General features: G+C 41.3%; 4 protein-coding genes across 6 annotated transcripts; 2 read left to right on the top strand and 2 right to left on the bottom strand.

Annotated features, from left to right (window-relative positions):
- The first annotated feature begins 13,440 nt into the window (after positions 1–13,440).
- On the top strand, positions 13,441–25,452 carry anapc5 (anaphase promoting complex subunit 5). Its single transcript, XM_050051033.1, has 17 exons — positions 13,441–13,976; positions 14,061–14,140; positions 14,407–14,516; positions 14,629–14,872; positions 15,119–15,185; positions 15,335–15,436; positions 15,532–15,722; positions 15,824–15,905; positions 16,037–16,129; positions 19,697–19,878; positions 20,154–20,289; positions 20,466–20,540; positions 22,488–22,609; positions 22,702–22,809; positions 23,051–23,198; positions 24,130–24,292; positions 24,396–25,452. Exons 1-17 carry the CDS (start codon positions 13,779–13,781, stop codon positions 24,614–24,616), a joined length of 2,322 nt encoding a protein of 773 aa, XP_049906990.1. The 5' UTR covers positions 13,441–13,778; the 3' UTR covers positions 24,617–25,452.
- Positions 25,453–28,239: 2,787 nt separating this feature from the next.
- ggt1a (gamma-glutamyltransferase 1a) lies at positions 28,240–57,538 on the bottom strand. 2 transcript variants are annotated; one of them, XM_050051034.1, is made up of 13 exons: positions 57,400–57,538; positions 35,584–35,760; positions 35,345–35,475; positions 35,168–35,257; positions 34,567–34,759; positions 32,760–32,920; positions 32,419–32,568; positions 31,828–31,964; positions 31,381–31,568; positions 31,113–31,240; positions 30,533–30,645; positions 30,319–30,432; positions 28,240–28,642 (listed from the first exon to the last, which is right to left on the bottom strand). In XM_050051034.1, exons 2-13 carry the CDS (start codon positions 35,754–35,756, stop codon positions 28,496–28,498), a joined length of 1,725 nt encoding a protein of 574 aa, XP_049906991.1. In that variant the 5' UTR covers positions 35,757–35,760; positions 57,400–57,538; the 3' UTR covers positions 28,240–28,495. The 2 variants fall into 2 exon arrangements, with proteins under 2 accessions (XP_049906991.1, XP_049906992.1); XM_050051035.1 differs by having other exon boundaries at positions 30,533–30,597.
- Positions 41,368–58,907, top strand: lrrc75ba (leucine rich repeat containing 75Ba). The gene is made up of 5 exons (XM_050051037.1): positions 41,368–41,668; positions 41,814–42,541; positions 46,146–46,274; positions 48,228–48,340; positions 56,554–58,907. Exons 2-5 carry the CDS (start codon positions 42,260–42,262, stop codon positions 57,158–57,160), a joined length of 1,131 nt encoding a protein of 376 aa, XP_049906994.1. The 5' UTR covers positions 41,368–41,668; positions 41,814–42,259; the 3' UTR covers positions 57,161–58,907.
- A 1,385-nt stretch (positions 58,908–60,292) lies between these two features.
- ggt5a (gamma-glutamyltransferase 5a) lies at positions 60,293–70,301 on the bottom strand. Of its 2 annotated transcripts, XM_050051060.1 has the most exons (12): positions 69,955–70,301; positions 69,434–69,561; positions 69,243–69,338; positions 66,025–66,211; positions 65,758–65,918; positions 65,370–65,516; positions 64,985–65,115; positions 62,856–63,040; positions 62,481–62,572; positions 61,544–61,650; positions 61,251–61,361; positions 60,293–61,166 (listed from the first exon to the last, which is right to left on the bottom strand). In XM_050051060.1, the coding sequence occupies exons 1-12, from the start codon at positions 70,119–70,121 to the stop codon at positions 61,020–61,022; spliced, it is 1,659 nt and encodes a 552-aa protein (XP_049907017.1). In that variant the 5' UTR covers positions 70,122–70,301; the 3' UTR covers positions 60,293–61,019. The 2 variants fall into 2 exon arrangements, with proteins under 2 accessions (XP_049907017.1, XP_049907018.1); XM_050051061.1 differs by lacking the exons at positions 65,758–65,918; positions 66,025–66,211 and having other exon boundaries at positions 69,955–70,300.
- Between the last annotated feature and the right edge of the window lie 443 nt (positions 70,302–70,744).

Raw genomic sequence — 70,744 nt, 5'->3', positions numbered from 1 at the left:
GGCTCAGCATGCTAGGGGGAAGGGGGGGGTCTTCATATAGGCCCTTTTTGGTTTGAGGGTAGAGGTTCTTCCTGAGTCTCTCAGTGCTGGCCTGATGTAACCAGTACCCTCCTCTCGACCTCAGCAAGGAGAACAGACTATTATCTGGGTGTAAGGGATCTTAAATGATTCTCCTGGCCTTTATTTTTGCAGCGTCTGGTATAAATATCCTTTGGCAGGGTAGAGCAGCGCCTATAGTGTGTTCAGCTGAACAAACCACTCTTTGTAGGGCCTTGGGGTCCTGTTCGGTGCCGTTTTCATAGCAGGCAGTGATGTTCATTGTAAGGATGCTCTTGATGATGCAGGAGAAGAAATTCCTCAGCATATGAGGGGATATCTGGAATTTCCATAAATTGGAGGTGATACAGTCCTGACTTTCTCATCACTGAGTCAGTATGCAGCACCCAGGTCAGGCTTTCAGTGATGTGGACATCAAGGTACTTGAAGTTGTCTGCCCTTAAGTTTTTAAACATGACTTACTGATATTAAGGGGGGCTTAGTTCCCTCAGTAGGTTGTTGTCTTGACACCAGGGGTTCAGGTACTCTACTCCTTTCAAGTAGGCCTTTTCATTGTTACCTGTGATCAGGTCCACCACAGCTGTGTCCTCAGTAAACCTGATGATAATGGTGAGTCTGAAATGTCTACACAGTCATATGTGTACAGGGAATACACCAGGGGACTCAAAACGCAGCCCTGGGGTGCGCCGGAGTTAAGGATGAGAGTGGAAGAGATGTGTGTCTGCCTACCCTCACCACTTGGGGTGTGCCTATCAGGAAGTCAAGGATCCACATGCACAGTGAGGTGCTTAATCCCAGCTCTGTGAGCTTTGTGCGAGCCTGGAGGGAACTATGGTGTTAAAAGTAAACATTAACACTGGAAACTGGGGGAAACAGTTAGCCTGGTTCTGTCCGCAGGTGACATAATCTGCCTACCAGACCCTCTGAAGTTCAATGTGACAAATTTACTCTTCTGCTGCATGTATTAAACCAGTGAGATATAGTGTGCTAATAAGTGACCTTTAGGTGTTGGTAGATATAGTTAGCTGTTTCCCCATTTCCAGTCCAGCTAAGCTAACCGGTTGTTGGTGGTAGCTCCATATCTGAGTGAGAGTGATATCAAGCTTCTCAATTAACTCTCCACAAGGCATAAGCATTTTTTTCCCAAAAGGTCAAACTATTCCTGAAAAGAAAATTCAGAGAAATCACTCATGGAGAGTATTTGGGACTGACGATGTGCCAACTGGTAATCAAACCAATTAGCCTACTATCTCAACTATTTTTTGAAACTTTTTTTTATTATTATTATTATTATTATTAACTTGTTTCCATTTAGGGCAAGCCCCCAGGAGCAGCACCGGGTTTTGACACAGTGGCCAAACTATGGAATTGCAACTTTCAGGTCCGTCACGTGATGCCACTGGGCCCAGAGTACTTGTTCACATAGACTTACATTGTGAAAGAGACATCTGTAAATCAGTGAGTACATTTTTTTCAGTGTCACAACCCTTGTGAAATGACCTGTTTCACCATCAGAATTTGATCCATCCAACCAAGAGCCACATGATTAGCCTAAATTCATCTCCATTCAAGTTAGCAGAGGGCTAAACTGAAGGTTTGTCGGTCTCTGGTGGACTTGCTCTGTGGGCCCAACAATGCGGAAGATCCTGATAATTTTATACCCAGAAAGTCGAACTTTTTTGGCTTCATGTGCCACTGAGCAACTTTCACGGGAATGAACAGTACCCTGCCTCCAAGTAACACATAGTGAAGTGATGGCCAGTAATGAAAATAGATTGGGGTGTGTGTGGGGTGGGGGGTGAGGGGGCGTGGGTGTTTCAAACTATTGCTCTGTGGGTGACTTAAATCTGTGTTTGAATAAATAATTTTTCCTATGATGGTTAGTACAATTTGAAAAGACATTTTCAGTCTTAGCGTATTGTTGTTGACAGCAAATCATTTTGTGCAATGTTGTGAATAAACATTTGGATGTCACACCTTAATGTTCGGAGTCATTATGGGTCTAGTTCAATGAAACTCTGTAATGATATAATGGTAGATGGATGGATGGATGGATGGATGGATGGATGGATGGATGGATGGATTTACATCCAACTCAAAGTAAAACTCTCTCATCAGCCATTGCTTATGAAACCCAGAAACTCATGACAGATTCTCAGGCGCATNGGATGGATGGATGGATGGATGGATGGATGGATGGATGGATTTACATCCAACTCAGAGTAAAACTCTCTCATCAGCCATTGCTTATGAAACCCAGAAACTCATGACAGATTCTCAGGCGCATGAGACACAAGACACAAGTTTGTTTGTGCTGATCCTTTGAATATCAAATCCCCCAAACTGTGCAGTCATACAGTTGGTAATGTTAGCTTACAGTGACTCATATATTGACAGAGGCATTTACAGTCAATTTATTTAAGCTTTTCAAAAATATCAGCTCTGACAGGTGTCATTGTGCACTATCGACTGACTTCACCTCACCGGAAGAGAGGAAGAGACAGAGTTACATAGACAGCCAGAGAGTGAGAGAGAGGTGGGTGGGTGATAGTGGGGGTGGAGGGGCATGTTGTTAGTACTGTCTCTTGTCCCTCTCAAACCTGAGATCAGATTTTGAACCGGGCTGTAAGTGCTGCTAGTTCAATACTGCCATCTTCTGGATAAAGCTGCCTGTTGTACCGTCATAAGAGTCGTCTACTCTCCCCCACACAACCTGTTCACATTCCCAGCCCGTCCAATAATGAAGCTTCCTCTCCCCAACCTTAAACCAATAACAAACACATTATTGAAACAGACAGTTCAAATGTATACAAAGGATTTGTATTTCTATGACAGGAGTGGATTTAACCACCTTATTTTATTCCTGTTTGACTCATCTCTGATGAGCCCTTCAAATAGTGAGATTAGTGTATTTCTGTGACGTGTGTAATAATAACACGTGCGCTATGCAAAGTAAGAAATCTCACATTTTCCTTAGAAAATTAAACTTTGTATGCAAATGAGTAAGCAACAACAAAGTGTTGAAGTGCAAAACCGTGCATAACATTTTATTTTGTCAGCTGTATGTACTGCACCATGTGCACATATATCTTGTTGTTATCAGAAGTGTTTCCTTGAATGAATTGTTTCCTTAAAATGATGTTTGGGGATAATTAGAAGATCAGCATTGTTCAAGTAATGCAAGAGAATTTATAGACACACTGTCCAATGCAAACTAGGCAAGAGTTAGGCGAGTTGTGAACAGATGAAAAATGTGAATGATGATCTCATCTACTATATTCTGGGCTAACCAGCCATCGCTAAAAAGTACAGGACTTATTATCTTACTCACCGCAGTTTCAGGTTTCAGAGAATTTAATATTGTCTTTGTGCTTAATGTTTTTATTTTTCTTCAGAATGGTTGCTTTTCATTCCAAAGGTCGCCCACAAAAATTTCCCCACCCTTTGATGGCCACAGTTTTTGCCTTAAGAGGCTGATATTTGGCATGTGTGTGTGAAAGTGTCTGTTTGTGTTCATGCCAGTTGGCTAAAAAGGAGTGGGGGAGGAATGGCAAAAAGGCACATAACTTCCAAATGAATTCACAGACCTGCCCAAGATTTTGTGAACAGACTAGTTGTGAGCCAAAGGACAGCTGATAAACTGTTTATGCCACTTGGCAAAAATGGACAACGCATATGGTCACAGGTATAGCGAATTCAAGCGTGTTTTTATGTAAAACTTTAAATACCTTTAAACTTGGTTTCATCAGTTTTTCCAAATGCTGAAACAAGCTAACAGACATGATCATGACTTAAGCTGACAAAGCTTTTAACTTGAAGGAACAGTGTGTAAGATTTAGGGGGATTTAGTGGCATCTAGTGGTGAGGACTGCAGATTTTCACTAGTTTAAAATTCTCCTGATAAAATTTCTTCCAGGGTTCATTGTTCAAGAGGTTTTTAGCGGGAACGGCATTATTCACAGAGGTCCCCTCCTCTCCGGTGAAAACCCTTTAAACATCAGTGTTTCTTCTACACTGATTGGCACATCGCAGATAGGTCATTCATCCAGCCATTGCAATGTGTGCTCACCTTTTTTCTCTGATAACTTAATGTGTGCTCACCCTATTTCTGATCCAGACTTTCAGAGTGAGCAGTTTCACATTCAAAAAAAAATGTGTTTTTCTGATGCTGCTTGCTGCGGAGGGGCTTCAAAATACAGTGGCCAATGCAAATGTGTGAATGGCTAGTGGTTAGTGAGGTAATGTCAGTGTTAACCCTGGGTTTTCAGTACTATGAAGCTGGATGATTTTTTTTTACTAGAATAAATTACCTTATGTTGAACCGTTAACCTCAGCTGGAGCAGGTTTAGTTTATATGATCAGATCACAATGTCACCATCTCGACCTCTGACCACTCAGCTCAGATCACTGGGACAAAAAGATTCCGACATGGATTAAAGGCCTCAGTGTCAGGTTGACAAAAACAAGGAGTATGTATCTTTATAGGTTAATAGAGTCTTTTCTTTTGGTTCAAGGCTCTCCGTTTCCACCTTGGTTTTCCAACTGCGCTTCAAACAAACAGAGAGATGTTTCTAAACACATGATGATAATTTTAGCTGCATTTTAATTGTGTGAAATTTATTATATCCCTGGAGTGATTGCTGACAGCGTGATTGATTTTACACTGATTCCATCGCTGTAGCTCAGAATAACATGAGACACTTGTGCAATTAGAACTGGAAATATAAACAAAAGATCGTCTTTTATTTAAAAAAAAAAAATCCACACAGTGTTAATTGGATCCTCAGACAGACCTCGTCAGTCATTAATTACTTTTCCACTCTTTACTTCAATCACAGAAACAGTCTGGTGTCACGTTTTAGTGTTTTATGTGACATATTTAGAGTTTCTTCATTATCTAACTAAATAGCAAAAAATACTTACGCTATATTTTAGTCATAATAATACCTACATGTAAGTCTACTTTTATATTTGAAAATTATTTCTGGTGTTTCTACATCCTCTTTTTCTGTTGTAAGATTATAGGCTATTGTTTACATTTCATTCAGATGAATATGGCTTTTTTGCGGTTTTACAAACAGAACATTTCAGCAGGTAATTAGTATCATCATTTTGAACTTCATTCATGGTTCTGATGATGTCGCTCTTAATTGACACCCCACCTCTGTCACATTAACATTCTCGTGTCTGGATAGGAAACTAATTGATAACTAGCTTCGTGTTACCGGTTATCCAGACGGCCAGTGTTACGGTTAGTAAAGCAAGATAACTTAAACATATCCTGGGTATGTTGAACTGGCTCTGTAGTACAGGCCTCAGGATGCCCCCATCCATAACCCTGGGAAAACCCTCTGAAAGACCTCAATGTAACTGATACAGCACAACATATGAGGCGTTAAGGCGAGAAGCAGGGGTGTTTAACAATTCTGAACAATTCCCACTACAAGTGAAAATGTCTTTGTTTATTGTAGACAAAGAAGTTCAGGTATTGGCAGGTGATTGGCTCTTATTCACATTCTTACCTCAACAGAAAGGTCTTCCTGAAGCTTTTTAGGAGGTTTCTTTCCACAGAGGCACTTGGGATTCTTCTCAGACTCTCTAGAGTTACAGCAATCATCAGGATAAGAGGAGGAGAACAGGGGAGAGACGATCAGAGTAAACAAGAAAAGTACAAGGAGAAGTAATAGCAGTTACGCAGCTAGTAGTTGTCGCTGCAGTAGTAGTATAAGAAACAAGTTGTAGTGGAGGCAGCAGTAATGTGTGTAGACAGAGGCTAAAAAGAAATCTCTCTCTGACTTTTATAGTAGCTAATAGTGTCCCGACATCCCAGAAATTCACAGCTGTTTAAAAGACAATGGGATTTAGGGACAATAAATATTGGCTCTGTAACAAAATAAGGATGTAAATCTTTCACTTCATGTGAGATGGACTCACTCACCAGTGTGTCCACTTTCTTTGCTGAAGGCTGATCCAGGAGCTGAGCTTCATTCACCACCAGGTGACCAACATATCGCTGGAGGCTGTGACAGACAGACAGAGCTCTCTCTGGCTGAGGACCTACTCCAATGTCCCCAGGACCATCAGCCATCTGACAAAAGAGACACTATTATCCAGTAGTCACGACATGTAACTACACATTTGTCAATTTTAAAATAGCTGTATTCATCTGAACTATTTACTGATCTTATGCTACAGTGTCTACATTGACATGGGCAGAGTTAACAGTTGGGTCAGTTGGGTTATGCAGCAATATTTCATCTTTAAAAAATGTATGTATTTTGCATTATATAGGAATTGTGACATGTTTAACTGTCAGGAAAACATACTGGCCAATCTCAGGCACTCAGGATAATAATCCTTATGGGTGGACTAGTTTATAGTTGTCTACTGACCTAACAGGGTGGAAAATGTTTGCTAAATTAGCCACAGCTCTATGAGTAATCCAGATTTACATACAAACCCTCTACACATAAACAATACTTTTATCATTGTATCAAGTATGTTTTTAAATATCTTTGATTGGACCAACTTTCTTCATAATTTAGCCTAACAGGGTGGAACTTTAAAACATGACAAACAGATTAACATCATGAAACATGGGTGGGGGGACATGAGTAAAAGTTTATGCTCACCTTAATGTACTTCTTTGAGTTCCCTCGCCCAAAATTAGGTCGCTTCTGGAAAATGGTCTAAATTGTAGTCTTTTTTGTTTGTTTGTTTTTATTTTTTTGGAAGGCAAGAGACTAATAATATTAATTATAGTTCTTTCTTAGATCTATATGTATATAATCAGAGAGAGTTTAAAGGGATAGTGCACCCAAAAATGAAAATTCAGCCATTATCTAATCACCCATATGCCGAGGGAGGCTCTGGTGAAGTTTTAGAGTCCTCACATCACTTGCGGAGATCCGAGGGGGGAAGTGGGTAGCAGCACACTGCACACCTAATGGCTGACGGTGCCCAAGATTAAAACTTCCAAGAACACAGAATTGAAACCACAAAATATCTCCATACTGCTCGTCCGTACTGATCCAAGTGTCCTGAAGCCCCGACATAAAAAGTTGTTTGGAAAAAACGCTTGTGCCCGAGACCAGGGAAAGCACGTGAACGCACATGAAGGTGATGCACATGTCTCACGGTCTTGTGCAAGCGGACACATGTCAGCGCAGTGTACAGAGAGGCAGTTAGACAATGAGGCTAAAAACAGAGTTCAAATGACATTTTTCCAAACAGCTTTTTATGTCGGGGCTTCAGGACACTTGGATCACTACGGACGAGCAGTATGGAAATATTTTGTGGTTTCACTTCTGTGTTCTTGGAAGTTCTAATCTTGGGTTCCTTCAGCCATTAGGTGTGCAGTTGTGCTGCTACCCACTCCCCCCTCGGATCTCCACAAGTGATGTGAGGACTTTAAAACTTCACCAGAGCCTCCCTCGGCATGAGGGTGAGTAGATAATGGCTGAATTTTCATTATTGGGTGCACTATCATTTTAACATGGCCTATAAAATAAAGTTTATAGTAGTTTATAGTTTAAATACTTTATAATTTTATGACTTGTTCTTTTAGAGGTTGATTACTACGTACTGAGGGCATGACGAAATCAAGCACATGTACCAAAAAAAAGGTCAGCAAAGTTTTAAAAAAGTATTTTCAATGTGTATTATTCTGTGCTGATATGATAAAGAAGACGTTAAGCTATGATTTAAGCCACATAATATTTGACACATTTCAAAGAAAATATAAGAATGTAATCATGGGGACAGAAATGTTGCTGAATAACAGCAATGACCTAGTTGGCACGCGTGTCTTTAAATAGTGAGAACCTTCTGCCCTCTAGCAGCCAAAACAACAATGAATATGATGAAGGATGAACATGCATGACACTGACCCCCCAGCTTCAAGGTTGACACAATGGCATTTATCACTTTTCGGTGAAAACTCTGAGAATAAAAGTTGTATAAAGTACAGAGGTGTAGTTATTGTGAATGCAGTGTACATCCATTATTAAACAGTAATGCTGTTCTGGCAACAATCAAGTGTCAAGGCAGGTAGAAAAGCATCTTAAACTTTGATATTGTGAGTGTATCCCGCTGTGTGCTATTAAAATAACATTTTCAAAGCAGACCAAATTGCACTGTGTGACCACTGGAGGGCAATTAACACTTATGATAGAATGTTAGGATCAAACTAACATCCTGCTTCTTTGTTGTTGTTCAGAGGTTGTTGTGGAGACCAGCAGCGAGAGGGCGGGCTGTGTCAAGAGTTCTTTAAGAGGGTCATAAAAACTTTATCCACCTCCACCAGCACCAGTCTGAGCTCCATGGTCAATTGTCATTTATTTTTCACTTTTTATTGTCATTTGTCAATAAAACTACTGACTGACTTCAGAAATGTGTCCATGGTGTGTGTAGATGAGACAAAGTGAAACAGGATGTAATGGAGACTGGAAGTTTCCATTACCAAAAAGGGTTCATTGTGATCTACGTGGGATGATGGACATATGACAATATTCACGCACATGTATTGATTTTCATTCTTTATGCAATGAAACATGTGGTAACTTTCTTTGCTGGGATGGATCCAGGGGGTAGTTGAGGAAGCACAGGGGGACTGGCCATCCTGCCTGTGTTATAAAGAAACCTCCATCAGTAGTAGTCACACTTGAGGCCATGTTGTTGTATTGTAAAGGGTGCGGCAGGCCAAAGCACCTGCTTATGAGCTCCAGGGGTTTTGAGTCTATGTTTTATTGATTTATAAATAGGAATTTGTATTTATGTAAATATTAATTCTTTGTATTCTATTGGTATGGTGTTGTGTTGTGTAAATATTCTTATATTGTATACATTACATGTTATACGTTGTAAGTGGTTTTGTCCACCTAATTACCTGCAATAGGAAGGTTATATAATGCAGCTACTTTTTAGTGTAAGATGGTGTTGGTGTGTCTCGTGATGTTTGTATGGAAGACAATAAATGCTGCAGTGGGTGCTTTGCATTTTACCTTTGTCTCATGCCTCTGTGTGAAAACTTGAAGCCACTGCTGGTCACTCTGACACAGAAATGAGGTGCTCAGAATCTTGCACACAGTTCAGTTAGACCTGAGCTAAATCAGTCTGCTAATGGGAACCATGTGATATTGTTTAAAAAGTTCTCAAACAGCTTATAAATGAACCTTGAGGTACTGTTTTGTCAAATAATGCATGTGCATGTGAAATCAGAAAGATGCCACACTTAACCCAAAAATATACTAAATGTTTATGAGGTTTTTTTTGTTTTTGTTTATTTTATTAAAATCTAACCAGAGGATGGAACCCTTTGCATCGTATTTCATTTTAATTCCACTAAGATTTTCCTTGTGTTTCCTGACATATAACAGCCTAAAAAATGTAATCTTACCTCATGTGATCAGCTCAAGTGACATAAACAAATATTTACACAACTTTGTCATCCCAGTGTAAGTAAATGTGTGTTCACAAAATTCTAGTTAAAGAAAGAAGAGTAATTTCAATCTCTAACTTGTGAACTGTGTCACAACATAAAACAGCAAATCATATCATGCTTACTGCGAACTAATGGAAATGTGTTCACTTTTTTCTCATATTTATTTAGAGACAAAGATTCATTTCAAAGACAAGTGTCTATCCAGGCCACTGTCGTTAAAATAAATAAAAAGCACTACCCACAGGCTCATTCAAATTGATATTCAAAAACAAAGTGCAAATATGTGACAGCAAATAAATGAAATACTAACAAATCAAAGAGATAGTATTAATAGTCATTTTGTCACTTAAGAATTAATTTCCAAGTCAACCTAATTGTGCTGCTAATGCACAACACAAAATACAAATTGGTTTCCAAATACATCTATTAAACAAATAATTGCCTAAAGGCTTTTTCAACACTGACAAAATCAAAATGCAAAATATGTGACAAATTAAATGACAAATCAAAGAGCTACAGTCCATTTGGCACTCAGGATTTTTTAAAGTCAACCCTGTTTATGTTGCTGATATGCTTGATACCAAACTAAATGAGACAAATTTGATTTCAAATAAATGCAGTTAACAGGTCATTGTCAATGGGCTCTCATAAACACTATGTTTCTGAAGTCAAAATGCTTAAAATGTAACAGCACATAAATGAAATAGTAACAAAATGAAAGAAAAACTGGACTATTCTTAGTCAGCTGTGTTGGTGCTGCTGATGCTCAGACCCTGTTTATGCTGAGCTGAGGCTTAGGGTCAACTTGATGCTTGGTCTGCAGCTGTTGTCTTGGAGCAGTTGACTTTCTGTCAACTTCCTGCTGCCCAGGGTCTCGGCCCCTTGGCTCCTACTAGTACGGGCCTGGACCTGCTGGGGCTTCTCACTATCAGTGTCAGACTCTTCTATCTAAACTCAGAGTGTAATGTAAATGGTTGTAGGTTGTTCATCTGGCCATGTATTGGGTTAAATGAGCTACTATTTGCTGATGTTAGCTTTAATACTGTAGCAAAAAAACACAGTGACCAACTAAAGCTTCACCTTCACATGTCCTGTCCTCATGTAAGTCCAGTCCTTTTCTTGACAAATGCTCAACAAATCTAACGCCAATGCAGTCTTCCAGGATTTTGACAGCAGTGTTATAACACCGAAAGACATAAATCGCAGAGCAGGGAATAGCTATGTGCTTCTTCTCACTGTGCTGTTTGATGTCAGGTGGAGCAATCCCTGCACAGCACAGGTTAAACTTACAGCAGTGATTCTACAACCAACAAAAGAGAAGCTTCCCCCACAGGAACCCCAGTGACTGTCAAAATGAGGAGAGTGATGACTGTTCCTGCTGCTGGGATCCCTGCCTCTCTAAAGCTGGACACTGCTGCTGTCATGCTGCAGGAGATACACAGTCAGTGATCACCACAGTGGATAGGTGAAGACACTTGGTTGGTTTGGTTTGGACAAATTGGCCCATTCACCGACATGTGACGTGTGCCATCGTGGGAAGTGATTGCTGGAGGGAGAGAGGAAGGCACTGCATATATCCAACTTTAAAAGCTGACATACCTTATTCTGTGCACCTCTATCAATTTCCAAACACAAATCTCCTGTGACAAAACTCAAATATTCAATGTAAAAAATACAAAAGGTGTATATTCAAAATCAAGTAGACGGATCTTCAGTTCATAATTCATCCTATCAAAACCTCTGAGTGGTGTTCCTGGGTATTTTTCATGCTTGTACGTACACAGAGGTGATCTGGTTTGCTCAGTATGAGTGGTAAGATGGTTGTCAAGCGTTCAAATTCTGCTTTTGCCATCCTGCATGTGGTCTGAACCTTTGCATTTTCCAGTTATTACAGTTTTTACACTTCTCACATAGTAGCATTATTTGTGTATAAATTGATAGACAGGAAATGCATTTTAGATCTTGAACAACATAAAAATTCAATACTGATGTCATCATGTGACACGTTTTCACACAAGGTCATATGCTACATCAAATGTTTCTGAAAGGAGATTTAAATATCTCAACAGAGCATCAGCATATAGTGATGAATACAATGAATAATTTTAAATGACATCATGTAAATTTAAAACAAAACAAGCATGTAAATGCTTGCGATCTGCTTGGTACCCAATAAATGTCGCCTGTATTTTTATGATTATTATCATTATTATTATTATTAGACTTATTAGTAGTATAATTATTATTATTTCTTTTTTTATCATTCTTTATTTAAACAACACAGTGTAAAAAAGACTCAGTATACAGTTCAGAGTATACAAACATAACAATAACAGAGAGCCAGGGGGATACCATACTGCACAAAGATATTGTAATATATACAGATGTCAAGTGTCTTAATAGCCTTTTTGTTGGTTGACTCAAAGAGCAGTTTCATGTAGTGTTCAACATCCTTCAGAAAAAAAAAACAATGAGGTTCATTATGGCTTAACTTACATTTATGGATAAAGTACATTGCCAGAATCATTACCAAGTTAATTATAAAAAAAAGTTTTGTCTTCATTTTTTGGGTACACCTGTTTGAGGAAACCAAACATCACATTTTACCATAATAATATAAAGTCTTCAAAGATATGGTCCATGATAAATCTGCAAAAGTCCGTCCAGAATTTCTTGGTGTGAGAACAACGCCAGAAAATGTCTAAATGTATGTTTATTACAGAAAGAGCAGTTTGTGTTAATGTCTTTTTTTGTATTTCTGCATGTAGTGATTGGCAGGGTAATATTTATGAATAATTTTGAAGGACATCTCCTTATCCTTATTCACAATTAGGTATTTATGAGGAAGCATCCAAACCTCCTTCCAATATCATTTACAAACTGATGCCAATATGCCACGACACATGGAATAGAGACAACATCTTGTTTAAATAGGGCACGTATGGCTCTATTATTATTAATTTTTATGTTCATGAGTTCATGGTGAGAAACAGATTTTTCCTACTGGGGAGTCAGCTGCACTGAGGAAAGGAGCCAGGGGAATACCATAGGCTATCATACACCCAGGAGATCTGGGTGTAGGTCTGATAACATTTCTAAGAAGCATTACAGTGCCTGTTGGAATGGCATTGAAAATATAGCAAATTCCTTAGAGGTTCCTAGAAAATGAAACGTAGATAAGAATTCCCTGTACATGAACAATAGGTCCTCCCCATTAGGCGACTGACTCACCAGCAGAACCTGATTCTGAACCCAACTCTCAGAGAAAAGTCATTTTTTTCGTTAACAAAATGTCTCTATTATTCCATATAAGACACCTGTGTGGTGAAAGGTTTTGTTCATAGACTAAAGCCCAAGCTAGAAGGACCTGCTCATGAAAAAGATGAAATAGTTACAGCTGAAGATAAAATTCAGTCCACCAAAACGACAGAAGATGTATGAGGAATGAAGTTCCAGATTGAAATAGGATTTTTTAGGAAATGTTTAGCCCATTTAATTTTGAAACTATAATTAGGGGTTGTAAAATCCAGGAAATTAAGCCCTTCAGATTCATAATTATTCACAACAACAATTTTTTTTTTTCAAATTCAATGTGAACAGTTCTTCCAGATAAAAACTAAAAAGCATCTGGTCAACAGCTTTACTGATTTTATTAACCAAATGTAAAGAGAGAGCTGCATATGTGAGCCTGGATGTTCCTTCAGCCTTAGTGAGTAAGACTCTACCATTCAGCTATAAATCTCATTGTATGCAAGTATGTAACTTCTTCCTTTACAGAGACATTGCAAACACTGTGCACATTGCAATCCTCAACAGCCAAGAGCTTTGATATTCAAGCAAATGTCTTCAAGTCTTTGCGGTTGTTGTCACAGGATGCTTGACACGTTTAAATAAAGTTTAATAGTAAAAGAAACAGCCTCTTGATGACGTAGTATTCGGGGGACAGAAGGAGGGCGGTTTGAAAGCAAAGAGGTAACTTCTGTCAACATGTTCAAAATAAACCAAATTACCTGAGAAGACTGAAGTGAGCGTTCACTGTCAGTAAGATACCTTATCTACAACGTATCCGAGACCAGTCTTTAATGTATTTTTGGCGTCTTCACTGTACTTTTAGCTGACGTTAAATAAACTTACGCTAGCTAATGTTAGCTCGCGGTTAGCTGTCGCTGGTGTTTTCCCGGCTGCTGGCTGTCTCTAACTTTACTTTCCGCTTAATGTTGACACAGTGTGCCTCAAAATAGTGTTGTTTCTTCGCCGAAGCTTAACACAACCTGTCAAAATGGCGAGCGTGCATGAAAGTTTGTATTTTAACCCCATGATGACGAACGGAGTGGTCCATGCTAACGTGTTCGGTATCAAAGACTGGGTGACTCCGTATAAAATCTCCGTCCTGGCGCTGCTGTACGACATGACTGCGTCCAAAATCTCGCTGCCAGAGAGAAGACGACTGAACAAACTCATACTACCCTTACAGCAGGTTAGTTTTATTCATGTAGTTATCTTGCATACTGCTGTGTTGTAGCAGGCGTGTCATAGTTGTGTCCTTTGTGTCATGTATCAGGGTCCAGACCTGACTCTTGGACAGTTCCTGAAGACTGTGGAGGAGTGCTGTCCCCAGACTGCGTATGCTGTCAAACTCAGGTATGCTGCTTCTGTTAGTCTGAACCTCTGTGACTTTATTTAATCATCCAGTAGCATGCAACACTACTGCTCTGTTAGAAATCAATATTATGGTTACTACTACTTTATTGCTGGTGCTTTCTCGGTCTCCTAAATTCAGAAAAACATTATTGTAACGTTGCATTTGGCCAAGACATCTATTAACCAAGGTTCAGACAATACAATAAAACAATAATGTTAAAATGTTGGCATGTGTAGTGGCTGAGGCTGTTTTTTTTTCTTCAAAGGCTGCATGAAATGGCAGATGGAGAGCTGAAAGACATGGAGTATTTCTTTTCCACTCTTCCCACTCCATTCACTGCTTTTGACTCCGAGGCTTATAAAACCAGTGTCGTGGGTGAGTAGTACACGTGATTTGTCAGCTATGAAAGTCTGTTCAGAATTCTTGAATATCTGTGTTATTCTTATTAAGACAACTATGGTTAAGTTATATCTCCCTTGTTTTTTAGGTCTTTTTATGAGACACATGCTCCTGGCCTACAACAAGCTGTCTTTCAGTCAGGTCTACAAGCTGTACAAGTCCCTGCAGCACTACTACCACAGTCACTATGCCAAGCCCACGGATGGGCAGGTGGGTTTGCCAGCGCTGGTCGCTGACGACTCCGACATGGACCTCACCAGCACTGAGGATACTGTAGGGGACAGAATAGACAGAGAGGAGTTGGACACCCCACTGCATGAGTCAGAGCTTCGGTTAGTGATGCAAATTCCTGGATAAAATAATTTGATTTTCTGTAACATATTTTACTTTCAGGAAGTGTTTCAACCTGGACTTGAAAGTTTTCACGCTATGTTTTGGTTGTCTGCACCTACTACCTTGCGAAATGTATTCACTGTGTGTATGCCACAAGTTTAAACCATAACCCCCTACAGCTTGATGTTAGTGCAACCAGGACGATTGTTAAAAGCAGATCTCGTGTTATTTTGGCTCTTCTCTAGAAATGACAACACTCCAAGCAGAGGTCCACTGTCACAGAAACAAGCTGAATATTTTCTTGCAAGACAGGTCAGTGTTTAAAGCCAGGCTCAAATGTTCAAACCAGCAGATCGGACACAATATTTTAAAAATGTCACCATCCACATCTTGTGTCAAACATAGATGTGCTGTTGTAGCACTTCAGGGCTCTTACAGTTTTTGAAAACCTCTTTCTGCAGGCCTATCTTCTGAAGAATGATGAGAATAAAGCTCTAAAGCCTGCTGCGCTACAGGAAGAGCTCAACAACATGCTGAAGTTTAACCCAGATTTTGCTGAGGCGGTGAGCTCCGTCTACTTAAATTAACCTGCTATACTAACAAGTCTACAATGACGCCTTCTTCATTAGCTGTGATTTTTTTTTTACTCTCTCCTCAGCATTATGTAAACTACCTGAACAACATGAGAGTCCAAGATATCTTCCTGTCTGCACACAGTCTCTTGCATTATTTTGACCGCCTCATCTTGTCTGGAAATGAGGGAAAGAGTAACGGGGATGAAGGCTATGGCCGAAGTCTCCGCTACGCTGCTCTCAACCTGGCAAGCCTGCACTGTCGCTTCGGCCACTAGTGAGTACAAGAACTGGTGGAGTCTCAGTTGGTGGACAGGTCCCTACACAAAAAGTGTCTGTATGAAAAATGACTTAAGCTGTTCTTTTCTTCTCCTTCAGTCAGCAGGCTGATCTGGCTCTACAGGAAGCTATCCGCATTGCCCAGGAGTCCAATGATCATGTGTGCTTGCAGCACTGTCTGGTAAAATACTTTTTCTACTGTTATTAGTATTTTACTTCATGTCACTGTTATACCGTAATTGATGGCTAATAATGTTTGAATGTAATACGAGTGTGCCTTAGTTCTCCCTGTCTCTTTGTTTCCTACATCAGAGTTGGCTGTACACACTGGAACAGATGAAGGGATCTGACAGCACTGTGTTAACTGAGGATTCAGTGAAAATGGCTGCCCATTTCTGCTTGCCAGTGAGTGCAACATAAGCTCCTGAATAAGAATGCCCATATTAGAGTGGCTGTGTGTTTATTATTAGCATTATTTTTAAATTGCCTTGGCTCACATTTCACAACAGTTTTAAGTCTGCCAAACTCATAACACAGAATGCTTTAATCCTAATTTTGGCCTCAAAACCTCACATAGTAAACAAAATGAAAACACTCGTAACAAATTAGGAAATACACTACACCACAAATTTACCAGGGCATCTCAGGATTATATATATTCATAACTAAATTTTAAACATTGTTGCATTTTTAAAAAGAAAAGGAAAAGATGCCCAACATTAACATATTTTCACCAAAACAAGTCTGCAGTGGCAGTTTCCTTACTGGAATACTTCACCCCCCCACCAAATGATCAGTTACTCACCCTATCTTATGTTGAATCCGTGAGAAAACCTTGTTATTCTGGCATGCCTCTGGTGAATGAAGAATCCAAAAATGGAGAAAATTCTTGTGATTTGAAGTGAAAGGGATTTATGTTTAACAATAACAGCAAAACTATAGCAGAACATCCGTTTCCAACTTTCCCATAATTCGTGCAGTATAATCCGAGTCTCATTTATTCAGTCACATGCTCAGTACCTCCCAAACACATGCATTTTTGCAAAACCATTACTATTTAAAACTAAACTGAAAGTAAAACATATCTATGCTCTCTTAAAAGCCAGACTCCATTGACAAAAGCAGTAATTTTTCCCTTCACTGAACAAAGGAGTTGCTGTTCTACTGCTGCCTCCATTAGTTAGTTTGTTTGTGATATTGTTTGACTTTGGTGTTTTAAAGAGCTCATTCACATTCAGCAAAGTCACACAATAACACAAACATACTACTGATCAAGGCAGTGATAGACCAGCAGCTCCCATGTTCAACAAGGTAAAATTACTGTTTTTGTCAATGGAGTCTGGCTTTGAAGAGAGCATAGATGAGTGTCGGTATTAGTTCAGTTCCCTGTTGGAAACATCTGTCTGTTTGGAAAGTACTGAGCAAACAACTTGATAAATGAGACTTGGATTATACTGCAGCAGTTATGAGAGTTGATAAACGTTTGTTTTTTTCATAGTTTTGCTGTTGTTAAATGCAGCCCCCTTGTACTTCAATTCATCAAAAATGTTCTGTTTTTGGATTCCAGAGGCATGCAACAACAATGAGTGAGTAATTGATTTACAAATTTGTTTTGTAGAAGTGTATGGAGGTATTTTTGTGTCTTTTTGTTGCAATCATAGAAAACTGTTTTGAGAGCATATTTCTTGAACTGCAATCAAAAATCAAGTTTGTAAGTAAAAACGTATCATCATTTTGCTTGTAAATCAGTACTTTTTGCTTGCGAGTTAAAAACGTTTGCTTTCAGATCAGTCCTCTTTGCTTGCGAGTTAAAGTTTTCGTTTGCAAGTTCAACTGCACTTATTGGGCGGGGCCTACACTGATGGATGAAATAAGAGTTTCTATTGGTGGGTTTGACTTGGCTCCATACAGTCAGCATTACTGCTACACCCCGGGGCAACGATGGTAGTGACTGTTACACCGTCGAATAGTTCTGCCCTGGCTAAACAAAAGCAATCTACATGCACCAGTTAAAATAAAACATTCTTGCTATTATTAGAAATTACGCTAGCATTAGTGACGGTTGCATCCACTCGTATGCAGTTACCTTACGTTACAGTTCAAACAATATTACAAAGCACAATACAAACCGTATAAACAAGTTATCTATTAAGGGTACACTACTGATAAAATCTGAAGGTGCTTAGGTGACATTTACCCATCTGAAAGAATAAATGAAAACAAACTGTGGTTTTGCTGGTCTTCAGTAGCTTTACTCTAGGTGTATCTGCCAACTGAAGAACCAACTGTTTATATACTCAGATTTGCTCTCGTGCCTTTACTCAAATCAGTTCTGCTTTAAATTGAATGGGGGGTATCTGTATGGTATCTGTAGATACAAAATCAATATCATATGCATACAGTAATGTCACAATTGAGTGGGCATTGCCACCTACTGCTTTGACGTGTATTACATCACTTGGTAGCGGGTTTTGCGGTTTCGTGTGGATATCATATTTTTTTTATCACACCACTCGTGTAGACGAATTTGTTTGGGAAACTGGAGGCCGAAAAACTTCGGTTTCAGAATTGATTTTCGCCACAGCTCCCCCGTGAACTACAGAACTCCCATGTTGCTTTGCAAGCATACTAGGCTGATGAGTAGAATTTAAGAAACAGGCTAAATGACATGATGTTGCACACTCTTGTACACTAGGTGGCGGTATGCACCTTTGAATTGTTTGCAATCCGCCAACTGAGAGAAGAAGAAAAAAAAATGCTTTGCAAGCTGTCATTCCGATTGAGACTGGCCAATAGAGACGTGTCTTACAGCTTTCAGTTTAGGCCCCGCCCACCAGGTTCAACTTTTTACTCGCAAGGCTTTTTGACTTGCAAACAAAAAAGAAATGACTCGCAAACAAAACTTTTGTATTTGCATTTTTTAATCAATCATTTTTTTACTTGCAATAAAACATTTTTTGATTGCAATATTGATACTTTTGCTCTCAAATCTTTTTTTGATTGCAAAACCTACTCTGTTTGATTGAATAATAAAGAAACAGCTCCATAGAAGTGAAGTATTCCTTTAAGATTATACAAATAGTAATGACGTAAAAAGCGCAATTAAAGTACAGGTCAGTATTTGAAATAATGTAGGGTAAGAAAGACTTTTAAAACCTTAATTTTATTCACTGAATATACCATATCACTGCAAGTGTAGACAGTGAGTCAAGAGTCTAAGTTTTTTACAACAGTAAATCTAACACTTCACAATGTACTCTATTGTAGCAAACACTTATCTCAACATTTTGACAGTAATCAATAAGGAAATAAATTGCGTTTATTTTTCCTCTTAGTTACCAGGCATGTTGCAATTCCCGTCTGGAGAGTTGAAAAAAACAACACACACAAAAAGAAACGGAAATGCCTGAAAATACCCGATGCACTGATTCATTGAAGTGTACAAATAGTAATAAGCATTATCTTAATATGAGGCCACTGCTTTTTTGAGGTCTAATCATGAGATTTATTGTTTTTTATTTTGTTCGTAAGGACCGCATTTTCTGTTTAAAGGTGAGGAATTAACAATTCAGTATTTGAATTTGGATCTTTGCATGAGGAGTTTTGCACATTGAAACACTGTTGTAAAAACAGAGTGAAAGCAATCATGAAATACTGTAACAGATGTTCTTGGTGTAATTATACAGCATGTACAGCTGTCACACAGTAGGCATTAGATTAACATGTTAGCTGCAATTTAGTACCTCTCATTAGAAATTGTGTCTTTTATTTTGTCCTGAACTGTTCCCTTCATAAAATAACATACAGGAATACAAATAAAACTTAAAAGGATTGGATATTAAAACACATACATTAAAACAACATATAATTCATCATTCACCAGTCCCTGTACATGGCTTACTGTGATTTCTTCATATTTTATCTTTGACATGTGTTATTCACCACGCTGACTGATTATCCTCCCTGCTGCAGTACTTGGCATCTCTGGGCATTCAGTCTTTGGTCCAGCAGGGGGCAACACAGGGTAAGACAGCCCACAAACTGATGGATGCACTTAAGGACACGGACATCCTGCACTGGAAACACAGTCTGTCGGAGCTGATAGAGATCAGCCTGGCTCAGACTACGTCCATATGGAGGATGTACGGCAAGAGGTCAGTCTCTTCTGCTCGCCACCCTGACACACAGTTGTCAGTTGTGTTCACTGTCACTGACAGTGGACTTCACTCACATTAAATCAGCTCTGTAAAACATGGTGAAAATGTCTCATGTTCTTTTGCATGCATTGACATTTTGGACATCTAATGTACAAGGCAAACTTGTCATGAGCATAAATATAAAAACCACAAGTTCAGGTGTAAAAATACATGATTCAGAGGTGTCTGCATGACCAGCACTTTTTCTCCTTATGTGCCTGTGTCCCGTGCAGCACCATGGCTCTGCAGCAGGCCCAGCTGCTTCTCAACATGAGCAGTCTGGAGCCAGTCAACTTTGGGGTCCAGCAGAACAACACAGAGGCGTTTGCAGTGGCTCTGTGCCACCTGGCCGAGCTGCACGCTGAGCAGGTAACACATTTGATTTGATCCCGTCTGTCTGCTTTCTCCCCCGCTGCTGCATATCCATTAGTCAGTAGACCCAGCATTGCGGGAACGTAATAAAAATTGATCAGGTCCTCTTTCCAGCTCCTGGGCAGAGTTCAACACTTAACACTTTGTCCCCCATATGGTTGGCTCTGTTGCAGGGCCTGTACTGTGCAGTTTCAGAGATTCTCCAGCATCTGAGAGAACAGTTTCCTCCTCACACACAGCATGCCAAGGTCAGTGTTGCCATGTAATTTCAGGAGAAATTGCTACCGGCAGGTGTTTTTGTCGCTAAAAGTTGCTAAATGATGTTTTGATTTCATTGCATGATGATGTCACTGCGTACAGCTGTGTCATTATGTAATGACATTGTCATGAATACTCAATGACATTACTGAAATTAACTGGCCATCTTAGTGAAAAATATTTTTATTCATATTTTTCTTGTTACGTATTAAAACCTACAATAAAACCACATAATAACAATTGACATAGTTGACCGTATATGTGTATATGTAGCTAGTTAACATTATAACAATAAGAACAACAGGGCATTATACCAGTGACGTGTATAATTATTAAACAATTACAGCTATCAGCTCAAACAAGGCGAATTATATTCTGAACAATTATGGTTATCTGCAGTATATTGGAATAAATGTGTGCATTTAAACGATTTTCAGAGGTTGCAAAAAGTTTTCAAATGAATTTTAAAAGTAGCTAAATTTGTTCTTAGGTGGGTTTTAGGGGGAAAAAAAGTTGCTAAATCTAGCAACAAAATTGCTAATCTTAAGCATCCCTGGCCAAGGTGTGCTCTGTCAATCACACTGTATAATGCAGTGCTGCCACACAAAGGCAGAGAGCATTAACTGCAGAAAGGGAAGCTAAGAGATAAGAGTGAAATTTTTGGGCAGTATTCACCAAAATATGTGTATTTACCCATCCTCATCCATTTTAACAAATTTGATTACACTCCACGGTTCACAGGGATTAAATATATTTGCGTTTTAGTGGTGGCGTTAAAAATGATGTTAAAATCGATATAATGACTTAAATCACAACTTAAGTATATTTAACTATGTGAGCTAAAGGTAGCTAAATCACACTAAATCACATCAGTTTCACTCTAGCCAAAAACTTAGGTGGCAGTTGCTGCTACTAAGCTAAGCTAAAGTCGTTAGCAGGAGTTTAGCTGGGGATTTTTTTCCATTATGATTGGATTTAGTGACTTCCTTGTTTAGCTATGTAGAATAACAAACTAAAGACTGTTACTACTTAAGTTCTAGCCTTGGCTGGTAGATCAGCTAGCTTTCACTTGATACAGCTGTCTTGCTTTAGTTGATATTTGACTGTCTCTCTGTGGCTGACAGCCCAGTAGGTGCCACAGCAGCTTCTAAGTTATCAACCTAGAGAATAGTTATTGCAATTACGATTGGTTTTTAGCTTTTGTTTTGTAGTAATTTCTATGTTTACTTGCTTTTTTCACATGAATTACATCAGGGTGTCCGCGGGGTCTTAAAAAGTATTAAAAGTTGATCAATCAAATGCAGGAAAATTAAGGGCCTTAAAAAGTATTAAAAAGTCTTAATCGCGATTTTATGAAATATTAAATTTTCTTGGCTTTCAAGCTTTGACAAAAAGTATCCATGACTGTATAATTTATTTTCCTATTACAAACAACGATGTGTAGGTAGGCGCACTCAGACTGCCACTCGGGGCCGTGCGCGTACCTGTGTGACATCACGCGACGGCGCACATCCAGGCGCCAAACAGAGGAGCAAAAGACAATAAAAAATCCGTCTTATCTTATCTGAGTTCTGTTGTATGTTTGTGCTCCATAGATTTAATTGCACACTACAACTGTTTAGTAAGTTAAAGATGCGTTGCTGCTAACGACAGCTTGAAGTGGCGATGAGGTCTTAAGGTTTTTTTGGAAGGTCTTAAAAAAGTCTTAAAAAGGTATTGAAATTAACCTCAGGATTCCTGCATATACCCTGCACATATTTCTGTAGCATAATATTTTAGTGTAGTAAAATGGAAAAAAGTAGCCAAGAAGTCTAGTTATTGTAAGTTATTGCATTTTTGTCTTGTAGTGCTGAGGGGGAGATTTTCCTGCTTTATTTTCTGATGTATGGTATGATATACAAAATAATGTTTATTGCTTTTTTGTTTACCTACTTCAGCTCTGGATGCTGTGCGATCTGAAAATCCAGTTTGACAGATATATGAATAAAGGGAAATACCATTTGGCAGAGCCGCTAGTCACAGCAATCTCTGCTTTAAACAAAACAGAAGGTCTCTACAGGTAACATAAAGATACATATCGTCAGTTCTAATCTTAACCATCTCATATATGTGTTATTTGTGTCGGCGTTATAACCATGTGTTTGCTCACAGGAAAGCTCAAGTTCTGAAGGCTCTCAACCGGAGCACTGAGGCTTACAGCATCTTACAGCGGCTGCAGGCGCACTGTGAGAAGACTAAATGTACGGAGGTGGTCATCAAGTATGTAGACACTTCTGTTATATCTTAATAATGCATTTTCAGATGCCACAATTACCTGTTTCCTGGAGTGCAGAGGGGAGTGAACACACCTTACTTAGCGTACCTTATTTTTGTATTTGTGGAATTGAAATGACTCAGCTATTTTAGGGCTACCATGAATATTTAATGTATGACGTCTGGGGATCAGTCTGAGCTACACTTTTTTCTCGTCTGCATCACCGCCTGTTTATTTCTCATACAGAGTTATGCTTTCTACCGCTGAACTCCACTGGGAGTCGTCTGGCTTCTCCACAGCTCTTCCTCTCCTCCTGCAGGCCTTGGCTCTAGCTAGACAGCACCACCTACAGTCCCTGGCCTCAGAGACTATCCTTCACCTGGCCTTCACTCAGGTTAGCCACAACAGGAGAAAAGACTTCACTCAAACACTGTTACAGCTCCTGCACATGCAAATCACAATATGCAAAATAAAAGCAGCACAACCCACATGGTTTCTTTATTATCTCCCTGCCAGCTGTTAGCCTGGGGGAATCGTGCATTTGGCATGTGCATGCGAATGTGTGTATCCATCTGTCCATCGGTAATCTTGAATACTACTGGACCAATCAGCCTGATATTTTGCGTGCACATTTATGACTCTATGCTCAAGGACCTCCTGTGGTTGCAGTAAGTCACAGTTTTTGACTGTTTTTCACCGTCATTGACTGCTGGCTCCTCACCACTCCTAGCCGACCAGTAGGAACCGCAAGTTTTCCGGAAATTGGCCTGGCTAAAAGCAACAAGCCTTATCGTCTGACATTTTGGCCTTGTCATTACTCAAAAACTGACATCCATAGAAAAGTTTGGTCTCATTTTGAACAGGAGCATTTGCAGATTAACCCCAAAGCCGGTAAGTTATGTATGATATGAGCTCGATAAATCCCTGTATTTGTTATCTTTGCCACCATCTTGACTGTAAGGGAGCTGGGAGGCACAACTCCTCAGTGCCCAGCTGTGCTGCATTCCGGCTGCCATGGCTGCACGATGCCTTTTTGTTTTGCGTGTCATACCACACTGGGAGCGTTTCAGATGTGGACTGTTTTGCCTCCCCGACTTTCTAGACTTACAGGTTTTGTCAGTTTGGTCATTAGTCATTGATAGTTGTTCTTTGACCATAAGTAAGTAAGCAGCCTGCATAGTTAAATTGTTTCTTTTTTGTGGAAGATGTGTGTGAAGCATCCATGTTTCCACAGTAATGGATGTAAACTATAAGCGCAGCTTCACTAGTTCTCGGAGGCATACAACTTCCGAGCGGTAATTCTAGTTTTTCTCTCCTCTCTGCAGCTGATGTTGGGAGTTCCTGAGCGTGCTATAAGTGTTCTGCATGAAGCCATTGAGCCTGTCCTGGCCCACGGATCAGTCATGGACAAGGGCCGAGCCCTGCTGCTGATGGCCCGCTGTCAGATGGCGGTGGCTGGGTTCAAGCCAAACGGACAAGGGCAAGCAGGTAACAGCCTTGGCCCCTTCTGCCTCATACTCATCCCTATCTCACTGTGTTGTGTGGCTGCACAGCCTTTATTCACACACCGCTGTTTATTGTCTCCCTGCAGATTTGCATTTGGCAGCTTTGGCTGTTGACACACTAAATGAGGCAGCAGCCTATTTCTCCAAGCTGAACTGTAAGGAGCGGCTGCGGGATGTCCACTACCTGCAGGCTCTGCTCCACCGCTCTCTGGGACAAACCTCACAGTGCAACAAAAGTGCCATGCTCTTCCGACTCCTGGACCAGGAGCTGCAATCACCAGCACCACCGGTCTCCATGCGACTGTAACTACTTCCTTTCCAACAACAAACTGTAGTTATTTTGGCCACTGAAAAAGACACAACACCTCCTCTAACTGCTGAGTTGAGTCACTGCTGCTCACCACTAGATGGTGATGAAGATCTGTCCTGCTCTGTCAGCACTAAAGCATTTCATTTGTAAATATTTGGGCAATTGTGAAACTCTTTGCACGCAATGCCTGGGTAATTATTAAAGAGGACCATGTCAGTCATAAAGAAGGCTGAGTTACCGGTAGACCAAGAATAGATCGGTTGTTATCACTTATGGTCAGGTACTGATTTGAATGATGGCCTGATGATAAACATCACGTGTTATTTACAACTTCACCACAGCAACAGTCCAGGTTTGTCAGAAAGACATAACATGACTTCCTGTGGTAGAAATGTCAAAAGTTTATCAGGAGCTGTCATAGCCGCGCAGATTTACCCACCGCTTTTTGATGAATGAGGGTAATATCACAGTTAGCTACAAGATGAATGTGTTCCAGTGGCCTGGATGATTCATATTTCGCCAGAAGAATACAGATGAAGCTGGAATCCAGAGGAGGAAATCGTGATCACATTTATAATGTAATAGACCCACGATGGCATGACGCCAGATACTGTATCTGTATTCCACTTACGTCTAACACGATTTGTGAGAACGATTTTTGGCTGATAACATTACATTTAGGTGTCCTGACGGGCCTGTAATCCATTACTCGCTGCACTTCTTTCAAGAAAATAAACGACTTGTTTCATCTTCTTTAGTTTTCGTTCAGTCTGACAAGTATGAGAATAATTATGAGGGTAATGTATCTGCAGTAGGAATATCTCTGCATTACAGTTAAGTTATGGTTTCAGTAGTATTTAAAGTTGGCCACAGCTTGATATATCAGGTTGAGATTGTTATGTTTCTCCTTGTGCACAAGCACTTGTAAGGTAGGGTGTGTGATTGGGGCCCTCAGGACCTGTTGACAGGAATTTTTTTTCCTCTCTGACTCGTTTACCATCTGTGCCGGCCCCCTGAAAGTTCCTGTTGATGAGTTTAAGTGCGGTGTTTGGCTTCATGTTGCTTACTGCATACACTGATAGATGTGGTGGTGCGCGGTAAAAGTAGGCATGTCTTCTATGTAAATATCTTGTGGAATTGTGCGACACACTCTGCCTCACAAGTGAGGCTTTTTCGCTGTTGCTTGTTTTGATGTTACTTCAGGCAAGAGGCCAGATGGTGCCTGTAGTTACATGTACAACTACCAATGCATGGAGTATGTGGGCTAGTTCACAGGGTCAGTTAAGGTTGAACTAATGCTCTCGAGGACGCACTATAAAAGGAGTGTGTGCTTTTCCCCGAAGAGTTGCCTGTATAATTTGCTGCAGTAGAATTTGATCCACTCATTGTTATCCATCTAGTTGCACCGAACCATTTATAGCAGAAAGCCTCCTATTTAAATTTGCTGCTGCTGGTTGCAAAGTGCTTTTAATGCAGCAGAGCAATTCACAGCTGTGAGATATTCAATTTCTTTCAAACCTGAACAGACAAAAAGGCAGATTTTTTAAGATTAAACAAAGTTATAAGTTAAAAAAAAATCTGACTTTTCTGAGATTGAAGTTTTCACCCAAAAGGGAGGACACAGTCTCATTCTTGCTGTTTTTTTCGTTTTCTCAAAGAGCACACATGGATGAAGACATTTACTGAGTGCTGATTGAAACTCACTGGACAGTGAAAGTAAAACAGGGTCGTGGTTACTTCAGGGGTCCTGAGTCCTGCACACATTTTTGTTTACCTCCTTTGACCGTAATTGAAACACAGTCCTGAAAGAAACTTTGTTTACTGTGTTCGTTCTAGTGCTGAAACTGAGTTGATTGATAGGGTTAGTCGATTGACAAAATTAATCGGCGACAAATTTTTATAACTGATAATCTGTCAAGCCATTAACCAAGCAAAAATGCCAAACATTCACTGTGCCAGCTGCTTTTCTGTTTATACTGTATGTTCCCTGGATTAAATTTACTTACCACAATACATGATGCTCAGTATAAACACCGAAGAACAAAATCTGAACTAAAAGAAAAGATAAAATACAGTAGAGTGATTTCTTGCCTAATGTTCCAGTTACAGAAAGCACAGAAATACCCAGAGGGTGCGTATGGTAAAATATAACATCTTTGTTCAAAATGTTTAATAACAAGCATGGCAACAAACATGGCATAAGAACAATGCATGTTTAGAAAAATATATCTGCAAATGTATTTTTCAGAATACACTATACATTCACTTAACCTCTACTCGATATTAAACATTTACAATTCAAAAGTAATAGCTTCACTATAGAGTCACGGTAGAAAACAACACGGTCAGTTTCCTCGAAATAATGCTCGTTTCAGGATCAACTTACACCAGGAGAAGATTTCGGGAGACATTTTCATAAAACAGGCTAACAACCTGAGGTGTCCTTATGTTTTTTTTTTAATTGTTTTTTTTTTTTTTTTTTTTTTTAAATTAGTTTTGAATTGATAGTTTTTCACCAGTTTTACTTGACAACCCCACCCCACCCCCAACCCCCCCATCTCAGACATAATGTCCAGTTATTCACAATAGCTTTTTCCGTAGACAATAAATAAATGAAAGTACTACATGGACAACCTACAACCACTCAGATTCTTACCTAAAAATGTTTTGAAACCTAAGACCCAGGGGTGCCTCAGAAATATTTTACCAGGGTGGCTAGATTGGGCCCCTGAAAATCTGGGGGTGGCACACCAAAACCAAAATTCATAACTGAATTTCAGGAATTCGATTATGCTGTTGTAGTATATAGGCTAGTTGAAAACTATGTCAATATGAAGAGTTAGAAAATCGCATATTGATGTACTTTGGTTTTGTGTTTTACAGTTAAAGTTACTAATTATCTGATGTGCATAGACTAATATAGGTACAGTTAACATTTGAGATCGACGACAATCCTGTTTTCATGTGGTACGTATCTATACATGTTCATTGTTCTTCCAGTAGGCTGGTTGTCTTTTAAAAAATTACAAATACACAGTGGAGTACATTGAGTGTAAGGAGCAAAACATTTACTGGGAACGAGCCTTCTCAAATTTAGGGGAGACCCATGGGTACACATAGAACCCATTTTCATTCAGACATCATGAGGTGAGAGTTCAAGGGACCCCTTTCAAAATGGCCTTGCTAGTTCTTCCCTCGCCAAAATTTAGCCCAATTTTGAAGCCTTAATTAGCCCCTTTCCTAACAAGTTTGTCGACATGGTTGGTATCAATAGATGCCTTATGTTCACCTATTTCACAAGGTACCTTTGTGCTAGCTTAAAAAACAATACGCCACAGCCTCTTAAAAACAGTAATTTTGGCCTCCGATTATTTTTGCCGGGGGGGACAGTGAGAGGGCCAGCAATTGTACCAGAGGGACCATGCCCCCACCCCTTGGGGCGCCACTGCCAAGACTGTTTCTTATTATTTGCCTAGTAATTCATACTTACCTGGTCATTTTTTAATATGTTGGACATTGTGTCATGCTTAGAATTATTTACTATATAAAGTAGATGATGATGATGGGTTTCCCCCAAAACATCACCAGTATCCAGTAGTGAAGATACAGGAGTCAAACTAGGTGCAACCTCTTATTTTACTTCAAAACTCAAAAATGATGCCAAAAAAGGAAAGTAATGCTGAATAATTGAGTTTGAGTAAAAGAGGTTTTGGAGTCATTTTCCATGTTTGAGTAAAAGTAAGGGCGGCTGAGTCTCCATAGCTTAAACACTGCTCGAGTCTTCAGTGCAGGCACCTTTTGTATTGTGGCTCTGTCCAAGTGTCTTTGAGGAGACTGTCCAGACTCAGAGGAGCAGGGAAGGCCCTGAAGTCGCAGTCAGTATCCTGCTGGATAGCCTCCTTTCCTGGGGTCAGACTCCGCACAGAGACGCTCTCCCTGCCGCACCACCGCTTGGACCACAGAGTCTGGAGTCGGCAGCAGCTGTGTTACATGGTTCTTCTGGACCAGACCCTCCAGAACACTCTGCCATGGTATCATCATTACACAAACACAAACATATAGAGTCTTGTGCAGAAGGTTAGGGTGTTGACAAAGGGCAATAAAGGTAATAGACTTCTTAAAGGTCTAGTGTGTAGGATTTAGTGGCATCTAGTGGTGAGGTTGCAGATTGCACCTAACTGAAACTCCTCCTGTGTGCCAAGCATGTAGGAGAACTACGGTGGCTGTCACAAAAATGCAAATGGTCCTATGAAGAGCCAGTGTTTGGTTTATCTGTTCTAGGCTACTGTAGAAACAAATAGCGAACTCTCTGAAAGAGGACCCACTCTGTATTTGGATACAAATGGCTCATTCTAAACTTACAGAAACACAGCAATTCCATAAACACCGCTGCAAATATTGAATCTCATTTCTGCCAATATATCCCCCTAAATCCTACACACTAAACATTTAAAGGAATAGATTAAAAGGTTTTGCATCCTTCAGTGCAGTTATTAAGCATTGTGTATCATTAACATTTGTCATTGTTTTTAATGCATGCCACAAGGCTGTGGACTTACTTGAACTTGCATGAATTTGAAACTTGGTTGAGATGGTAATCTATCAAAGTAAACACTTTTTTATTTAATATTCTTGCCGTTTATTTTTAGCCATAAGCAGCATTTCCTAAAGGTTGGGTCCTAATAACGTGTTTTTTAGTGAAATATCTCAACAAACATTTGATGGATTGCCATGACATTTGGTACACACATTCAAGTCCCCCCCAGGATTAATTACAATAACACAAATGATCCCTTTACTTTTCATCTAGTGCCATCATAAGGTCATAATTCAAACTGCTCAAACTATGGTTAATGACTTAATACCTGCAAAACAAATTCTATTCCCATCAGCCTCAGTTGTACTTAGCAAATATAAGCATGCTAACACTAAACTTAGAAGGTGAACCTAGTAAACATTATACCAGCATAGCATAAGCAGGTTAGTATATTAAGTTTAGCATTTAGCTTAAGCAGGTAGGCCTAAATGGAGCTGCTCACAGAGCTGTGGACCAGGAGTTCTCAAAGTTTTGACTACTGAGTGCAAATTTATGGAGCCAGCATATAGTTGAGGGATGCGCACATAAAACAAAATGTCTTTTTCATCTTACTATCACATTATACTGCCAAGTTATCCACCGAAATCACTAACCTCAGCTAACAGCACTAGCATCGATAACAGAATGTAACTCCAGTGACCTTCACGAGGAGCCACTATATGCCATGTGACCGTAGCTTTCTACAAGTTGCCATTCCTAACCTGACTAGCCAAGTAGTGAATAAAATGTAAGCTATCTTAAGTGAAAGTAATGGAATGGGCCGCAGATGATTAAAAACATAATGCATGCATGCATGCATGCAAGTTCTTTGTTGGTGCATCTAGATGCTTGAATGCATTCTCAGAGACTAAAGGCAAATAAATAAGTGTTATTATAATCCCAAGTTTCAAGTCTTCACAAGCTGATTTTCACACTGACCCTAATTTAGATAAATGAAGTATTGCCTGTGGGTAGAAAATCCATCAAAAAAAACACACAGTATGCTTTATAAAATACTGTATGTTTGTAGTTAATGAGTATGTAATGACTCTTCAACAGCTGTTTAGCTTTATCATATATCTCATATGTTGTTCTGCATCGTAAGTCTCCCTGTGTGACTCACCTTTTCAAAGCCCTGCTCCACTACTGTCATATTTGGGTTGAGCTGATTGTGAACTCGTGGCTCTGTCACAGCTTTCTTTAGGTCATAGTTGAAAAACAAGGAGTTCAGGATGACCTGGTTCAGCCAGAGAAAAAAGGACAGACTTGAAGTTTTAAAGAACTGACTGTGTGTGTCTGCAGGGCAGAGGTGATGCGTGTGAATGAGTCAGACTCACTAAGGCAGTGGCTGTGGTGATTTTTGTGCCCCCGGATGCTCCTACAACCATTTTCACTCTGTTTTCTTTGTCAAAGATGATAGTGGGACACATGGAAGACAGCGGCCTCTTGCCTGCAACAGATAAACAGAATGTGGCTACGACTGCTTAATAGACAAATGTTTACTTTTTACCTTGGGGTTTAATGGACCACACGCTGCATTTTAACAGCTAAAAACTGCCACATTAATTTGACACTTATTTAAAATGACTGCAAACAAACCAAAGAACAGCAGTGAGCCACAGTGGGAGGTTTGCAATTAGCTTATTGCTTTGAAATGGAGCAGAATGATGCTGCTTGGGGAGTTAAAGCTATCACAGTTCCTGACAATGACTAATGCAGGAACAAGTGAAAGGCTGGTGAAAGCATCACCTCTGCATCCTCCTCACTACAGAAAGGGTCATCCTCTTTGAGATAGTGGAAACAGGTTACTTAATTTAGAAAAACACTGCTATCCATCAACACAGACGTGTGTCGAAAAGTCATAACCCAAACTAGGGGTTGTAGTAATACAAGTGTGATGGCTCAGTCCAGCCACACCTGGTTGGATGAAATTGTTTGGTGAAGGAGGGATTCCAAACCCATTGGTCATGTACGGAGAGCTGAAGTCGTCCATTTCATCGTTGAAAATGATTCCGGTTGATCGAGACATGACTTTGGAACCAAAGCTGGGGAAATATAACAGCTTTTTAATGAGTGATTGATACAAAGTCACAAAGTTATAAACATCAAAACTGTCTGTCACAAAATGCATTTTATTCTGACAAAAAGTCTATATTTTAACTTTTCTGGAAGCTTGACTTCTTACTATAGATTAATGGTGCTGGTGGCCGCCACAGCACTTCCATCCTCAGCTATGACCGACAGGTGAGCCGTCCCATGGTTGTCTGGGACAAAATAGTCTGGCTCGTAGTAGCTGTCCGGGTGGGTGGTGTCGTCTGTAATTTTACTCCTTATGCCATCAGCAAAGTAGTCTGAGGTCATGTTTAGGATGAGCTGAGGAGAGCAAAACAAGTCAGTCGCAGAGCAGAAGTTCCTCTCATAAACAATAGCAGAACACTTGTTCTGGCCTTTGTTATAGTACAGAAGTTACTGTCTTAATAAATATACATGCTGCACACTTCACACCCAATCTACTCCTATAGAACTGCACAGTGTTCAGCAGGAGACGGCTGTGATCGCACTGAGTACAGCGAAGCTAGAAATGCCCCAAAATAAAGGTCTGACATGTAATATTCATAACATGAAAGCTTACATCGGTAATATTGAGATAACGTGGGTCCCCGAGTCTGCTCCTCTTGGCATAAGCAAAACGAAAAGCCTCTACGATTCGATGGTATGTCAGAGTCTTTTTCTCTGCTGTAGAGACACTTGTGTCTGAAAAGTTGTAGCCTGCAAAATATCCACAGGAAAAACATGTCTGCAGTACATGAAGAATCACATTTTCTCGTCCTAATCAGGTAATGAGTCTTCTCCATCATCGAGCTAAAAACCCATTTCAGAGGGTGGCAGGTCATTAAGCTGTGAACCCTCAGTTCAAATCATAACACAGAACCCTTTCAGCTATATGAATCTGGGACTATGTTCCTGCAGATTCATATATGAACACATTAAATCTTATCTCATTTGAAATTAATGATGCCACTTTTTATTTAAAGCATGACTAAAGATTCTCAGCCTGAACAGATGGAGTGTTGACGGTGAATTAAATTTGGCAAGCAGAACTGAGTCGCAGCTCTGTTTTCTGCTTCCAAAACAGGCGGAGAAAACATTCCAGGGACGACCTGGGGAAACCTGACATCCTTTCTTCTACATGGCTGCACAAGCACTTGGCCAGGCTCCTCACCATCCACTATGTTGAGTATAAGTGCCAGCACAGGGCCACTGGAGGGTGCGTCTGGGACATGCATGGTGTATTCCCCCACGTTCAGCTTCAGAGGGTTCTCGTTCAATACAGGCTGGTACTCCAACAAATCATCCAGGGTGATGATGCCACCTGGAACAAGCACAGAAGTGCCAGAGTGAATTTCAGATGAGGAATAAGGTCAGATTTAAAAATTGCCAAGAATTTAGGTATTTCCTTCAAGCCTTATACACTTAGAACAAAATTGCACATTACAGAACTGAAACTATTTATAAACCTTTATATCTCTGAGGACAACAATGAACAAGAAAACCACATAAGACCTGCCGCCTGGATGTCCTCGACGATGCTCCGTGCCATTGACCCATTATAAAACACATCAGGCCCCTCTTCTGCTATTCTTTGGTACGTGTCGGCCAGCTTTGGAAATTTAACAATATCGTTTTCCTTCAGTATGTTTTTTTGAGAGTCACAAAACACCTCACTGGAAGATGATAAAAGAAAAGGAAGAAAAACAATTCAAACTGTAGAAGTGTTTAGGTCCTATGAAACTCATGAAAACAGACTAATTCTACACATAGTGTGGCTTTAAAAGAAAAGTTGCACATTTTAGAAACTACGCTCAATAGTTCTCTTGCAGAAACTTAGATGAGAGGATTGATTCATGTCTGTAAACATGAAGCTACTATGAATGTATTAGGTTGTGGATACAGCATCACCAGTCAACCTTGCAATTTATTTATGCCAGTGCACACTCGCAGTACTGCACCTAAAACATCCACTGTGGCCCAAAAAGCATTTTCCCCATAGACCATCATTATAAAAGAGACGTCAAGATTAATTATGTAAGTGGGTTGGAGCAGGAAGAGAAACACAATATTGCATGTGCAGTTGGTTTGCACAATGCGAAAGCAAACTGCTAAGCAATAAAACCTTTTTGGCTTAATTGTCATTCCAAAAAATAACCTATAAACATATATATAAATGATAAATAATCCCAATCTAGAGTCATCCTCCATCTATAGAAGCCATAGCAAGGAGAGGTTTAGCCTAACATAGCATAAAGACTGGAAACAGGGAAACGGCTAGCTTGCTTCTGTCTAAAGTAAAATTAAAATATGCATCTACTAGCACTTCTAAAACACACGAAGGCTCAATCCAAATACACCCCTTGCCTCTACCAATTTGCCCTTACCACTGTTTTGTGCGTTCACATCGAGGGTTACCCAGTTTTTGTTGTTGTTGTTGCGACAGAGGGGTGGAGTGAAGTTTACGGGTTACATGGCCCTCCAAAACGAAGGTTTTTCAGAGGCACACTTCAAACCAGGTGTTATTATCGGCAAGATGACTGCACAAGCAACAAAAAACTCTACGAATGTATTTCCTGGTTAATGAAGGTTTAAAAATAACCATCAGATTATCTTAGTTTAATGTTGTTTGAATGTATTACGGTCCTTTTCTTTATAACAAGCATGACATAAAAATTGCAAGTACAGTAGTATGCCGATGTCTCTGGAGCTAGCCTGCTAATACCATTATTGCCAAAGTCATGGCTGATTACTTAAACACTGTCATATCAGGTCTTGAAAGGTTGTCCCATTTCACAGGGTAAGATTTCAACCACTGCCCCTTGTAACTCTGTTCTGAGGGGCAAAGTAGCTCTGGAAAATGAAGGGTAGGGATAAAAATAAGTAATGCGATTTGGTCAAATTGAGACTTGGAAGTGCTGATAAATAGTTTTAGCACATAGAAAGTTCAATCAACTTTAGTGTATTTTTGCATAGATAGGTAAAAAATGTTGGACAAAGAGATGACCAAAGAAGGATTTTTGCCAATCAGCTGGCTCATTCCCCCATCTTCAGTCTTTATGCTAAGCTAAGCTAAGCTAACATTTCCTGGCTTTCGCTCAATATTGACCTGAGAATGGTATCAATCTTCTCACCAAACTCTTGGCAAGAAAGAGAAGAAGTGTATTTCCCAAAATATCAAACTATTCCTATTAAGTCTTCAGCACAAAGTATTGTACTATATTCAAGCCATATCATTATAAAAAGCAGCAGAGAAAGTGAGGCCACTGTTGCCAGTGTTAAGCTCAGCTGGTATTTACTGCCTTTATGTCTTTATCCTCACCACATGTTGGCGTCTCCTTGAATGGAATCTTTGCTCTTGAAGATGGCATGAGCCAAAGCTTTTCCTATAGGAAAGCCGTCTCGAGCCAAGGCAATGCTGGGCTCAAACAGATCCTTCCATGGCAGCCTGCCATGCCTCTTGTGTGCCATCTCGTACCCGCGGATCTCCCCAGGAATGGCTATGGACAATCCACCTGTTTTGTAGAAACAGCAGTACCACTGTTTTGAATTTCATAAGCTCATTTTTTTCTGCCCACTGTCTGACTGGAGGAACAGCATACTGAGAGACGATAGAACATATCTATAGATACACTGTGCTCAACATACAGATTCAGAAGGCTATTTCATTTTTATGTAACCAGCAGCAGGAGCAAGGGAAGATATAGCAAGGTTGTGAAGGATGACGGAACATTCAAGCGGTGCTGGATGGATAGATTTGAGACTAGAATATTTATCCTCACTAAATCTAACTCTAGCTCTGATACAACATTAGAGTCAAGTTACAATAGCTGCAACAGCTTTACAGAGCACAATAGTGAGATCGGCACTGCACTTTCTCTCCTCTGTGCCTGGATAATACTCCAGCATCTCGAGGCTAGTACCTGTACGAGAGAGCTTGGTGTTGTTGCCAAACATGTCTTCGGTGGCATTCATGGGCGCCGTCTCCCTCGCATCGATGGTTTCCACCTTCCCTGTCGAGCAGATGAGGACACATTGCTGATTGTGTTTTTGCTCAGTTAAATTTTACTGAGAGGGTGTAACTAATGATGCAGACTCACCTGTGGAGGCGTCATAGATGACAAAGAAGAGCCCTCCTCCGATGCCCATGCTGTGAGCATTCAAAAGACCGACACACAGCAAGGCAGCGATAGAGGCGTCCACAGCCGAACCATTTTTCTTCAGAATGTCCCTGAAAACAAAAGAATACACTTAATAGAAGCTGGCACTCACTTATGCACAGCATAGCCATATGTCACATTCTGAAAACAAAAGTCTGACAGTATCAGAGCTTTCTTACCTCCCCACTTCTGAACACTTTCCAGCATCAGCAGCCACAGCAGCCTTTGAGTAGAAGTAGTCCGAGGGGGGAGGCGGGTTTTTCTTCCCCAAGCCCATGAACACCCCAAGGAACAGGCTCACTGCAGCCACCAGAAGGACCACCAGACCAGCAATCAGGGACTTCCCAACCATTTTCCTGCCCAGGAAAATCAACATACCTCGTAGTCAGAATCCTTCAGCTCAGAAACAAGTGTCCTCTCCCCCAGACATCACCTATCATTTTCAGAGTGGTATCCAAACCTTTCCATGAATAACAATGTGGAAAAAGGCATATCACGTTATATAGAGCAGGAGGTTCACTTACCTTTAGTGTAGTGCACAGACTGATGACAAGTGTTGGACAAAAAGAGAGAAGAAGGGAACTCGGCTGGCTCTGAGAGCATGTCAGCCGTAATGACAAGGTGTTTACTGTGACCATATTCAGTCATTGTCGGTGGAACGTGACATGTCATCATTGGTTTTCAGATGTCACACTGGATAATAAGCATGTGCTTCAGTTGTATGTGTTTTTGAAAGTGACAGACAGAAAAACAGACACATGGAGTGAGAAATGTACATAGTGGAAGATGTAGGTGGGAGGCCTGGATTGATTACTGGAGTGGCCTACCGGGCACAGGCCTAGGGGCCCAAAGTGTCAGGGGGCCCTCTTTCCTTCACTTGCAAAATGTCGCTCAAATTAACATTGACCAGAAAAGGACTCAAAGGGACCACAAAGAGACACAAAAAGACCCCAAAGAGACACAAAAAGACCGCCAAGAGATGCAAAGGAACTGCAAAGAGACACAAAACAACCAAAAAAAAACACAAAATTACCTCAAAGAGACCTAAACAATTACAAAAAGACAAAAAAAAATACCACAAGCAGACAAAAATGATAACAAAAAGACTTAAATTACTTCAAAGAGACACAAAACTATTACAAGAACACATGTTATGACTACAAAGAGACACAAAACCACCACAAAGTCTGTGTGTCTTGCTCCTATGTAGGAGAGGTGGTGGGGCCCTTTGCATGTCTATGCCCAGGGGCCTATTGTCTCATAATCCACCCATGGTGGGTGGGCAAAGGTCATCAAAGCTTACCTCTGTAACTACTGTATGTTTTAGCACTTGGGAACATTAGCATTGAAGCAATACGATTTGGAATACTTGAACATTCAGTTCTTCACAAAAATCTGAATTTGTGGTTTAATCCATTATTTTTTTAAATGAGGCGTCGCTTTTTCAAATGATGGATGCCTCCATTTCCTCACTCTGGAGTGAAACTCTTGAGTTTGTCTCTCTAGTCCTCTATAACCTTCCATTTCACCCTGATATCAATCTGGCAGGCTTGCCAAAGTGAATGTGAGAGTGATCTGTTTACAGATGCAGGCAGCATTCATCCCTGACTCAGGGCCCTGTGTGATTGGCTCAGCCGGCAGCGTTGCCATGCTCAGGAGCCGTGTCACAGTCTATTTGGCTTATTCTGCAGGTATCCTCGGAGCGATTGAGATGCCTGAGCCTTTCGCCCAGGAGCGCAGGTGCAAGCCGGCGGCATCGGTGTCGGGAGCTTCTCAACAGCAAATACCCTTCTGTGGTACCTCAGCTAATCCAGCATGCACTCCTGTTGCTGGGCCACACTGATAAAGCACTGTCAAAGGAGCCTGTGGGCTGCTGCTGCAGCTGTGATTGTGTCTAAATCGAATCACTACTATCCTGTTCTGGATCTCCCAGGTTCAGAGCCGCCCCAAGGACGGGAGTTTATTGAATGGACAGAGCTGATTTATAGCGGAAGACGACAATTACGTATCTGTTTGTTGCAGATCTCGAAAGCCTTCCTTCAGCCTTTGTGCACAAGTCACTGTCACTGCACGGGCTTTGTTTTATGAAATATCAGCTGGAGCTTGTTCATATTTTTATCCCTCAGCTGGAGGCATATAGGTTTCATTTTGACTCTGCTAGGAGGGATACAGTCCTATCCACCAGGTCTCCCTCCAATTGTTTTCACGCAATAAAGGGGAAGGCTTGTCTGTGCCCATATACGCAGCAGCAAATCAAATCACGCAGTGCTGTTGTTCCTTGGTGACAGGTGGAAAGCAGCCTGCAGAAACACTTATAGCACAGAGATGGCCACAATGGGAGAGGAGGTGATGTCATGTGTTTTTATGGATGGCTGCAGTCCTTTAATGATAGGGAGTCATTGATGGACTCTGTTGTGTTTGCTGCAACTACAAGTTGGAAATGCAGCTTCTTTTCTCTCTCTAATTGGAAGGAGAAAAAAAAAAAAAACAGATCAGTACATGTCTTCTTTTTTTTTTCCCTATTTCTCTGCATTGGTCTTCATAGCTTAGCGCCACAAAAGGGTGTAAGCTTCTTGTGAAGATTGATGCACTGTTAATCTTGCAGTCAAGTATTTTATACCCATAATGCGTGGTTGTGACCGTCACCCACCCTCCCTGGAGACTAGCCTAACAGCCTTTATTGGAAAAACTTCCTAATATGAGCCAGAGAGGGCCGTGATACACCAAAGTGTGTCAAGGGGAAAGTAAGGAAACAAGCAAGGGGGAGGGGGCAGGTGCTTAAGTCCTGAGTTATATAGTGACAGTGCATGCGGAGAAGAAGGAGGAAAAACAAACAAACAAATAAACAAACAAACAAAACAAAAAAAAAAAAGGGGAGAAACAGGCAGTGTAGCTGATGTATTGTGGCCTTGAGGTGGTTGTGCTCCATGCAGATTATCAAAAATAAACATATACATGTCTACTATACTGTACTGAAAAACAAAAACAAAAGAGAAGTCTATACTGAACACCAAAAATGTGAGAGTCTTGGTGGAGGGGGAAAGCCCGATTGTAGAGAAGAGTTGCCAGCGCGGTGTGGTAGGTTTGAGAAGCAAGTGGGCCCCTTTGGAGTGATCCCATCGGTTCTTTGCGATGCGTCACGGAGCTGAAGTATCGAACGTGCATGCGTGTATTTGAACCCTCCCAATGTGTTTATGAAAACCATCACCAGGGACCAGGGCCAGCCCTGCGGGGGAAGGGGGGCGGTATGGCACCCCAAGACCACAGGAGCGCCCAGACCCCAAGACCAGGGAGCCGCAGAGGCCGCAGGACACCACGCAGGCCCAAGGACCCGGGGCAGCAATGGCCGGCACCCCCAGAGAGCCAGAGACACACCCCAGACAGGCGGGGCAGGAGGGCCCGCCCACCCACACCCAACGCAGACCGCCCCCCGCCCCCAACACCACCCGCCCCCAACCACCCGTTGGGGGCGGGTGGTGTTGGGGGCGGCATTATTTAAGCCTCCTCCCGACAAGCTCTGCAGATATGGTTGCTACCAATGGATGCATTAGGTTTTCTAGCTTCACAAGATACCACTACCTTTGCAACACTGAGTTCATGGTCAGGGATTTAACAACTAAAGCACAGTATGGGGGCACTCCAATATAATGAATGTTTTGCTGCTTGAAAATTAGCCACCTGACTAACCTTGGCACAACAAAATAAAAAATAAAATAAAATACATCAACTTATTGTTAGAAGCACAAATATGTAAAATTATCCAGTAGTTAAGGGTAAAAAAGCAAAGTATAGAAGAACATATAAGTAAAGCATGAAAGTGTTTTTTTCTTTCCTGTCCTGTAAAATGAATATTCTAAAGTTGGGGGACTCTAGAGAGACATATTTTGAAAAGAAAAGTCAAAACTGAAAGTGCAGATATTCTGACCTGAGTCCCTGGTTTGGGTCAAGCTCCAAAGGGCTGGATCATATAGTTCCCATAATGCAACTCAGTAGTGTCTTTCATAAAACCCTCCCTGCTTCCCAAATGTCAACATTCTTCAAACCTGACACCCCCAGTTTGTGTTTAAAAGCTTGAGTCTCAAGCCTAAGATAACTGATGACATGAGGAGGGTGTTTTTTTCTGTGTTTTTATTACAAACTGAGTCATGCTCCCTGTGATGCTTGAAGGGGAATTCTACCTTAATTAAAAATTCCAGTATGTTACTTCCATGGCCAAGGACAGTTCAATAACTGTTTGTGAACACGAGCAACTCTCTCTCAAAGCCAGAAAACAAAGAAGTAAGTCTCAAAATTGTGATGTCATCAGGTATAAAGACTGGAGCTGCTCCATAGACAAAGAAAAGAGGCTGCGTTTGTGGACCCACAGAATGTTTGTTTTCTTTTTTTTATACCTAAATGACCTTTATTCTATTGTAGTGTTTTCAGCTCTGAAACATAAAATGTTAGCAGATACAGAGAACATTCCCCTGGGTGCTCTCTGTGTCATCTATAGCATCTTTCACAGTTCATTGTCAATGGAGCAGCTCCACACTTTATACCCAATGACATCACAGTTTTGAGTTTTAGAGCTCTAGTTTTTTGGGTTCAGGAGAGAGTTCTTAATATTTACTAGTATTTTTGGACTGTCTTAGACCAGAGGAATTTTGAAAAACTGAACTTAGAGCGCTCTGACCCATTAGGTTTGGAACATTGCTAAATCCAGTGATTGTAGTACTCTATTATAACATTATCCAGGGTTTAACATTTAATTCTCACCGTGCTTTAATTGTGCATTGATGGTGATGTAAGATGCTTTGGATAAAATATCATATTTTCATATCACCAATATGGAAGAAAAATGTCACAAATGAAAAAATGTCCTGATGTACACATTTCAAAATGTAACAATGATACAAGAGCAGGAAAGACTGTGAGCACTGATAGGGCTGGGTGATATTGAGAAAATCAAATACTGTCATACACTATTATCGAATTGTGACGATATTATAGGGTTGACTGTTGGTGCAGCTGTCACAAAATATTAACACAATGAGATGAGAGCAGTGACGTGGATATTATGACTAAATGGGTGAAGGCAAATAAAAGAAAAGCTAGAACAGTCTGGTATGTTCAGGAAATTGCATCACTTCACTGTAATGCAGCCTTTAAAGGCAGGAACAGACAACATTTACAATGTTACAATATCCCAAATTTAAGACGACATCTAGTCTCTTGTCACGATATAATATTGGTACACTGCCCAGCCCTATTAGCATGTGTTGTAAAAATGAGTTATTCCATCAGCATTGCTTGGAGAGTCAAAGCTCTGACAAAACAAATTAGTAGCAGGGGACTGACACATTAAATTAAGGGCGCCAGATAATTACAACCTCTAGGAAAATATGCAGCCGGCCAAGTCTAGGGAGGATATTGAGCAGCCAGAGGAAATATTTATTAGAGAGCGTCAACTGTCTTGCTCCACTAAACAAGGGTACGCCTGAATCATACCCGAAAATAAGGTCAAATCAGGATCAAAGTCCTTAATGCCACAATGATGGGACCCTATGAATAGAAACACACTACATCACAATCACAGTAGTGTCCCTAAGGTGCAGGTGTGGAGGTTGCTGTGCAGTATCTTAAGTGAAAGCTGTCTCTTGTGTAGCAGCATACACCTAAGAGCAAGGGCGAACTGTCAGACAGTGGGCCCCTGGGCACAGATGTGCAAAAGGCCCCAAAGACACACACACTGTTTTGTTTTTTAGGTTCTTTTTGTGTAGTTTTTTGCATCTCTTTGTAGCTGCTATGCATCTTTTTGTGTTTTGTCTCTCTTTGTGATTGTCTTGCCCTGTTTTGTAGTTATGTGTCTCTTTTTGGTCATTGTAAATCTCTCCCTGTTCAGTACGTGTTCATTTCGGGGACATTTTCCAGGTGAAGGCCAGGGCCCCTCTCCTTCCACTTTGGGCCCCTGGGCCTGTGTCCCCCATCATTGACCCTTTAGGTCCCCTGGACCAAGATCATGATTCATATGACAGAAACACACTCTGGGAGATGGATGCTGTTCAAAGAATGACAATGACTTAACAGAGTTGTGACAGGTGCAAACAGGATTTGACAGCTCGTGCGATGGCTGACTGACAACAGGGTTGCCAGCAGAAAAATTCATATTTATACAGGGCCAGTGGCAGAGAACATGCTTGGGCAACAGGAGAGAAAATTGAAAAACTTAAAGTTCTTGTGAAGGATACGAAACTATAGGCTCCCCCTCAAGAGCTCAAACACAAGGTGAAACTTGAGTGTTTTCATTTCTAGTTATGTGGAGGACTCAGACATGATTTATCAGATTGTGCATTGGTTTTATGATTGCCTAAAACAACAACAACAACAACAACAACAACAACAGCATCCTTTCTTTTATTATCCCTTGCAGCTGCTTGTAGCAGAGGGGAATTTCAAGCCTGGGAGGAGAGACGCGTAGCGGGCACCAGATGCTGCGATTGGTCGGACGCTCCACGTTGCTCCAACCTAAACAGCAGCGTAAAGCAGAGACGGCCGGAGGATGAAGCAGCCGGAGCATCCTCATCATCCGAGCCAGGCGCACGTAGCCCACGGTGGTGGAGGGGGGAAAAAATCAAAATAGCAACGTGTGACGGGTGCAATCAGAGAGTAGTGATAAATTGGACAGTCGAGGGATCTGCACCGGATCCTCAACCTGCTGACAGCCAGGCAGCTACGCAGCGCCAGACAACACGGCGCTATTTTTCTACCATCCACTGAGGAGCATCTGAAAGACTGATCATGGGTTCGTCCTCTTGGTAATATTGTCTGAGCTGCAACAAACGCATTTGTAGAAAAAAACACACACACAACAACACCATGGGTTCCAGACTGAGCCGGCAGAGCAGCCTGGACAATGAGAATTTCTCCAAAAAGCGACGCAAGCTTCTGGATAGCACCGGAGAGAGCGACAGGAGCAGCCGAGGCGGCGGGGACTTTCTGTTTGCACTGATGCTGAAATCGGACAAACTGCCTGGGATGCTGCGGAGGACCAACCACAGCCCGTACATGAGGCGAGTGGCGTGGATCAAAGAGATACAGAAGCTGCTCCGTGACCGCAGGATAGAGCAGGCGACCGACGTGCTCAAATTACTGAGGAAGGTAAGAAAGAAACTGCACGTAGCCCGGCCTGAGCGCAGGGAAGTCAGACTTGTTTACTCAGCCTCAATACATTACGTGCACTGCTGCTGTGAGCCTGCTTTGATGCTCATGCAGCCATACATCCCCAGAGCAACAGATGGAGAGCAAGCAGGAGCCGTGTGGCTGCAGGTTGATGTGCACTGCACCTGTATCTTGCAGAGCCACAGGTGCTTTAATCCCCCTCCTGCAGGCTCTGCTCTGCACCCCTAATCCTGGCCTCTGACCTCTGACCCTAACTCTCCTCACCTCTCTCTTTCCTTCTGTGGTTTATGCACGTCCACTTCCAGATGCATTTGTTTTTTATAGAAAGTAGGCCACTGGCAGAGCGTTGTACCTATGACACATTATTTCAGTGGCAGACAGTGTGTGACTCACCCCAGCGTTCACTCTCACCGTGGGTAAATGTGCTCGGTGTTGACATCTGATTTAATACTGTAAATGAGGACATGGTCACATTGTCATTGCATTTTCCCAAATTGTGTTTTCTTTTCATGGCATCTGGATATATATGGATGCATGGGTGTAGATTTCAAGTGGGATGCAGGGGACACATCCCCCTCAATATTTAGAATGTGCATGTGTACCCCGCAATAAAACCATGAAAGTAGCAGAGTACATCTTGAGTAAATTTTAGGACATTTTGTTGTTTGTGCATAAAAAATCATCAGAATGCAGGAAATTAAGTGTGCGATACTCACAATCTTTCTTGTGAAATCCAAACCCCTGTTTCATATGCAAAAACAAAACCTACGCCCTTGTGTGGATACAGTTTCCACAAACACAAGTACAGCCTCATCATCCCCTCCTCCACCATCCTCCCTGCATCTGTCATTGTTTCCTCCGCCATGGCCAGAGTCTCACCTCTCCTGGGGCTGTTCTAACGCTCCCATTAGGGTGACCTGCCCTCTCCATCCCTCTCCACTCCTAATGTCTCTCCCTCTCTCTCTCTCTCTCTGTCTATAATGGCCTGTCCTCCAGCAGCACCATCGTAGGCCCTGGAGTCCTGTGTTCCACAATACAAAATATTATTCTTCTCCAAAAGGTTTTATTAACTCTAATAAAAAAAGGTCACAGAAATGAAAATCTAGGCCACTGACATTGCTTTTGTAGTCTTTGTTGTGCATGTTGGTGTAGTCACGTTAAAACCTTGACATTTTTTGTGATTTTCATAGGATTACTAATGTTTTATTCCCGTTTTGGCTGATGAAAATCTCTAAATCCCAAATCTGAAAACACAGCTGTTTTTATTGTTTGTTTAAAGCTTTTGTTGCAGTGTATTTGCAATCTTTAGTTGAGAGTGACAGTACTGTTTCAAGTAGTTGTTGTCGTGACCTAAATTATGTTACACAATGTCCAGCTTGATTAAACTGAGTCAAGATGTTGGATTGTTTTGTTTATTAAAGATTTTTTTTGGGGGGGGGGGGCATTTTTAGCCTTTAATGGATAAGACAGACAAATGTGAAGGGGGGAGAGAGAGAGGGAGTGACATGCAGCAAAGGGCCACAGGCTGGAGTCGATCCCGGGCTGCTGCGGCAACAGCCTTGTACATGGGGCGCCTGCTCTACCACTAAGCCACCGACGCCCCAAGATGTTGGATTTTAATCAGACTTTGTTTTCAAAGCCTTTTCTCACCCGCTGTGAGATATGTAGCATTAAGACAGGCAAGGGCGTAGGTTTCATTGCAACACTGGGGGGCCACATATGATTCTGGGCTTGGGGTTCCTCTGCCAGAAACTTTTGAGTATCAAAGACTTCATTTCCTGTATTCTGGTGCTTTTTTTTTTTTTTGCATCAATTTATGGTGTAATTGTCTTTATTGTCTTTTATTGGGGGAGACAAATGAGGGGATTGTTGTCTCCGGCATCCCTCCCAAATTCTACACCTATGAAAAGGTGTGCAAAAGAATATGTAGGTGCATGAAAGATGTGACATCAGCCTTGGCATTCTCATTTGTTTGCTAGCCCTCAGGCCCCCCTCTGTCTTTTAGCTGTCGGCCAATCCAGCGTTAATTACTCTGAAGCCTTGACACAGGAGAGAGTGGAACCTCCTTAATCAAGCCGAGGAGATAAACTGGCCAGCCTAGGCTCCATGACAGCCACGTCACAGGGGACGTGGGCTCGCTCCTTCTAAATGAGCTCCACTTTTATTAAATAAGCCGTACTTTATTTTTCCTTGCAACATTGCAGGCAGATATCTGAGAGATTCTGTTCTCTGAATTCAAAAGAAGTTCGTGGCAGATTTAATTGGTGTGTAACAGCGAGCTCTGCTCCAGATATGAGAGAGATCTGAGCTCTGTCGCAGATATGGGAAAGATTCGTGGCTTCACGCCGCGCTCGCACATGACAATTGATCGTGTCTAAACTCAGAAGGGAGATATTTTTATACCTTGTTTCTCAGAAGGGCAGAAGCAGCTTCTCCCCCCCGCCTTGGGTTCAGTCTGTGTTTACCGTTGCCCTTGTTAAAAGGGGAGCCAGTAATGTGAAGCTGCCAGCCTCCCACTCAAACTGTCTATTACAATCAATGCTGATTCTGTTGGAGAAAAAAGAAATGTGTGCAGGTGTGTGCCCACTGTAGCGTCTCTCAAAGGCTTGCTTCTCTCATTAAAGTTGCATAGGCTGTACAAGACTGTCATGGCTTGCCTCGTTAGGACCTTGAGGATGGACGTGTTGATGAAGGCAGATTGTACAGTTCAGTACACACAGCTGCACTGCTGACTGTTGCTTGTCTCACCACACTCAAAAGGTCATCTGAAATCTCCTTCTTTCAGTTGGTTTGATTTGTTTTTACCGCACATCCTTCTGGATTTGTCATATTCATGAGTAAGCTGCCATGACAGCTGTCAGTTCTGACCTCTCTGCAAATGTATTTATGTGCTGCGCAAACTTTTAAATCACATTTGCTCAAAATCTCACATTTAAAAGTGCAGCAGACATATTTTTATGAGATGTAAGAAATTATAAACCAAGAAAAATACCTTAAATGTCGTTAGAAAGACACATATGTGTTTAAATAACACACAACCAGGGGATTAAAGGCATTTTTGAGATTTTTAAAGAGTGTATTGAAAGCTCAAGGATAGCAGAATACTCTCCTCTCACAGCGGAGCATGCATATTTCTTAAAGCTTGGAAAAAATGCATTACAAATAAGCAACATCTGCAAGGTTTTCACATCTAATGAGAGTCAGGAGTTGTCATATTTGTGCAAACAGTATGTGCTATGGCATGTTGGGATATGTGTGGCTGGATGCCATGGTGTTATTATATATGCCAAAACGCTGCATTCTCTGTGACTCCCTCTAGATCTCACTTTCCTACTGTAGATGAAAAAGCTCCTGTCTCCTTTAATGAATATTTAAAACAAAACACTTCTTTTATCTTTCCATCTCGAGTCACATTGCCCTTGACACAGCGGGGCCCTGTTTCCATCACTAATGCATTTTTTTTCCTCAGGTCCAAAGTCACACTTTTAGACACCTGATTATAATTATTGCAGGATGTTTTTCTTTTTTCATAATTTCATCTTGCTGTGATTGTGATGCCTCTCATGTTGCTCTGCTTTGGTAGGACCTTGGTCTGGAAGGCACCTCGCTCAACGACATCTTGTACAAAAACGCTGCCTTCCTCAACCTGGTAGACCCGATCTCACACGAGCTGCTGCTCAGCCTGGCTCGAGAGATGCAGTGTCCTAAGAAGGTCAGTTTACTCTGTTCTTCCTTTCTGTAACACTCACAGAGTATCCACAAAGATCCAGCTCGATGTTGGGATTCTGCGAAACAAAGCATTCTCCTAAAAATACTCCTCCGATGGTTTCCCTTTTGAAAAGTAATGAGTTCTCAAGATCAATGAAAATCCAATCTGAGGATGTTATCGACTTAGATTTCTACAGACGGATGCTTGAAAGTTTTCCTGCAGACACGTGTTACCTATTAGCAGCTAGAAATAGGAACAGCTGTTCAGAATGAATCCTAGATATTTATGGTTGTTTAATTTTATTTCTGCTATTTTGTTCAATGCAGTTTGTTGAATATATGGAACCATATCTCGAGATCTCCTACCTGAAAACTTATTAAACTGGAGTGGCTTATTAATATCTGCAAAACTGAGTGAAAAACGTCAAGGACTCAGTTGAACTAGCGCATTAAACGAGCTGTAAGCAACATTAAAAGCATATCTATGATTCAGAGTCTGCAGCGGGATTGTCTGCATACTGCTCTTAATGTGGAGGTGGCTGAGCCTGCAGCTAGCAGCTAACGGTGCTAACCCCATAAACAGCACTAATAATGGCAGTGCTGATGGAGCTATCATTGTTAACCTGAGAGTAAACAAGAGAGTGGGCGTTAAGCTTCTGTGACGACATTGTCATATCAGTGGTAGCTGCTGTATGAGCGCAGTGCAAAGTGCATTGGGACATACTAACAGGAGCCCCTCTTACACGGCCTGTGTATAGAATGGGGGGACATAGTTTGTCTTGTTGTTACTACCCCCACTCGACAGTGGAGGTAGTAACAGTGTCAAATCAATATCTGTGTAACAGGGAAAGCAGGCAAGACTGAACGGGTGTGACGTTTTGACATTTTTTATTGTGTGACCCACCACTGAGAGATTTAAAAAGCAGGTAGTACCAGTTAGCAGCTAACTCAAAAAAGAACAGCAACCAAAAATGTCCGTATACTGGGAAGACAGTGAGGTCCGGGAGGATGAGATCAGCCACCATATAACAGGGATGGTAAATGATTGTTATTGCCAAGTTATGCCATTGTTATTATTTAAAAAGCACTGCCCAAAGCAAATGTTATATGTCACAGTAGAAGCTGAAAATCACACACTGGGGCGGCATTGTGCCAGCGTTGTATGGTTCTGTACAAAAAAGCAAAGCCGGTGCAATGCAGGGTCTTCTTTGCGGCCCTGCTGTGAGATCTCTGTGTTAAAAGGGCTAGGGACTCACATGCATGCGCAGCCGGCCCATCTACCACAACAAAGACTGAAGACACTCGGATCGCAACACACACACAGATAGCATGACCTCATCCTCTGCTCAGGACACCATTATATCACTGTAACTTTACAGAGCAGATAGTGGTTTGCTGCTATATTAATGCTCTGAATGACGCATACAGAACCTTTCAGTAAAAAAATTGTCTGTTTTTCTGCACATGAAGAGATTCATAACTCAGTGTGTCTCAAACTCCAACTGTGAAAATTTCATTACTTTGATGTAGCCAATGGCCACCATCAGCCACAACATGGCTAATGAACTGAAAGGACCAGTGTTTACCAGTGGCTGTGTTGAATTTCACCTCTCCTGTGCACTTCCTGTGTTTTCCCCACCGATGCACCCTGCATGTGATTAGATTTTCTTGCTCCAGCAAGGCAGCTAAATTGTGTTTTGTTCAGGAGTAGCTCAAGGCATCACGAATAATAACAAAACATTATTTTTTCTGTTCATGTGAAAGATCCTACTGTTACAAGTTGGTACGTTTTAGGAAATAGAAGAAACTTAAAGTGCAGATAGTGTGAAATGATGAATAGTAAAGATGTTTCTCTTGCACACACACGAGCAGAAAATCTCACATTGAAGGCTGCTGCGTCACCACTGTTACTCTTTGTTCTGCGTGCCATTATGACTCTCTCTGCTCTTTTCTACAGGATGCAGACACCATAAAGTCTTCTGATAAGATTTGCAGACAGCTGATCTACCACCTGACCCCGCACTCAAAGTGGCTGAGGCAGAGCATGTCCAGACGGAAATCCCAGGCCTGGTAAGCCCTTCTGTCCAGACATCCAGTCTGTAATAAATCTGCAGTCCCGCACAACAGAGAGCAGGGCTCGACTCCGTGTCGAGCTGTAGAGATTTCCATCTTTGTAGCTGACATTGAGCTAGGACGGACCTGGCCACGGGCTGACCTGATGGGAATGCCATGGTAACCACAGCTGTCAATCATCTTTCTTTTTAAGTGCTAGGGTCCGTGCAGTGGATGTGCATCGCCACTGGCCTTTTTCTCTTCAGAAGTGGCACAGCAACAAATCTATCTATCCTTTGCTGAATAAAAGCTGCGAGGGTTATGTTGTAATGTAATTATACTTGTCTGTATGAAGGAGTGAATTTCCTTTGATGTGCAAATGATGAATAGGGAATTATCTTGTATACAAATAGTTTTTTGTGTGCCCAGGTGTTTGGCTTAATAATCCTATTCATGAACAATATCATAATTCTTTCTCACGTAATTGCTTATTCTACAGCCGGCGAGACGCCACAAATAATGCATTCATTTTCCGTGGGTGAAAATAATCTCAGGATTGAGAGGCAGACAATGGGAGCACAGTGAGATGAGACAGGTTCATTATGAGTCAGTCAGCGGTATCAACACGCAGAATCAGAGGAAAGCGAAGATATATTCACAGGGATCTGGCAGGATCAGACACTTCCCTTTGGAGTTGCACAAGCAGGGCTCTGTTGTGCTTGTGGACGTTTTAATTCAGCCCAGAAGAGGAAAGACACAGGATTTAACTGACACTGACAGCATCTCTGAAATTTTGCAGATACATACGATTGCTAAATTCCTGGCTGAAGAGGCTTTTTTTTTTTTTTTTTTTTTTTCACTTAGTCATGTTGTTGGCTCAGTAAACCTGCAGAGAGGGAGATGGTCTGACACTGGCTGAGACAGCAGGAGCAACATGAATCATTAAAACAAAAATCCACCCTAAAACAGAATATTAATACAGTAGATGCTGTGAGCTCTGACATGCTGTTGTGTTCACGAACAAACACCTGTCACAGCTAGAAAGAGACGAGACAGGGCCAGGCTGTATGAAACTCAATTTTAAGAAGATACTTTTTCCTGTGTATAAAGTCTAACACAAATATTCCCTGGGTGCACAGTTAGTTTTCCTTTTATTGTTATTAAAGAGAGCAGCTCAGTTCGTGGCGTGTTGTACTGTAGCCTAGTGTGGTCCTGTGGGGTTAGGAGGGTTCAGAGGTTGTTTGTGTTAAAGGGACAGTTCACCCCAAAGTCAAAAATACATATTTTCCCTCTTACCTGTAGTGCTATGTATCAGTCTAAATTGTTTTGGTGTGAGTTGCTGAGTATTAGAGATATCAGCTGTAGTGATGTCTGCCTTCTCTTGAAAATAATGGAACTAGGGGTGCCCTGTAGCTCAGCAGGTTGAGCGTGCATCCTATTTACAAAGGCAGTGTCCTGGCCATAGTGGCCGTGGGTCCAATTCATCCTCTCTCTCTCTCCCCCCTTTCTCTCTTATAATCTGTCCTGTCAAATAAAGGCAAAAAGCCAGAAAAAAATAGTCTTAAAAAAAAAGAAAACAATGGAACGAGATGGCACTCAGCTTGTGTTACTCAAAACGCCAAAAGAATATATTTGAAAAACTCAACAGCAATGTCTCTTTTCAGAAATCATGACCTGGTTACTCAAGATAATCCACAGACCTGCTGTGAGCAGTTTCACATAGGAGCTAATTTTCTTTTTACTGAACTACACCCACCAACCTATCACCACACAGAAGGAGGAGTGCATCTACTGCACCTAGCACCACTGAGCTAGCTAAGGTTACATCTCAGCAGAGGAGGACGCCATTAATGTTACATGCATACATGCACGTCACAAGCAAGAGCCTCTCGCCCATGAGTAGATGCACACTTCCTTCTACGCGGTGATATGGTTGGCAGGTTAGGATCAGTAGAGAAAAAACAGTTCCTACATGAAACTGCTCACAACAAATCTGTGGATTATTCTGAGTAACCAGGTCATGATTTCTGGAAAGAGACATTGTTGTTGAATTTTTCAAATGTATTGTTTATGGTGCTTTGAGCTCCACAAGCTGAGTGCCATCTAGACTCACAAGTCAGTCTTTAGTTGTTTGCTTAACTAAAGACTGATGTCTTTCTCCCTGATTTTGTGTTTAGATGGGCGGATATAATTTCAGAGTGTAAAAAAACTCCCTACGTTGCAGAACCAATAGTAAATCCGCAGGGCGGTCCTTCGGTGGCTCGCTGAACTCTTGTGCTCGTAAACATAGTCCGACTGTATTAAAAGTTTTAAACAAAGTCGCTGTAAGTCCTTCATTTCCACAATCTTGTGGACTGAGCACACGTTTGATAAAACGGAGTTAAATCTCTTGGCATCCATTTTCAAGCTCTCTGTGTGTTTGTTTCCTTGCGGACGAGAAAAGGGGGAGCGCACATTTCCGGCAGGGTGTGTCCTTTTAAAAAATGCAAGAGGCATTGCCTTGTTGCCGGCCGTTTTCTCCGGTGTGTTAAACACACTTTAGAAAGGAGTGTCCCCAGACTATCAGAAGGCGGAGATCTCTGATTGTCTGGTGGCGAGACTAAGTGCCACCTAGAAAACAGACATCTCTACGGCCAATATCTTCAACACTCTGCAACTTACACCAAAACGATCTTGACAACTAGCACTACAGGCAAGAGGCAAAATATGTATTATTGATTTTTGGGTGAACTGCCCCTTTAAAGAAACAGTTTGACATTTTATAAAATACTTACTCATTTTCTTTTTGACAGTTAGAGAAGATCAATGCTGCTCTCATGTCTGCACTGTATGAAGCTACAGCCAGCAGCCACTTAGCTTAACTTATCATAAATACTGGAAACAAGGGGGAACAGCTAGCTTAGCTCTGTTTAAGGAGAACAAATCTGCCTACCAGCACATCTAAAGCCAACTAAATAACACATTACATCTTGTTTTAAGCTGTACAAATGTTTTTCTACTTTTGGACAGAGCTAGGCTAGCCATGTCCCACTGTAGCCTGTCCAGTCTTTATGCTAAGCTAAGCTAACAGTCCCCTGGAAGTAGCTTCAGACTTATCACACAGATGTGTGGAGAGTGGTATCAATCTTCTCATCTAACTCTGTAAAAAACAAAAAAAACAATTAAGAGTATTTCATAAAATGTTGAACTATTCCTTTATCTAGTGTAGATTAAACATTTAGAAGAGATGCATGTCAGTGAAATTGTTTTAGGGTGGATTTTACTTCCCTCGAACTTCCATCTTTGCTCAGCTGCAGGCAAACTGCCCTCATCTGTGCAAAAATGCAACCATCTAACCTCTTGAGAGGTTTCTCTGTACTCAGAGGAAACAGTAACAGCTCAGTCCGTTTTAATGCCACCGGATCGTTCATCCCTTCATTATCCAGCATTAGCAGTGCACGCCGGTCGTTCTAAATACTGTACACACTTTTCTGACTGAAATGCCACACTGAATTAATGTCTGAATCTCACTAATCCTGTTAATCTATCTAACTAGTTTATTTGAATTTTACTCGAAATGTTTTCTTTTTTTGCCAAATTTAATGAAAGAGCTCGATAATAAGCTTGATGGAAGCGGTGACCCAGAAACGCTGCCGAGGCGCTCTCACCTACGGGTAATTTGACATGAGCGTAAAAATTGCCGACACTTTGTGACCCTCTTTCTCCTCAATTTTCACACTACTGTCTTCCTGCTCCATCAGACTTTCTTGATCTCGTAATTACTTTTTGTTACCTCAGAAACTAAACAACCAAAACTGCCATTCAGTGGCCGCATATCTTCATCATTAAATTTAAGTATTCACCTGTTGTCATATTCACTAATGAACATGTTGTGCATTGTAGCATACTATGCATGTTAAAGCTTCCTTGAGGGCCTGTCATTTTTTACTGAGTGCATCAGCTTCAGGAAAATACAGGATAAGATAAGGGTGTAGGCCTTGTTTCAGCATTGAAATGGGGTTTTGGGGGTCCTCCACCTGAAAATTTTGAGTGAGAGCATTTTTTTGTTTTTTCTGCATCAATTTATGATGTAAATTTCTTTGATATTGTCAAAATAAAAGCCCTCTGCTACTTTAACATTTTTATTGAGGGGAACAAATGCACGTTCTAAATATTGAGGGGGAATGTGTCCTCTGTATCCCCCCTGACAGCTACAGCTATGGAATACAATACAGAAAGGACAAAGCGGTTAGAGCAGCTCCTCAGGTTTGGATTTTGACTGAAACATCCATCAAACAAAAAGATATGGAGGTGAAATTTATGTGCAGGAACTGCCTTTATTGATATGGACTGTGAGCTGTGAGGTTGGATTTCCTGCACCATGAAGGACAATGCAGTGGTGTGAGTAAGTGTGTGCGTGCGTGCGTGCGTGTGTGCGTGCGTGCGTGCGTGCATGCGTGACTCTCGCAAGCTCCTCTGTAAAGTCTAACGTATATAATCCATCTGAAAATGAATTGAAAATATAAATGAATTGTCAGCGAGCAGATGTGATTAGACTGCTCATCTCGTGTCTCTCTCTTGTGCAGTTGAGCTTCCGCCATCAGAGGGGCTGATATGAATAATAGAGCAAAGCTTTAACGTAAATGACTCTGCAGAAAACAAAACGATATGAGCAGTGGGATAACAGCCCGGGGGGGTGAGGAGAGCGAGGAGCCAATAAACTCCTGGAAAATACTTATTTAAAGTTGAAATAAAATGGGATTTTTATGACAGCTGTGATTACCCACCCACTTGTTAGCATGTGCAATTTAACTGTTTAAAAAAAGCATTATTTTCTTATTTTTCTGAATAACATTTCAAGTCATCTCAATTAGCATCAGATAACCCGAAGATTTACGTTGATGAATAATAAGAGCAATGCCATTTACACTGACTGAATTCAAATGCTGCCTCATTATACTAAATCAATAACACACAGAGACTGATGAGCCACACATGGAGGCAAAAGACACACTGTGCTTCCTCACTGTTTAAGGGAGAATACTTAATAGGTCATTATACAATGTTAATTTAATTGACGAGTTACTGAATAATGGATGGATATTTATTAGATTACTTGATTGTGCATGTATATTGGTATCATCCACTGTTACTAAATGTTGCCGTTAGTTTTATTGCTGGCTTCAGTTCAACAGTTCATGTGATGCACTGAGGGATTATTTTGTCTATACTTTCTGCTTAGGACATCTAACAATTATATTGAGTGTGATTCGATTTACAGTCGAGACCACCACACCTTTGAATAACTTACTCTCTTTTAATCGCTTACCTAGTTCAGCCATTTAAATTGAACCCTGCTGTTAATGTTCCTGTGAATGTAAAGACGCCAAAAAGACGTCTGCTGGAGGTTATCCGTGACACCCTTGTTTTCTGGTGTCAGATTAATCTGGAGAAAGGATGAAAGAGGTTTCCGGAGAGTTCGCCTCAGACATCCATTTTTCCTGAGCTCAAAAGGGATGAATCTGTCTGACAAGGAAGGAGTTGTGTGATCAAAAACCTATTCACACCTGCAGGGCAGCCTCCGCCAGGCCACGGCCATTAGGACTTTTGTGCCTCTGGTGAAGATGAGGGTTCTGTCGTATAAAAGGCCAGACAATAGAGGAAGGGAGGACAAGACTTTGATAAAGATACAGCAGCCTTGATAAATGTCTTTATCTCATAGATTTTGTGCCCAACAGCTGATTAAACTCCCTCCTAGCCTTGCTTTATGAGTGGGTTTTATACTTTTTGTGTGTGTGTGTTTTGCAGATAATACAAACACTCCAGTGCTCATCAACCCATCACCTGCTTATGAAATAAAGCAGTAAATGCCACTCAGGGCACATCCATTTTCAGCGGGGACTAAAAAACACTTTAAAGCATGACAAGTGACAGGTACTGCAGTGGGTGTCACAGTAAGTCACCGGGCGCTGGAGGATGTTGTAATTCGCTCTGACACCGAATCAGCGTTACAGGCCACTTCAGTAACGGCTCAAGTAAAACACACCGCATCCTCGGGGGAGGGGGGGCCACTGGTGAATGAGACTGACTGGAAACAAAAGGGCAATAATGCACAAATATTTTCAGCTGCAGTGTAAAGCAATGCTGCAGAAAAGTATCCCTTGTTTTAACATCTGGCCTCAAATCCTGCTTGTACTAAACAATATCCTGAAAGGGCTTTAAGGTTTTCAGAGGCTTGTGCTGTGAGTTCATGCACCGAAACACACAGATATCCTGCACATATTACTCCCGACTCACAAATTTAATAACGTCTCCTTAAATAAGTGTCATCCACTTTATAAATCACCTCAATATACTGTGTCAAACACCTAAAAATCACTAGATTAACTTGTGACTCCTCTGTGTAGTCTTATGTATACAGACTATGTATACAAACTAGAAAGCTGCCAGAGAGCGCACACCTCAGCCACAGTTACACAATCCACTAATTGTGTTATTTTATTAATTAATATTCACACTGATAAACTACAAGGTAACACCTTTTAATAACAAAACATATGCTTAACTAATATTTCACCAATGCATGAGTCATGATGATGACGTTAACAAAAGAAGACGTCACAATGAGCGACTGGATCATCAGTTATTGACTTTTAAAAGTAAACAAAAAAAAAACAAAACAACAAAGTATAGGCTCATACAAAAGTAATCCCTCTGAATCATCACTTATGACCCACTAGAGGTGTGTGGCAGTGTGTTTTTCTGCGGAGATTCTCCCCTCTGCCTGGCTTTTCTTGTTTTCCTCTTATTTTGCTGTGTTTGGGACGTTCCTGGTCAAACATCGCAGGTGAGGTCAGGACTTTTGTAAAAACTTATAGTGGCGAAATACCAAGTGGACAAAGCTTGTTTCAAAACGAGAGTGAATCTTGGTTTGGCATTCACTTTTGCTGGCAAGCATGTTCACAAACACTAACCTACAATTCTGCATCATATACCTTTAAATCATTCATTCATTCATATGCCTCAGAATTAGCTGGAATACAGTCGCATAGAAAAGCTCATCTCAGACCCATGCAGTTGATAAGACTCTCTGAAAGCAGGACTTATTGTTATAAAAATATTAAACTGGTAGACAGATGCAAACATCTGCATGGTGCTGCATGACCCACTCATTAACAGAAACTATCATAAGTAATGCCGACAAGCCCTAATCTGATTCCAGTTTTTCTTTTTCACTTCATTAAACATTTGACTTAAATATGTCTGTCCAATTATCTGGCACCTGCTGAATGTTTTTGGTTTTAGTGCACCACTGTCTACCTTACTACACTCCACTTCTTTCAATTAAAGCAATAAATCTTTTAAAAATGAACGTTCCATCCCCTTTGCTTTCAGAGAGGCTAATCATGTAACTGGATTCCAGCTCACTAATCACATAAAGTCATAGTGATTAGGTCATTTATTAATGATGATTATCATGGATTATGTAAGCATATGTTTTGTAGCCTGATATTAAAGTGTTACCAGCAGTCATGGACAAATTATTTCACTCAAGTAGTTCATGAGAAAATAGTGAAACTGTTCAAAAATGCTAAGTAATAACTAAGTAATAATTCTTGGATTTGCACTTCAGATCCACTCAAGCCTAACAACTTTCTCTTAACTTTTTACCAAATGTCAAGAAGATCTGTCCACAGGTTTTGGAGACATCTCACTAACTTAAAAAGAAGCATGAATGTAACGTCTTTGGAGGAGATAATAACATCATCGTAACAAACTCGTAACATACTCAAAATATTAATCTTCTTCCTGTCTTATAAATATAGTGGCCAAATATCTTCTATTCAAAGTTTTATCTTTTCCTAAAACACACCATAGTTTATCTTTTAAGTAGTAATCTGTTTTGGCCCTGTGCTGTAAGGAGCTCCTGGCCGTCAGAGCTTTAAGCTCAAGCTGCTGGCTCGCTCGGATGTTTTGGCTCCTCTGTTTACACTACTAAATCCCCATGCTGGAGTCTCTGTGTCAGCCTTCCGCTCCATGCCGGCCCAGTCACCCCCTCCTTTATACAACACAGGAAACACAACATAAAACCAGGGCCTTGTTCCCAAGTACCATCCTTTCACCCTCCAGCTGAAACCTAAACTGGTGTGTGTGTGTGTGTGTGTGTGTGTGTGTGTGTGTGTGTGTGTGTGTGTGTGTGTGTTTCATGAGACATCTAAGTAAATCCACTTTGTCTTTATTGTCTTCAACAGTCTCAAGACAACTCTACAGAAAAAGCTGTCCAGTGACTCTGTCGACCTGTCCGGCATCCCCCTGTCCACCCGTGATGTCCGTCAAGTCGCCTTCTACCTCCAGAACAACAGAGACAGCGTGGTGGCTGTGGACATCAGCTTCACCGAACTCCATGACGAGAACCTGAAGATTCTCCTGCCTCTTCTTGCCTCGCTGCCCAAACTCAGCACCCTGGCTCTCAACGGTAACCGCCTCACCCTGGCGATACTCAAAGACCTCACTGAGATGCTCAAAGACCCCAAGATGTTCTCCAACCTGGCCTGGATCGACCTGGGCAACAACGTGGATATATTTACCATGCCTCAGCCGCTGCTGGTCGCATTGCGTCGGCGCTGCAGCCTGAAGAGCAGCTTACCAACTATCTACGAGTACACGGAGGGTCAGCCCTACTGCTATCACCTGGAGACTTCCATCGAGGAGCCCAGCCACTATGAGGAGGAAGAGGAGGATGAGGAAGAGGGGGAGGATGATGAGGATGACATGGGGAACAAATTCGAGCTGGAGCCATGGAGTTTGGGCGAGAAGCAGCTTTCCAAAGACTTCACCCTTCACTACTGTGAGAGGTGATGGGGTCTTTCCCCTCTGAGGCTCTTTCAACTGTGGTTGAAACGTCCCACAGCACTCTGTTACCTCCTTCGCCCTCTCGCCCTCACACCACGAGCCTAGTCACCCTCTGAGGCACGGGGGAGACCAGTGCCCACATTGTGAACCTCTCTTCCCGACACGGCTACCAAGCTATTCCTAACCATCTCTGAGTTAACCCACACAAGATGACAGTGAAGCGACGGTCACGACGGCGAACTTACTGTGTTGGTGGATGGCGCTCTTGGGAACGAGGTGCGGTTTCATTGGAGGGGGGCTGGAAGAGTTAATGAACCGGTGCTCTCTCTCTCTCTCTTTCTCTCTCTCCCTCTATCACTCTATCTCTCTCTCTCTCTCTCTGATAGTGGCAGCTGAGGAGCCAATCCCAAGGAGATTTAGATCAGTTGGTTGGATGGAGGAGCAGCATCCCGGCGGTAGCTGAAGTCGAGTTAGTTTGGAAACAGAGGGTCCCTCTGGGTTCTCCACCAGGACTGGGACTATCTCTGGCAGGCAGGGCCTAGCTCCACATTGTGTGTTCTCTGTTAATCTCTCAACAAAAGCTATGACACAAGTTCAACAGACTATACAGCCGACGACCCGTCACGTGACGCCGGCAAAACTGCTAGGTCAAGACTTTTTGCGTTTTCCCCCCCTTTCCAAATGTCCACTTGTGAATACCCACGCAGCCCTTGTGTAGATGTAAATGAGGACACAAAACATGGTTCTCTTGTGTTTCCATGGGCTATTTTTGTGCACTTTTGGTGAACAAAGCAATCTTAGAAGACAACAGGTAGGACTCAACAATGGGTAGCTGTTACTGATTGTTTTTTTGTACTTGCCTAAATGCTGATATTCACCTCTTTGTGATTATTGAGCTGCTGTAGTCATCACCACAGTGTTTCAGTGCATATATGACACCGCAGCCAAGTGTTAATGTGGGCCACCGAGTCTGAGCAGTGCCCAAACTGCCCGTCCTACTGCCGTTTGTCTCTACAAATATGTTGTCTTTTCCATTTATTGATACAGTCCTTCAGTGGCCCTGTGTTTGTTATGAGACACAGCCATGACTGTTACCTATTGGTTAGAGTCTGTCTACAGTAGCACATAATGATTAAGTTAGACTGACTGAAAGCACTTTAAAGGGGACTAGTGTTTTTTTTTATATTTCTGTTTCTCCATAGCATATAATCTGTGTACATTGTTTATAACAGGGATATATACAAAGCTGAACGCATACCTCTTTACGGTGAAATGATGACCAAATGGCTCACGATTGTTAGAGGGATCACTGAAAAACATACCTGCACCACCAGATATATAATAAATGTTTAAGTGTGTGTTCTATGTGTTTGTAACAGTAAAAGGTCTGATTACTGCTGTAATTATTTGTGTTGTTGTTTTGGTGTTCCGTCTTTTGTCCGACTCTGTAATTATAACAATGACTCTAATTATGAAACTGAGCGCAGTGACCTCCTGCTGTAAGCCTGAACAGTAAACAATAAAGGGACGCGGCTGACTGGATGACACAGTAAAACAGGGAACAGTTCAGCAAATGTAAATTACAGTCAGAGCGGACCCCTTTCATGTCGAATGTGTTATTTGAATGATGGAGAGCACTGTCCACTCGGTTCGTAGTTTATGTTTATTGTCTCAACGTCAAACTCTTCCTTGTAGCCTTGTGTGTACTTGTCTCATGCCAAACACTGACTGCCAATAAAAGAACCAATCTCAAGTGTGTCTGCATGTGTTTTATTTTGAAGATCTCCACAATAAAAGGAACTGTTGCAACATCTGGGCCACAGGCAGAACGTGCAGCTGCTGACAGAAACAAACAGAGGATTTATTTATGCAGATTAGTCCGCAAATAGGGCAATAAAAGAAATCGGCTCGGACTGTGCTGTTTGGGATTGGTCGCTGGAAACACTGTGCTTGTTTCTGAGCCAGCGGATCATCTGTGTTGCTGTGTGCTGTCAGGGAAACGCCTGAGCTGCTGCTGCTTGCCAGGGAAAGGCAGGGTGGTCATCGCATGAGGCCCTACCCATGATCCTCTCCTGGCAACCTTTTGTTTCTGCTGCCAGACATGGTAATGTGGCATTTGCAACAGGTGGCTCCTATAAGGTCAGGGCACAGTGTGACTGTCACACCCCCTGAGGTCCAAATACAATGTGACAGGGCAACAGAGCCCACCCCCCAAAAATCACCAGGATCTCATTATCTTACCTTTTACCCTCAAGGTTCATCTCCCCCTCCCCTCCATTTAGAGTAAAAGAGCAAAATATATGTAACTTTACTGTGTGAAATGAAACCATATTCAATGTAGGTCTCTGAGCAGAGACTTTAAGTGCATCACATTTCTTCACAAACTTTCTCCCAGGAAACCGCCCTCCTGTTTGTATGACTCACTATTTGATCTGATTATCGTGCTCTAGCTGCTGCATGCTCCGGCACAAAACTGAAAAATAATTTATGAAAAACAGCACAGACAAGTCACGCAGCTTTTTCAGAATGCGTTATGGCACAAAGGGATGGATTTACAGATTTCAGTAGCAGTGACCCCGTTTTGAACAGGCGGCTGAGGGCCACTTTGCCGCATCCAAAGAAAGCACCTGCTGTTATTTGTTGTTGTCATAGATTGCCACCAGGGTTTATTGATTTCTGTCCTTTTATACTTTGTTTGAGCTATTTGTGTATTTAACTCTTGTGCGATTTTCTTATTTTTGCACCTGTCTGTGACCTTTATTGTAAAAACTCCATTTTGTGCAATTTTCTAGGTACTATTGAGTTGATCTCAGTAAATGCCGTTTAAAAATGGCACCGATTATGACATTTATGCATTTCTACAAAATGTTTTCAAATAATATTTCAAAAAACAAAATGGCTTAAGCAAATTTGTGATGCATGCCCTTCAACGTAAGGGCAGTTAACACATTTCTTGCAGGGAAATGTGTTAACTGCCCTTACGTTGAAGGGCATGCATCGTAAGGGCAGTTAACACATTTCTTGCAGGGAATTTGCAGCCTGACAAACAGATTTGTCGGGTGTTTTTGGATGTTTAAACACAGTGATCACTGATTTCATAGATAGAACCATATAAAGACACAAAAGTAGCCAAGAACTTTTATTTCTGACAAATTTAAATACATTTTCACCAAAAATTGATGCCAAAAAGGCACAAATCGGTCCATAAAAAATTCACCAGAATGCATAAAGTGTATCAATGTTGAAACTAACCCTACGCCCTTGCACTGTAGCATGAAACATGTTAAAAAAACCATATTTATTTGAATATTATACACAATATCCATATTTAATTCACTGCATATTGCATAAACATTGCTACAGCATACAGCATATAATGGAGGTGAAAGAATAACTTTGGTACTAAGAGTGTGAATAATAGAAATACCAGCTATGAACAAGTAATAACTTAATAAAAAAGCCTGTTATATCTTTTATGTCTCAGATAATAACATGAATGCACTATCAAGTCAATTGTATGATGTAAAAAATGGTCTTACAAGAGAAAGATTCAAAAAGTAACAATAAAATGCTACAGATTTGTCCAAACAAGCCGAACAGAGGAGTCACTGGGGTCAGATACAGTCACAGTTGTTTCTTCTTTCACAGTAAAATCCATCATGTCACCATTACAGTCCGTTCTGTTCAGACGCCACGTGTTTAACTGCTACATGTTAGACTGTGTGTTCAGCTGAAGAGGCCTGTTGTTCAGTGACTTGTTCAATGATTTAACACCATCTGTTGAAGCTTTTGTGGTTTTGTGGCTGTGAAAGGTCTCTGTAACCTTCAGGCCCTCCTGAATAACCAATATCAGCAGCTCGCAGTCTCAGTAACCGGCTGCTTCGCCCAGTTTCCTGGCATCAGACACAGCACAGATGCAGCCGTCCTTCTTCTCCACAGCATTGACCACGTTGAAGAAATATTTTGCACTTTCATGTTTGTGCCCCAGAGCCTTCAGAGCCTCGATTACATTCTGAAGGGCAAAGAGGAGGGGAGACTCAGATGGAGCAAATATTATGAGTTATTTTAGTAAATTAGTGTATTTAGTGTGTATCACCTTATCAAAGCCGGGCTCAAACTTCACTGCATTTTGAGAGTCGACAAAAACAACCGGAGCAGCAATCGCCTCCTTGAGGCTTTTTCCAAACCAAAGGTGATTCACGAGTGCCTGGGAGAGAAAACAAAACAATACATTGCAATCTGCCAAATGGGAAAGTGATGAGTGCAGAATGGATTATGGACACGGTGAAGACGCTCATGAAGACAGTGCTTGCTGTGACAACAGTGAGGGGCATTAGTCCGCAGCAATTTATCTTAATGGCACTTAGTGTGATTGCCCCGGACACATACCGAGATGATCCCAGTCGTGATCATGCTCCCACCAGTCGATCCAATCACCAGCGTCTTCGACTGAGACTTGAGCACAGCGGGGGCCATGGAGGATGGAGGCTGCTCCCCTGACAACACAACAAAAGCCTTGACTGACAGGAGAGACGGCTTCAATACAGACTCATCAATGTGAGAGGAACAAGAAGGAAATTATTATAAATGCAATCAGTGGAGTGTGTTTGAATGATGTGAATCACAGGCGTGCATAGAGGACGGAGGGCATTTATTCAGCCCTTTACCTTTGTTCAGCAGCTGGCATCTGACAAAGGAGAAACTCTCTTTGTTAAACAAAGGGTCTATTTTTCTGCAGTTCTAGGTTCATATTAAAGGGCCAAGAGTCCACATGCTAGCAGCTCTGTGTGCCTGTACTTTGGTACAGCGTGTTTTGAGCCGAACCCTAACATCAGCAAGCTAACACACTCACAATGATGCTAATATGCTAATGTTTAGCAGGTACATTGTTATCTATTTATTATCTGAGTTTAGCATGTTAGCATGCTTACATTTGCTTATTAGCACAGTAAAGTACAAAAGACCAGCTGAGGCTGATGGAAATGAATATTATTTACTTAAAAATGTTATTGAACAGAGAGGCAGGTTATAACTTAAAGGAGCAGTGTGTGAGATTTAGGGGATTTAGTGACATCTAGTGTCAAGGATTGCAACCAGCTGAAACTCCTCCTCCTCCTCCTCCTTCAGTGCTCATTGTTCGGGATGCTTTTACCAGGAGCTGAATTATCCACACAGATCTCTTCCTCCCAAAAACAAAAGGAAATCTACATCTATGGTTCTGTATGCAAGCATATGGCAGTGAGCTACTTGTTTCTAAAAACAGAAACAAACCTGTATTACTTGTATTTAAATGACAATGTAAAATACATCATGCTGATGTGATTACCAGGGAAGATGTTATCGACTCTTCCACAGAAATCGTACAGCTGGTTGTTGAGGATGACTCCAGTCCTAGGAGAGACGACCCTAGAGCCAAATCTGTGAAGAAAACAAATTAAATGAGCTGGATGTTGACATGAGGGGAAATTGCAACACAGATGCACTACTAAAAAAACTGAGCTTTCTCTAACTGTGCTGTTCCAGAAAGCCTTTGGACTGTGATGACGGGAGTCTTACAAAAGAGAGATTTATTTTCAAATTCCTTTTACAAAAACACTCATTCCTTAATCTCTTAAATCTTCTTACTCCTCCACATTCAAACCAACAGTAATGCTCGATGGCAGATTTCTCTCTGTGAAACAGAACTCCTTCAAATACTGACATGTGGTTGATGGTGCTGGTGACAGACACAGCAGAGCCATCCTCAGCCAGCACAGACACATGCGTGGTGCCCATGCTGTCCAGATACGGGGTGATGTTGTAATACTGGGGATCGTGAGTCTTGTCGCTGCTGATCAAGCTCTGTATGTGCTTGGCAAAGCTATCCTCTGTGAATTTCCTGGCCATCTGTGAGAGATACAGAGCAGTCAGACACACAGACACATAACAAAAAACACTCGCTTCAAAGGTGAAGTTATGATCATATTTCAGGCTTCTGGTTGTTTTGCAGAGTGAACAAGAAAAAAAACCTGTCAGAACTACATTTGAAAGGGAGCTGCAGTCCATTTTTAACACTTCCAGTCCCTGTTTTTGCCTAACATCTATTTATCTGCCTTTTAAATATTTTACCTGTATCAAACATTGCACCTTCTACTTTTCAGAATAACTACGCTCATATGAAAACAAAAAATATCTGATATAAATAGCTGGAGTCAAGATTTATGCCTACAAACATCCAGTTACAAAATGCATTTATTAGACATCTAAAACATGACAACACTTTACAGAACAGGAGTCCAACTAAACAGAGTCATTTCTGAGGTTTTTGGGGAAACTACATTAAAACTATAGTTCACCAAACTACAAGGTACTTCACAGAGCCACAACTGAACTGACACTAAGTGAAGTGTAGGTGTGGTTGATTTAGAAACCAGGGAAGGCCAATCCTGGCCTAGGCAGCCCGAGGATGAGAAGATAGGGAGCAATTGTTCGAGTGGAATCAAGAAAATGCTTAAATTCTACAGAAACACACAGTATTTGATCGCAGACATTTTGGTTGCAAACCAGAGGTTATTTTAGTCAAATTGCAGGTGACTGTCATTAAATGACAACCATTGCCAATGAGCTGTGGCATTGTGCCATATTGTATGACAAAAAAAATTCTATTTAGATTTGAATGTAGTTTAACTGCCACCCAACTAGGTATGCTGCAAATGGCAGTTAAACTACTAAATGACATGTACTTAGCTAACACCATTATAACTAATAACACAGTCAAAAATCTAATCAAATGCAACAACTAACCTTTGCTTAAAGTTTCTTATGCTCAAGTCAAACGCTGTCACTGACCTAACAGAGAGCCTGTAACCTCCGTCACTTTTGGACAGCGGCACGCAACCAAACCTCATGCATGTGTTTAATAGATCACCATAATAACCCAAGACTGGAGTACTCATGGGGAACATTGATAAGCTGATTGACAGTGAGACCAGTTGATTTAAACATAAGCCTAAAAGTGGGTGGGAGGTCTGCGGATTAAACACTGAGCAGTTCTAAGACCATTATGAGAAATGATGGACAGTTGCTAAGTACATTAACTCCAGCAAGGTATTTAAGTACAATTTAATGTGTTCATACTTTCCTTTTCTCATTTTATGCGACTTTATACTTCTACTACACCACTTTTCAGAGGGAAATATTGTACTTTTTACTCCACATAATCTGACAGCTTGAGTTACTTGTTACTTTGAAGATTTTGGTTTTTACTCCAAAAAACATGTGGTCAACAAATAAAATATTGTGCATTTGTTGTAAATTAAACCTTCTCACAGTACATAAAGTAGTTAAAGTCAGCTTTATATTGACTAGCTGCAGCTATTCTGCAAAACAATCAAATTTACTTTTTATATTTTACATAGATTTACCTGATAATGCTTCTGAAACACTGGGTTTTGGGGTTCTCTGCCAGAAAATTTTGCACATGTAACACTTAATATCCTGCATTCTGGTGATTTTTCTTATGCAGCAAATTGTGTCTTTTCCATATCAATGTACAGTGTAAATGTCCTTAATTTTGTCAAAGCTACTTTTATGTTTTTATTTGGGCGGACAAAGGCACATGTTCTAATTGTTAAGGGGGGCGTGTTTCCTGTGTCCCCCCTGAAATCTATGCCTATCTGTTCGGCACTCTGGGAATCACACTGTTAGAGTGCAACTTTCTTTTTTCCAAAACAGTAATACTTAATTGCTAAACTGAGGCATTGCTACTTTTACTTAAGTGAAGAATCTAAATACTTCTTGCACCACTGGTTATAAGCCATAAATAGACTTAACTACTTAAAAATAACTTACTTCCTCTGAGCTGAAGCGTGGATCTCGAATGTGTTTCTTTAATCCGTTGGCAAACTTAAAAGCTTCAACAAGGCGATGATAGGCCAGTGTCTTTTGTTCCCCTACCAGAGATGCTGGATTCAAGTTATATCCTGTAAATAAAAGCAAGTGTTTACTTTTCCCAGTGGATTTCACTGCAGTATCTTTGATTCTCCCTCACATGAAACACTCATATTCACACCATCATTCAGTCTCCTCATTTAGGTAAATAACTCGTAAGCAACAACCAAGGAAAGTATTCATTTGGCATTTTTCTTTTCAACACATGAACACAGCTAACAAGCTTCATTATATGGTTTCAAAGTGTGGGTGAGCCGCAGCTCTGCAGTCTGTGTGCAGCAGGAACCTTTCATGACGTTAAGGATGAAGCTGAGGATGATGCCTCCTGCAGGGGGTGGGGGTATGTACATCTGGTACTCTCCCAAAGGAACAGCCCACGCATCAGTCACTGTAACATTATACGATGCCAAGTCCTGCGCCGTAAGTGTTCCTCCTGAACAAAAACATTGAAAGAAGTGGATCTGCTAAGCAGAACTGAACAAAGTGCATCTTAGCTCCACATAATCAAGACATTTAATGGATCCAGGCAGCTCACACTGGAGTCTGTGAGTGATCGCTGCAGTGCTTTACAAACCCAATTGATTTGTTCTTTTGTAATTAAATCATTGTGCCATTGTGGCAGAGATGGAAAATGGCTGAAAAAGGAGAGCATGATGAAACCTGTCTGACAATACCTGCCTCCTGTATGTCACGGATTAAATCCTCTGCTATTCTTCCAGTGTAAAAAGCACCCGGCCCATGTTTTGCAATCGTCTCCAAAGTGTCAGCCAGTTTCTCAAACTTAATAATATCACCAGCCTTCAGCAAGTTGCCATTCTTATCTGAAAACAACTTTCTGAAGGACAAATACAAAGAAAGAGAATATCACTTAAATGTAGAAAGGTGAGATATTCATTGTGTGTTTATCACATTTTTGAGTCCTGTTTGGGTGGCTTTCATACCGTAGTGGCTGAGTCATGTTTGAATCAGTGAACGGGATGTATCGACCCTGGACCTGAGGAACAGGAAATCCTCCTCTGGCCAGTTTGATGGTTGGCTCAAAGAGGGTGGCCCACTTCAACTTCCCATAAAGCTTGTGTGCCACTTCATAACCCTGAATTTCCCCTGGGACCCCGATCCACTGGCTACCTGGATGGATAGGAAAATAAATATGTACATTTACTCAAGTTCTGTGCTTAAGTACCATTTTGAGGTGCTTGTCATTAACTGATGTAATACTAATTTACTATATCCATCTAAAGGTCTCGTGTAGGATTTATTGGCATCTAGTGGTGAGGTTGCAAATTGCAACTAACTGAAACTTCACGTGTGCAAAGGAGTGAATTACAATGGTCGACAAGAAAATGAAAACCGCCCTACTCAAAGCCAGTGTTTGGTTTGTCCATTCTGGGCAACTAGAACAACATGGCGGACTCTGTGAAAGAGGACCTGCTCCATATGTACATATAAACAGCTCAATCTAAGGTAATGAAAACACAATGATTCTTAGTTTCAGGTGATTAATAACTAATGAAAACATAGTTGTCTGTGCAACTGCTCGTTAACGCAAATAGCTAAGCCAATTATATAGCAGCAACTCAAGGAAAGGTGATTTATGTGACTTTGAACATGGCATGGTTGTTGGTGCCAGACGGGCTGGTCTGAGTGTTTCAGAAACTGCTGATCTACTGGGATTTTCACACACAACCATCTCTAGGGTTTATAGAGGATGGTGTGCGAAAGAGAAAATATCCAGTGAGCAGCTGTTCTCTGGGTGAAAATGTCTTGTTGATGCCAGAGGTCAGAGGAGAATGGCCAGACTGGTTCAAGATGATAGAAAGGCAACAGTAACTCAAATAACCACTCATTACATAAAAGGTATACAGAAGACCATCTCTGAACCAACAACATGTTGAACCTTGAAGCAGATGGGCTACAGCAGCAGAAGACCTCACACTCTGTAACACCATGTCACAAAGCTCAAATCATCTCGAACTGGTTTCTTGAGCATGACAATGAGTTCACTGTACTCCAATGGCCTCCATAATCACCAGATCTCAATCTAATAGAGCACCTTTGGGATGCGGTAGAACGAGAGATTCGTATCACGGACGTGCAGCCGACAAATCTGCAGCAACTGTGTGATGCTATCATGTCAACATGGATGAAAATCTCTGAGGAATGTTTCCAGCACCTTGTTGAATCTGTGCTATGAAGAATTAAGTCAGTTCTGAAGGCAAAAGGGGGTTCAATTCGATACCAGCAAGGTGTACCTAATAAAGTGACTGTATATACCACCCCTACTTTTTTTTTTCTTAACTAGACAGCAATGTCTCTTTCCATCAATCATGACCAAGTTACTCAAGATAATCCACAGACTTTGTTGTGAGCAGTTTCATTTGGGAACTATTTTCTTTCTACCAAACTACACCAACCAACCGTACCACAGTGCAGAAGGAAGCGTGCATCTTCTGCTGGCTCACTGAGCACCACTGAGCTAGCTAACATTGCAGCTAAGCCAAAGAGGACGCCATTAATGTTTACATCCTGTGTTGTCACAAACATGAGCCTCTTGTCCATGAGTAGATGTTCTCTTCTTTCTGCGTGGTGATACGATTGGCAGAGAAAGTTCGATAGAAACAAAAAAGTTTGTCCAACAAGCTCTGTGGGTTATTCTGTGTAACCAGGTCATGATTTCTGGAGACGGACATCGCTGTTGAGTTTTTTTGTTTTGTTTTTTCTATGTATCTTTAGGCGCTTTGAGCACCACAAACCGAGTACCAACTAGTTCCATTATATATTTAAGGCAGACATCTCTACAGCCAATATTTTCAACGCTTGGCGACTCACGCCAAAACAATCTAGACTGACAAAGCACCACAGGTAGAGGTAATATATGTGTTTTTAATTTAGGGGTGAACTGTCTTTTTAACATAATAATGTAATATAGCAAGAAATACACCAACAGAGACTTGTCAGTGAAGATTCTCAGTCATCCAGGTCATGGTAATCGTAAGTGCTATATCGTAGGCAACTGGACTTGCTTGCATTTCTTGAAGACGTTTCGCCTCTCGTCCAAGAAGCTTCCTCAGTTCTAAATGACTGGTACGAAGTTGCAGGCTATAAACCCTGTGTGGGTGGGAACCCTTGCAGAGTCGTAGGGGTCGCGTGAGCTCTTAGTTTCAGAGTCGTTAATGTCACAATGTGAGTCGCTGACCCACCTGGCCACCATGTGAGTCGTTAGGATCAGATGGGACCAGGGGTGAATGGGTGTGAAGTCGTCTGGGGAGGGATCAAGAAATGCAAGCAAGTCCAGTTGCCTACAATATAGCACTTACGACCAACAGAGACAATTTTAGTACTGTTGCTGTCACACTTTAAGCAGTTTTTACTAATAATACTTCTGTACGTTTACTTAAGGAGGATTTGAATGCAGAACATTTACTTAAGATACTTGAGTTAAGAATCAGGGAACTTCTGACACCCCTGAGGTAGGGAAAATCCGAAATATTGGAATGATAGTGATTCACATCTTTTAAATGTCTAACAGAAATGTATTTGTGGACGCTCCTCCATACAAATGTTATCCATTTGTAAAACAATATTGTTTTATAGCTTAATGCTACACAGTAAACAAAGGTTGCTGCTGCCTAATAATGTTCTCATAGTATCAGTTCTTTATCGTTCTTTCCTATCTTCTTATACAGGCTTACAAGAACATGTCGCATCATGATTAATGGCTAGTGAAGGCCTCCTGTTTCACTGTGTGTGGGGTCTTGGCTGAGAGCTCAGCTGGTGGCCAGTTCCTATGTCAGGTCTGTTGGGCCCCAAATATGTATACAACCACACTCAACTGCATAGGAAGCAAAAAACAAAGACATTTACATGTCCAAGAAAGGACTGACAGCACATTCAGCCCTAGACCTGACATAAATATTTTAACTGTGTGCCCTTATGTGGTAACTAAAAGTTCCTCAGATGTGAACCACGCTGAATTTCTCAAAAGGAGCAGAATATCTGGGCTTCCCCCTGCTCCCTCTTGCATTATAATGCAGAGACCTAGTAACCTAACACCTGTCACAACAACAGTCTGAGCAAGAAAAACAAGAAATGCTCCCAACAAAAGAATCAGGAAAATAAACTTGCAGGTCTGTGATGGTGTGAAATGTCAGAGCAGTACCTGACATAAACTGGAAGGTCTTGGGACATGACTTGAGCAGGTCAGATTTAAACTTCCCAGGTACAGTCTCTCTGGAGTTGATGATTTTCACTTTGCCTTTAAAAAGAGGAGATAATACCATTTGTCTCCACTGAGTAACACTGGTTACTTCTGCTGTATTTATTATAGGGCTGAATGAATGTGGCTGTTACCAGAGCTGTCCATCACTGTGAATATGGACCCCCCTCCGAGGCCCATACTCTGCGGGTTGATGACGGAGGTGCACAGCAGCGCAGCAATGGCGCCATCTACCGCTGAGCCTCCTTTCTGAAGTATGTCTCTGAAAGATTTTACAGTCATCACTCAAATGCTATGCTATTTCCCTTATGCCTAAGTTAGCCAACCTGCCAGGTAAGCAAATGGCGTGTTTGTGTTTTGCATAGGCTGGTGTAACGGAAAGCATGTTAGTGTTAATAATATGTTCTATATATGGTCTTACATTTGGTTGAGCCAGGCATATTTCTGAGAATTGAAGTTGTCACATCGCTACTGAGGTCTTTAAGCCTTTAATATAGTATGAATAGAATATAGTTAGCAGATAGTTTTAGTTACTCCTCATCAAGATAGCCAGTGCGCGCTGTGCGTAATGCCGCTCCTCATAGGCGCCTAACTGACCAGGACAAATGGGAATGTTTGTGTTGCCATCATAACAGAAGTGTAAAGTGCCACTCACCGTGCAATCTGCGAACACCTCCCAGAGTCTGCGGCCACTGCAGCGCTTGAGAAAGTGTCACCTGGACACTTGCGCCTCACGAGCACAGCTATACACACAATGACAGCAACCACACAGAGCAGCATCAGTGCGCAACAAGTGTACACTCTCGCCTTTGACCTCGCCATGGTTGGTATTATCCAATGCTTCCGCGGGGATCATCAAAGTTTCATCTGACCTTTACAGGTTATCTCCTCTGGAACATAAACTTCACTGACTGACTTGATGACTGGGAGCCCGGTCGCTCCATCAGAAGGGGCGTGCTCGGCTCAGCCTGGCTCCACCTCCCGCCTGGAGCGCGAGAGGAGGGGAAGAAAGTTCTGGCCCAACTTGGAACTTTTGACTCATGTCTGAGTTGGTTTCACCTCAAAACAACCTGTCTGCTATAAGCATGCATATTTGGTGTTTAAATACCAGCCCCTGTGCCACTCACACAGCGGGATAACAGATAGCAAGTTTAAGATGTAGATATGCTCTACTAATTGGGAACCTCAAAAGCACAATGATCCAAATGAAAACAGAAAGTTAGCCCCCACCTTTTCACCATGAAACCGGTGGTCTTCGTCTCTATGCAAAGAGTGTTTCGAAATTGAGTTGCCTTACTGAGAAAAGTGATGTTTTTACATAGTTTCCATGTGCCAGATTTGACAGGAGCCTGTGATTTAATCAGCAAGGCTGCAGAAAACTCAGTGAAACAAGCTTTTGGAACAGGGGCCCTGCAGCAGCAGCAGCAGCAGCGGCAGCAGCTGTA

Source organism: Epinephelus moara, chromosome 8, assembly GCF_006386435.1.
Source record: "Epinephelus moara isolate mb chromosome 8, YSFRI_EMoa_1.0, whole genome shotgun sequence".
Lineage (NCBI taxonomy): Eukaryota > Metazoa > Chordata > Actinopteri > Perciformes > Serranidae > Epinephelus > Epinephelus moara.
Note: the sequence above shows the minus strand (reverse complement) of the source record. Positions and strands in the feature narration are given on the sequence as shown.

What these genes read in the sequence shown, in the direction of transcription:
- anapc5 (XM_050051033.1), top strand. Translation starts at nt 13,779, where the DNA reads ATGGCGAGCGTGCATGAAAGTTTGTATTTTAACCCCATGATGACGAAC. An exon ending in TCATACTACCCTTACAGCAG is followed by an intron (nt 13,977 to 14,060) that starts GTTAGTTTTATT and finishes GTCATGTATCAG; the next exon opens with GGTCCAGACCTGACTCTTGG. An exon ending in TTCACCTGGCCTTCACTCAG is followed by an intron (nt 23,199 to 24,129) that starts GTTAGCCACAAC and finishes TCCTCTCTGCAG; the next exon opens with CTGATGTTGGGAGTTCCTGA.
- ggt1a (XM_050051034.1), bottom strand. Translation starts at nt 35,756, where the DNA reads ATGGTTGGGAAGTCCCTGATTGCTGGTCTGGTGGTCCTTCTGGTGGCT. An exon ending in CATCTATGACGCCTCCACAG is followed by an intron (nt 35,258 to 35,344) that starts GTGAGTCTGCAT and finishes TCTGCTCGACAG; the next exon opens with GGAAGGTGGAAACCATCGAT. An exon ending in TGGAGCAGGGCTTTGAAAAG is followed by an intron (nt 28,643 to 30,318) that starts GTGAGTCACACA and finishes ATACCATGGCAG; the next exon opens with AGTGTTCTGGAGGGTCTGGT.
- lrrc75ba (XM_050051037.1), top strand. Translation starts at nt 42,260, where the DNA reads ATGGGTTCCAGACTGAGCCGGCAGAGCAGCCTGGACAATGAGAATTTC. An exon ending in TGCTCAAATTACTGAGGAAG is followed by an intron (nt 42,542 to 46,145) that starts GTAAGAAAGAAA and finishes CTGCTTTGGTAG; the next exon opens with GACCTTGGTCTGGAAGGCAC. An exon ending in AGATGCAGTGTCCTAAGAAG is followed by an intron (nt 46,275 to 48,227) that starts GTCAGTTTACTC and finishes TCTTTTCTACAG; the next exon opens with GATGCAGACACCATAAAGTC.
- ggt5a (XM_050051060.1), bottom strand. Translation starts at nt 70,121, where the DNA reads ATGGCGAGGTCAAAGGCGAGAGTGTACACTTGTTGCGCACTGATGCTG. An exon ending in CATCCTTAACGTCATGAAAG is followed by an intron (nt 65,116 to 65,369) that starts GTTCCTGCTGCA and finishes TTTTATTTACAG; the next exon opens with GATATAACTTGAATCCAGCA. An exon ending in TTGAGCCCGGCTTTGATAAG is followed by an intron (nt 61,167 to 61,250) that starts GTGATACACACT and finishes TTTGCCCTTCAG; the next exon opens with AATGTAATCGAGGCTCTGAA.